The 72,089-nt window shown below is 37.7% G+C and overlaps 1 protein-coding gene across 3 annotated transcripts; it reads left to right on the top strand.

Annotated features, from left to right (window-relative positions):
• Nucleotides 1-30,407: 30,407 nt before the first annotated feature.
• Nucleotides 30,408-60,615, top strand: LOC141551649 (inter-alpha-trypsin inhibitor heavy chain H4-like). 3 transcript variants are annotated; one of them, XM_074283523.1, is made up of 21 exons: nucleotides 30,408-30,666; nucleotides 31,651-31,811; nucleotides 40,111-40,215; nucleotides 40,405-40,567; nucleotides 40,831-40,941; nucleotides 41,493-41,621; nucleotides 43,000-43,116; nucleotides 43,407-43,575; nucleotides 44,158-44,283; nucleotides 44,641-44,822; nucleotides 45,083-45,268; nucleotides 49,471-49,610; nucleotides 49,931-50,085; nucleotides 50,305-50,355; nucleotides 51,506-51,682; nucleotides 56,738-56,782; nucleotides 57,826-58,008; nucleotides 58,563-58,740; nucleotides 59,003-59,154; nucleotides 59,800-59,890; nucleotides 60,419-60,615. In XM_074283523.1, the coding sequence occupies exons 1-21, from the start codon at nucleotides 30,586-30,588 to the stop codon at nucleotides 60,501-60,503; spliced, it is 2,787 nt and encodes a 928-aa protein (XP_074139624.1). In that variant the 5' UTR covers nucleotides 30,408-30,585; the 3' UTR covers nucleotides 60,504-60,615. The 3 variants fall into 3 exon arrangements, with proteins under 3 accessions (XP_074139624.1, XP_074139622.1, XP_074139625.1); XM_074283521.1 differs by having other exon boundaries at nucleotides 51,506-51,733; XM_074283524.1 differs by lacking the exon at nucleotides 30,408-30,666 and having other exon boundaries at nucleotides 31,651-31,852; nucleotides 39,998-40,215.
• Nucleotides 60,616-72,089: the final 11,474 nt, after the last annotated feature.

Raw genomic sequence — 72,089 nt, 5'->3', positions numbered from 1 at the left:
ATTATGCATGTAATCTCCTGTCTACACTTTACAGTATAGCCTAACCAGCCTTCTCTCTTCTTCACATTTACTCCTTCATTTCTTATTCTTTATCTCTGCTCCAATTTCCCTCATGCTTTCCTTCTTGTACTGGCTCAGAGAACTCCTTTCTTTCAAGACTCAGTTCAATATAGTGGTCAATCAGTTATTATTTCCACATTCCATTGACTGTTTACATACACTTAGGTAATGAGACATCTCCTTTTTTGCATTCAGGGAATTGTACCTATTTACTCTCTCCTTCCCAACATGGAAAGTCTCTAATTTTTCCTTCAATTAAATAGCAGATTCCCCGGGGGGGAGAGAGGGGAAGACTCAATTCAAGCAGAAGCTTTTCCTGATCCCCAAATTTCTGGTGCTTTTCCCTCTCTAACTACCTTGCATATATTTTTTATATGTATATGTAAAATACTGTGCCTTTTGTCAATCAAACTGATATGGTTGTGTTCTCTCCCCAGTAGAATAGAAGTTGTGTCCATATTCTCAGCACCTAGGACAGCTCCTAGAACACAGTATAGAATTAGTAAATGGTGGTTAATTCCCTAATTGTTTTATCCCTCCTGAGCATCTCTCCCATCTCCTTTTTCAAAATCACCTTATGGGAATTGAGTAAACCACGCTGACTCCATTTTGTGATTCAATTTGGGATCTAGCTCTGTTCCCTTTCTATTCAATTATGGGTCTAGTCCAATTTCTGTCTTCCGACAAAACTTTAATTATTGGAATTTTGAGAAAACTAGCACCATGTGCCTGGGAAATTGAACCACCTCTATTTGTTGTTTAGAGATCCTTAATTAAGGATTATGTTATATTGGCCAGAAATTAATCACATCTGAAGATTGATATAAGGAATTTTCTCACAATTATATATTTCAAGAACCCACATGTCTATTTCCTTATTCCTTTGATTGACTACATATACTTGGGGAGGACAGGAGAAGAACACTTCTTTTTCTGATTCTGTTTATTCTCCCTTTCCTAACTCAGCTCTCAATCTTTCCTTCAATTAAAAATCAGATTATTTAATCTTGTGTCATGGTTCATATCCTGTTAACTTTTTTTTTAATGCATAAAAATCTATATATACTATATATTTGTGTACACACACACACACATACACGCACACACACACACACACACACACACACACACACTTGGGTTCTAGCACCAAGATGAAGAGACCTAGTACTGGTTTATTAAGGTTGGGGCAGCAATATGGCACAGTGAATAGAGGACTGGGCCTGAAATCAAGAAGACTCATCTTCTTGAATTCAAATCTGGTTTCCAGCTGAGTCACTCTGGGCAAGTCACTTAACCATGTTTGTTGCAGTTCCTCATCTATAAAATGGACAGGAGAATGAAGTAACAAATACCCCAGTATCTTCTTCACAAATGAGACCATTAAAAAATTGGACATGATTGAAAGAACTAAACGACAGAACGAGGATAAAATTTACTTCCACATTGCAGTAGATAGTTTACTTCCATACTCCTTGATTAAGATATACTCTTTATAAAGAAGGCTAAGAGACATTCCCTTTAAGAGAAAATGGGCTAAGAAATACTCTATTTAAAGGAACAATAGGTTCTTAAGCAGCAAAATAATGAATAATTCCTTCTTGGTTAAAATTTCTTTTGACTTGAGACCAGGGGAAGAGTGTTTTGTTAAAATGACACCAACTTAAAAAAATTTCTAATTGGCCTAAAATTTCTATTTAGGAGTAAAGGGGCTGATTCTTAAATTATGCTAAAATATATAAAAATCCAAATGGATCCCAAATTTGACATCAAATTAAAGATTTGGGGATTAGACTTTCAGTTGAGATAAGGCTAGCAAGAATATGCTTGTCTTCCTGTTTTGTCTGTGTTTTTATTTTAAAAAGCAGAAAATTTTTTGTTTTGTTTCATGTTTTGTGTTGTTTGTAGATTCTGCTACTTTAAAAGATTTCCAAAGGGAAAATACAACTAGATAGAAAGACTGCTGAAAAACTGTAGCCAGTAGTTAGTACACTGGGAAAGATTAACAAAGTTTCATATTTGAAGCAGCTTTCTATCTTTGTGTAATCTAATGCTAAATTCTCTGACCTAGTAAACAGGATTTACTCTCACTTTGGCGTTTCATTGGGTAATTTTGTTTAAAAAAAAAATCTTCAAGATACTTTCTGTCTGTGCAGCTAGGTGGCACAGTGGATAGAGTGACAGCCCTGAAATCAGGAGCACCTGGGTTCAAATTTGACCTCTGACACTTAACACTTCCTAGCTGTGTGACCCTGGGCAAGTCACTTAGCCCCAATTGCCTCAGGGGAAAAAAAAAGATACTATTTGTCTTTTCAGCCTTGGTTGTGTTAGTGTTACAGAGATATAGTCATAATCAAAAAAAGTAAAACTTTCTCCTAACTTTTAGGAATTTGTAGCATTACAAATGAATCAAGAGATTTCAAGTTATAGTAAGTGCTAAAAACATCTTAGTAGATTTTGGAGGTTTAAAAATTAAAGATTTTGGAGATTAATCATTAAAGGAGTTTGAAGATTAATTATTTTAACATTGCAAGGTGGGGAGGAGAATCCTGGAATTTTGGGTAATTCCAGGAATTCATCTCCCCCCCTCCCTTTTTTTTGTCCCATTTGATAAAGCATTTACAGAAATTTAATATATCTTAGTGAATTTAGGTTACTACTCTGTAGAATTGTTTTAAGGAAAAATAAGAATTAAGTTTTGTAAAAGTTTCAGGGATAAAAAGCACTTAGATATCAGTTTCTCTCTGAAGATTGATAGAGCTGATGTTTTTTTTTTTTTTAAATAATTTTTTTTATTATATATATATATATATATATATATATATATTTTATAATATTATCCCTTGTATTCATTTTTCCAAATTACCCCCCCTCCCTCTATTCCCTCCCCCCGACGACAGGCAATACCATACATTTTACATGTGTTACAATATAGTCTAGGTACAATACATGTGTGTGAATATCATTTTCTTGTTGCACAATAAACATTAGAATCCGAAGGTACATGCAACCTGGGCAGACAGATATTAGTGCTAACAATTTACATTCCCCTCCCAGTGTTTCTTCTCTGGGTGTAGCTACCTCTGTCCATCATTGATCAACTGGAAGTGAGTTGGTTTTTCTTTATGTTGAAGATTTCCACTTCCATCAGAATACATCCTCATACAGTATTGTTGTTGAAGTGTACAGTGATCTTCTGGTTCTGCTCATTTCACTCAGCAACAGTTGATTTAAGTCTCTCCAGGCCTCTCTATATTCCTCCTGCTGGTCATTTCTTACCGAGCAATAATATTCCATAACCTTCATATACCACAATTTACCCAACCATTCTCCAATTGATGGACATCCATTCATCTTCCAGTTTCTAGCTACAACAAAAAGAGCTGCCACAAACATTTTGGCACATATATGTCTCTTTCCGCTCTTTAGTATTTCTTTGGGATATAATCCCAGTAGTAGCGCTGCTGGGTCAAAGGGTATGCACAGTTTGATAACTTTTTGGGCATAATTCCAGATTGCTCTCCAGAATGGCTGGATTCTTTCACAACTCCACCAGCAATGTATTAGTGTCCCAATTTCCCCACATCCCCTCCAACATTTGTCATTATTTGTTCCTGTCATCTTAGCCAATCTGACAGGTGTGTAGTGGTATCTCAGAGTGGTCTTAATTTGCATTTCTCTGATCAGTAGTGATTTGGAACACTCTTTCATGTGAGTGGATATAGTTTCAATTTCTTCCTCTGAGAATTGTCTGTTCATATCCTTTGACCATTTATCAATTGGAGAATGGTTCAGTTTAGAGCTGATGTTTTAATGTAATGAAGGAAGACAGCTAGTTTGAAAGTAATACTGATGAGGGTTGGGGGGTCCTTTAAGATTCCTAATTGCCCAACCCATGACTGACCTTGATTCACAAATCCTGGTCAAAGGCACCCTTTGAATATCCGGGCCCAGCCCCCACTCTCAGCTCAGCTTCCCCCAGCCCTCACCTGACCTGGGCTTACTGAAAAGCCCGACAGAATTGGGTACCACCCATCATCTTCAACGTATAAAAGAAACAAGCTGGAACGCCCTCATGGCGGGAGCCCTCCCAGCCAACACATGGTATCCTTCCGGCCATGTAAGGGTCCCTGCCCGCCCAGCGGCCACCTCTGGCCCTGGCGTCTTTCTAACTGAGCTTTACTTCCAAATTCCTACAATAAACCTTTTATTTATCAATCTAGGTTTTCAGGCCTGTAAACTCATTTTACAGGGGACACTGTGCGTCATGGGATTATCTATGTGCCAACAAATGGGGTTTCCCCTTTCCTTTCCCTCATTAGTTGGTGGCCCGTACGGGGACCCCCAACCCTCATCAATACTATAGTGAAGAACAAAATAGTTTGCAGTTTGAATTTAAATTCATCTGAAACTTAAATAGCTGCCTTTTTTTTTAATCCTTTCTTAATCATGAAAAGAGAAAAACTTATGTTAGGGAACAGCTTAAAAATGAATAAAATTTAATTAAAGAATAAAATAGGTGATTTACAAGGAATTCATAAGGAGGGACTCTATACCTTATTACCATTGGTTTCAGGTCCCAGACACTGGTGTAGATAATGGGAATGGATATTCACAGTAACAGGAAGGGGAGGGGAGGGTGACCAGGCTCCAGGAATGTCTTTTGGGAAAGCTGAAGTAAAGCTTTTGAAGCTTTATATTGTTGTGTCCTGCTTTCTAGAGCCCCCAAGTTGGACAAAAGGTACCATGGTTTCTAGAGCCCCCATGCCAGGGTAATTAAAATATATTGTTTTAGTGGAGAAGTGATGAGACGAGACTCCTGAGGATGGTGGGAAAATGAAGTCCTTTTATTCCTAGTTCTTTCCCCTTTTTATACTCTAATTCCCTTATGTAACTAAAACAGTGGGCTTGCAGCAAGTATATACTGCTTGGGGGACCACATAAACAACTTGCTACTATATGTAGATTGCCAACTGGTATCCCTCTGTTTCAATCACAACCCAGGTGGTCACCGCTCCCTGACTTCTCAGAAAGGCTGAGAGCCCTTAGGGGACAATGGGGAGCCGAACCAGACATTGTCAGCAGGTTCCTTCTGGGCTGAAGGGTCTTATACCTCACCCAGAGTTCCCCTACTATCCGTGGCCCTCTACATTATATAACAGAATTAATTGTTTAAATAAACAAGGAGAAAACCACCAAACAAAATGAAAAAAGAAACCATACATTTATTTGTAAACTATCAGTAACTCAAAAAGATAAGAGTATTGCAATTAACCAGGGTTATGTAAACTTTTGGGCTAACTTGCAAAGGAGAGATTCTATGGAATAAAAATTAGGATTGTTTTTTTAAAGATAGTTTGGCATATAATTAGGAAATACAACACTCTGCCGCTGAAAGATCATTCTGGGGACATATTCCTCAGTCTTTAGAATTTTGTAAACTCTAAAACAAGATGATGAGAATATGAGGCTACTACTTGGAATCTCTCCCTATCTTTTGCCTGGGGTTAAAACTGAAAAGTCTCTGGGAAAGAGAGTGGGATTAGGTTATGAACATGTAACGAATTGAGTTGGCACTAGGAGTGATTTTTGAAAGAAAGCAAATAAAAAGTTTATGGAAATGTGGAAGTGCCACCTAAAATCTTTGAAAATGAGCCAATTGTTAACTCTGAATTCTAACTTTCAAAGTACAGATATTTAAAAGCCCTGGAAAAATGACAATTTTATTTTGTAATTGTAAATCCAGATTTGATTTGATTGAGATTTGTCCTGTACTAAATTATAATATAGTGAAATGTGTTCTATTAATTGTGGCATCAAATGTAAAACAAAAGAATAATCAATAATAACAACCAAAAAACATGGATCAGAGAAATATGAGTTATATTCCAGTCTTAGAAATGTATTAGCTATGTGATCTTAAATAAGTTGTGTTATCTTTGTTCACCTCAGTTTCTTGATCTATAAAGACAAAAATAATAATGAAACTCTTCCCTCAAGGTTTTTGTAAGGATCAAAATGCTAAAATTATTGTGAAGTGCTTGACATAGTGCCTGGTGTAGGGTAAGCATACAAATGTTAAGTGTTGTTATCGCTTCCTTGGTTGTATTATTCTATGATTCTGTGCTGGATGAAGTGATTCAATATAGAGCAATTACATTTCTTTTCATTAAATGTGGTTGCCCCATTCTGAATTATTTTGTGTTAGATTTTATATAAAATAATTTGAAATGCATTTGGCTGAATTGATATCATCTAAATGGCAAAAAGTTTTATTTAATATTTTAAAAACATAATTTTGTATATGTTGTTATTGTGTTTCCAAAAATTTTAGAAATTTGAGAGACAATTTTATCAGAAAAACTATTAGACAAATAATTTCTCTTTTAATCTGGATGCTGTTAGATTATTAATTAAGCTATTAAATTAATGTGATAAAAATAGACATTTGAAAACATTTTATGTTCAGTATTTGATGTTTTTGTTTTAAAATAGATATAATAGTAATAGTAATAATGATGATGATGATGATGATGGTGATGATGAATTTACTGTTTGGGGAAAACAGTTGCACAGACCCTTTAGTATATCTTTATCTGTAAGGTCCCTTGAGACTTTATATTCAGGCTGGATTTCAAGGTCTTTTTTTTTTTTCCCACTGACCACATGTTGCAAAATTCTAAAATTTTTAAGTTTGAGAACTTGGAACAAAGAAAATGAGATCTCTTCTCACAACTTGTCAACTTGTCAAAGGGAGAAGAATTTGTAAGTTTGCTATAATGAAGAATGAAGTTTCTTTGTTTGACTATCACTTATAAAAATTATGAAAACATATATGCTGGCTTAAAGATGTAACTTTAGTATATTGATATGAGTCCACTATCAGGACTGTATGTCCAAAACCCCAGAATGTGTTTAGCTTTAATTTATAAGTAAATAATAAATAAAATATAACTGTTAGAGAAATATAAGAAAATTAATAATATTCAAGTCCTAAGCTGTGATGAGTAAGATTTTGCTTTTTGAGGTAAAAACTTTTGAGAGTATAATTTAATATTGTTTCGAGTTTCAATTAGAGTTGGTTGTCTGAATTGACACGAAGTCAATAGTAGAAAATGGCATGTATTAGAATCTGAGAACTTGTATAGGTGGATTCTGTTATTGTAAGAAGTGATAACCTTGGCATTGCCTACTGGAGAAGCCTCTTGACTCAGTTTCCCTATTGTGCTATTTCCTTTCTGAACAGGAAATTTCCCTACATAGTTTATCCTGATCCTGGCTTTTGAAACACTGTGAATAATATGGAACTTTATTATGTAATTGGTTATCAGATATGATTCTTGCCTAGAATCAAACAAAGCTAAGGGAATTTCCCCTCAATTATAGCATGTTAGATCGATTTGTGCTCCTTGTGGGGATAAGTCTTGACATTGTTATAACTATGTCCAAAATTTTTCTTTCAGATCAAATTTCTATAATTAGATCAGGTAAGAGGTATAAATATATGAATACAATACTAACAGATTGATACTGGAACAGCTCTGAATTATAAGATGCAAATATGAAAAAATCTTACAATTTTAGTCTATAATTGTGATTAAATTATAATATAGGGATGATATCCTCTTAAGGAGGGAACTAAACAAAATAATAGACAAAAATTTAATGTAAGTTTTCTAATTAAGTGGAATAATAAATTTTGAAGAAGCAACCATCTTGTGACTCAGTTTCAGATCTAGCTCAGTTCCCTTTTTATTTAACTATAAGTCTATTCTAATTTCTGTCTTCTGAGAAAACTTTTTTTCAATTATAGGAAATGTGATGAAACTTTGGTGTATTACTTGAAACTATTCCTATGTGTCTGAAAAATTAGAGGCATTTAATTAAGGATTTAGGTTATGTTGACCAGAAATACATTCAGATCTGAAAACTAATGCAAAGAGTTTTCTCACAATTATACATCTCAAGCAATCCAAACCGACATTATATAGATTGATCAATCACTATTTCCTTGTTCCTTTAACTGAATACTTTTGGGAGTAGGAGGATATTTCTTTTTTATTTTGGGGAATTGCACCTGTTCACTCTTCCCCTCCCAATTAAGAAAGCCCCTAATCTTTTCTCCAATAGAAATCAGATTACTTAATATTGTTATTAATTGTTTTCTTTTAAGGCAGGAAAATCTGTTTCCCTTTGTATTCAGGGTCCAGCTGAGGATACCTGGTCTTTATTTGTTATACAATTGGTATGCCTTGCTTTATGTGCTCAGACTTTGTTTCCTTGGGGATTTTTTTTTTCATATTTCATAGTAAGAGATAGAGGTGCCCACAAGCAGTAATAGAGCTGTATCTAGAAAAAGATTCTTGAGATTTATTCCAACACCCTTATTTCCTAGATGGGGAAACCAAGAACTAGATAGGGAAAAGAACTATTCCCTTATCTCATAGGTACTAAGTAGCAGAGCAGATAGTAGAACCTGGAGTCCTCTGAATGCAAATCTAGTGTTTTTTTAATCTCACTGTAATCTTGAGATTAAGGCAATTCATGACATCAAGATTCATGAAATGAGTCACAGATTACAGGTATATGCTAGGTCTCCCCCAAAGCAAGCTTGTGCCAGTGGATATATAGATGTTTATAATGGATCTAGAGGGCTAAAGGCTTGCTTGATTGCATTGCAGAGGTAAACCCAGAAGCAGATTATTTTATTTTTTCTCTGAAAGAAGAGCACAGGGTAGGATGTTTAATCTAGCTTCTCTCCTCTTGGGGAATGGTGGATAAGGAACCAAACATCCATGTCCATAGAAAGGATCTGGGATGATATTCAGACATTGTTTCTCTAAAGCTTCAGCTTTTCAGAGCCCTCAGAAATCTTGGATAAACTGCATATGGACAGGACAAAGGGGAAGAGCAAGGCCAGGTTGCTGAATTTCCCTACCACTATTAGAACAGAAGGCAGTGAGTTAACATATAGTATTTAGAAAGGGGGAAATGGAGAGATGAACTAAGGAATGAGAATAATCTGAACATGGTCTCTTTTTCCTAATAAACAGGTCCAAGGCATATTATATATTTTCAGACCTAAGTGGGGGTGAAGGAGTAGAGAAGTTAGTTTCTGGTGCCATTAAAAATATTATCTTTCACTGCTCCTCCTCCACCCTGTATCAGGGCAGGACTTGGATGGTGCGGAATGGCAGTCATCTTGGAGTAAATAGAGGATTTGGTTTGAATCCTGGCTCTCATATTTACCATATGGTCCTGAAAAAAAAAATCAATTAACATCAGATTCCTTATTGTTAAAATGATGGCAATATTGGTTACTTTGATTTTTTGGAGGTGGAGAAGTTCCAAGATTTGCAAATGTATATTGTCAGGAGAATGATTGTATTTTTTAATGGGTCTTTGAGGCAGTTAGCTTGGGATCATTAAAGGCCCTGCAAATCTGCTTACTTGCTTTTTCTAGTTCGGGGCCCAACTCCTTGTCCATATGTCATCACTGACCTAAATATATGTACTGATAGACTAATCACTCAAATGCATGTCAAAGACCAGGACATAGACTTCCTTCAGTTATTTAATGTTTTCTGTATGGATTGTTAAACTGATTTTTTTATATCAGTGATTGGAAATGTCATTCGTGACCATCATCTCATTGAGGAGATCCTTTGGTAATCTGGAACTTTATGCAATGATCACACTATTGAATTTTATAGGAGCAATGTCCAAAAACTATATCACTTATAGGGAAATATTCTTTATTTTGGACTTTATACAAGACACTTTCCCAGAGAGAGATGAATGTTATCTTAAGGAACACAATTACAAATGGCTGTTAAATCAATGGGGGAACTACATGGTGTCAGAAGACTATAACATATTTCCAGTGATAACCAATGTGCAAGGACATCCCTGAGAGAAAGTGTATGGTTAGAAAGGGAGATGGGCCAGATAAGAAATGACAGGGAAATAAGGAAATAACAGATGAATAGTCCAAATCTTGAAACAATGTCCATAAAATGTAAAAGGATGCATATTGGATGAATCTTCTGTGGAAAAGCTGAGGAAAAGCATAGACAAGAATTGCAAAGGCTGAGAAAGTATGGAATGGTTGTGATCTATATCAGTGGACGCATTAAAATATTAAGTAATGATTCTTGTGTAGGTATAGAAGTAATTTTGTTGCTGGCAGAAATAAAAGACAACAAAATTACAAGCTCTTCCTTGCCCCTCCAGCCTTGCCAATTAAACCCTTTTTAATAAAGGTTTTTTTTTCATGATTTGCATAGGCCACAATGAGTATCCCAAGAGAGGAAAGAAATTTTCTCACAGTCAAATAAGGGACTGAGCTCACAGAGTGGATACTAAAATGGAATAAAAAAAAATACATACTTAAAATGTCTGAAATGCTTTTCTAGCTGGCTAGGTATACTTGTCTGGGACCTGCACTACAAAATAGCTAAAGATAACCCTTGGGTTATAATTTAAAGAATCAGCCAACATCTGCTTCCCATTCCAGCAGATGGCAGTAAAGGAAGAACAGTTTGGTAGAGATGCTCAGAGACAGCAGTAGCTCTGTAGCATGAGAAATATATGTTTAAAGCACACATGTTCTCTGGATATATGTTCCCTATATGTCTCCACTTTTGATAGCTAATGATAATAGCTAACATTTATGTGGTGCTTTATAGTTTGCAAAAGCCTATACAAATATCATCTCATTTTATCCCATAACAACCCTGTGAGACAGGTGCTGTTCAGCATCAGTTTGTGAAAATCTTTCCAGGTTTTTCTGAAATTATGAAATCTGATCATTTCTTACAGAACAACAATATCCCATCACATTCATATACCATAGCTTATTCAGCCTTCTCCAGTTGATGGGCATCCTTTCAATTTTCAGTTCCTTGCCACCACAAAAAGGGCTGCCTCAAACATTTTTGCACATGTGGATCCTTTCCCCTCTTTTATGAGCTCTTTGGTATATATACTCAATAGAAACACTGCAAGATCAAAGGATATGCACAATTTTATAAACCTTTGGGCATAGTACCAAATTACTCTATAGAATGGTTGGATCATTTCACAGTTCCACCAACAATGTATTAGTGTCCCAGTTTTCCCATATCCCTCCCAACATTTATGATGCACTCTTGTTCTTGTTCCCTGTATATATTTGTGTCTTCCCTGAACTGAACCGGGCATAGATTTTTTTTTCACTAGACTCTGAGCTTACTGAGAGCAGGGCCTATATTTGTGATCCCAAGTAGTACTTTTTCATCAAATTGCCTTGCCAAAAAATAGGCTTTAGGGAGCATAGAACAAAGGATAAAATAAAATAGGTGACATTATGGGGTTGAGAGCATACAATTAGCTAAATAGCTAGAGGAATGGGAACAATATGATTGGCTGGATGTTGAGAATATGAATGAACAGCATTCTTTCCTTCCTTCCTTCCTTCCTTTCTTTCTTCTTTCCTTCCATCCATACTGTGATTAAGAAATATTCTTTATATGAGTACACCTGCAAGGTTATAAAATAGTGGGCCAGATTTCTTTGTATTACAAATACAGATATCTTTGGAAGCATAGCTGGATGGTATAAAGATATAAGCTCCAACTCCCTAGTGTCCACCTGTATTCCCCCAAAGATAGCAGAATTCCTTGAGGCAATAATAGAAGAGTGATTAGCAAGAGAACTAGACTTCTACACTTAACCCATTACAGGGCAGCTGAATTCTTAAGTAAGTTCAGAGACAGAGAACCAAGACCTAATAGTTGTGGGATAAAACCCAATAAACTATTAAAAAGATCAATAAAAAATGAGATAGAATTAATTTGATTTTCTCAATATCCTTTGACCATTTGTCATTTGGGGAATGATTCTTATTCTTAAAAGCTGAATCCCTTCTCTATCTCAGAAATGAGACTTTTACCAGAAAAAATTTTTGCAAAGATCTTTTTTTCCCTATTTACTACTTCTCTTCTAATTTTAATAGGATTAGTTTCAGTTGCCCATTAACTTCAATTTTATATGATTAAAATTGTTCATTTTGCCTCCTTTGAATCTTTCTTTCTCTTGTTCTCTTCTTCTATACAACTATGATCCATGACTCTCTAGTATTACTCTGTGCCTAAAATAGGTACCCAAATGAGGAAGTTTTATATTTAGTTTCTGCTACAGTGCATTCCAGTTTTCCAAACAATTTTTCTTGAATATAGAGTTCTTGCTCAAATATTCAGGATCTTTAAGTTTATCAAACATTAGAACACCATGTTCCTTTGCTTTTGCATATTATGAATCTAATTTGTTCTACTGATCAATCTCTTTTTTCTTATCTTGTACTGAATTGTTTTGAAGATTATTGCTTTTTATTATAGTTTGAAATCTGGTATTTCTAGGCCTCCTATAACACTTGTTTTTCATTAATTCCATTTATATTCTTAACCTTTTATTTCTCTAGGTAAATTTTTTAAACTGAAATTCTGTCAAGTGATCTTTGATGGTATTTTGATTGATATGACTTTGAATAAGCAAATTAATTTAGATCATATTGATGCAAATTGTGTCCCTCTTGACTTTTTGGGGGAAGCAATGGAGATAAACTGTGAGAAACTCTTCTTTGGGAGAGGCTCCTCAGGAAATCAAGATAAGTGGTCTCATTCAGTTGGAGATCTCAACCTGATATTCCTATTGAGTGGCTTCAAACTCCAAGATAAGTACTCTCTTTTCAACTGGAAATATAGGCCTGGGGGAATTGACAATTGAGGGAATCTCATTCAGTTTTGAATGGAAGCCTTCCTCCTCAGACTGCTAATAGAAGACAGTTCTGAACTCCAAATCTCTGCAGAAATTTGAAGCAGGATTATGCTTTGCCAAGGAAACTCTCTTCTTGGCACAGCTGCCTGCCAGGACTCTTGTCCACTATGAAGATATCCTCTTCTCATTGTTAACCTTTGTTATTTCCCTAATGGGATCTTCTTACCCATTAAGAAGTATGTCTTCCAAGCAAAGCTGGCTTCTTAGTGAACAATAAAATTCCCTTTTGCCTCAGATTTTCGGATTTGTGAATTCTTTCACATTGGATTTGTGTCTCCTACCAGAGGGGATTCCTCACCTCAATTCTCTACCACTAGTACTGCATCAATATTGCTATTTTATTATATTGGACTGACTTAATCTGTGAGCAATTAATATTTCTCCAATTAATAAGATGTCTTCATTTGTGTAAAGCATGTTTTATAATTGTGTTCATATAATTCCTATATGTTCCTTGGCTCCCAAGAGACACTTAATATTTTATACCATTCGTGGTTATTTTAAATAAAATTTATCTTTCTATCTCTTCTTACCGAATTTTGTTGGTCCAACATACAGTAATGATGATAGTTCATGTGGGTTTATTTTATGTCCTGAAACTTTGCTGAAGTTATTGTTTCACTTAATATTTTTAGTTCAGTCAGGCTATCTAAATAAACCATCATATCTGCAAAAAGTGGCAATTTTGTTTTCTCTTTGTACCCACTTTCTTTTTCTTTTCTTATTGCTATGGTTAGAATATTTCTAGCACTATGTTGAATAATAAGGATGATAAAAAGACATCTTTACCTCTGATCTTGTTAGAAAAATCTGTAATTTATTTCCTTTATAAATAATGCTGGCTCTTGGTTTTAGTCAGATAAAGACGTCCCAAAAAGATTAGGATCCCCCTTGGTCAGTGTCATGGGTTTGGTGAAAGAATTTGTCTCCAACTTTTAAGAGGTAAAGATTTATTATGCTGCTTCACAGTGAGCTAATTTCCCATTTTAGCAAAAAGGCAGAAGCAAGAAGTAATTATGCTGTTTGACAGCAGGCTAAAGTTCCAAAGGAGTTTAGCAAAGAGTCAGAATCAGGGAGATAATTATGACACCAGTTGAAGTGGGACAAAGCTCCAAAGGAGTTTTTGGGAAAGAGACAGAATTAATTAAATTATTAAATTTTTAGGAAAGAGAAACAAAAATTAATTAGGTGGTATTCATGTTGGGAAGTTCATGGCCTGGGGTCTGTAAGATAAGAAGCTCACTAGTAGTAGGGGAGAGAACAATTATCTTGGAGAAAATGGAGAATAACACCAACAACAGAAAGAAAGGGGGATGAGGCAGACTTAATTGTTTGACCAGGGAAAATAGGTTTCCAAAGGGACTGAGACCATTCTTTCCCCAGTGAATAGCTTGGTGTAGGTCAAAAAGAAATTTCCACCGGTTGGCTTCTAGGATTAGAAGTTGGCCTGAAGTTATTTTAAACTCCCCAGAAGGAGAAAAGGTGTACCTCCTTTCTTTAGCAAAGGCCTGTTTCTGGGAGCTATATGAGGAAGTGTAGGAGTTGGGGAGCTGGGGAATTAAAGGTGCCTGTGGTTAGGGACAAACAGGAAGCAACATGGACAGCTGAATCTGCAGGCCTGTTTCCCTTGGCCTGAAATTAATTCCCTTTTGATGTCCTTTGCAAAACATAACAGAAACCTCTCTTATTGTAGAATTTCCTCTGTATACTTAATGGGGGAATGTTTGGTTGTCAAAAATCTCCTTTCTATATAGCCCCATGAGCATACAAGATATGAAAGGCATATTTGGATTTGGTATAGATGTTCACACTCATTCCTTTCCCCAATTCTAAAACTCTGGTGAGGGCAAAAATGTTCTGAACTTGATGGGGAGTTAGAATTTCCAATGGTTGTCCTGGGGTGAACTTAGAAGCTTCCTCAAATAGGACTATGACAGCCAACTTTCTTTGAGAAACCTATAAAATCCAGCCTTGCCCAGAAAAGTACACAGCTGTTTCTTTGAGGAAGATTCAGGGAATGATAAGATTGTCTGCTTCCTGTCTTTGAGCTAATGGGAGATGGGAGTTAATTCATGGCCAGCCCAAATACTCAACAGACTGGTGGGCAATGTGGATCCTTAGACAAAATAACTTCATATCTTTGGGGGGACCAGGAAGTAAAGGGGTTTTATGGCTGCAGCCAGAGAAGCCCCTAGGATCAGGTTGCAAATCAAAATATCATCTACATACTGGATAGCCAGGGCCTGTCCAAATATGTGGGGGGTTGTCGCAGAAGCCCTGAGGTACCTCCATGTTATGGACATGACTATCCATGTTAATTGGTGAGGGTTATGTACCCCTGGATTTGACCATTCAAAGGCAAAAAGAAATTATGAATCTTTTTACAATGGTCTGATAAAGACAACATCTTTAAGACCTAAAGTAGAAAACCATTGTTTTCCCTGGGATACTTGTATTGTGCTCATGGCTTCTATTGACCACTTGCTCTGATTGTAAAAATTTGCTGTAAGAGAAAAAAAAAGGGGCACGTGGTTATAATAGTGTTGACAACTGTGTGGGACAATAGCATCCAGAAAAACAATCAGAGATTATCAGAGAAAGAAAAAATCTTCCCTCTTCCCTCCTTCCCTGACTGCAACAGGGATACATGGACAAAGGGATGAGAGGGAGAGAAAGAAAATATACTCATTCAAGTCAGTGAAATTTGTTATTTAAGATATAATAGTAAAATAAGTTTTAAAGTGTAAAGGGCTAGAACTGAGCAATGCACTTGGATGATGAAGCACGTGAGACTAATTGCCAATTGGACGGTTCCCTATTAACTTGTTTAAGGTTGACCCTCCCCAGCTGTTCTGTGCTGACTTGATTGGTGAGACAAAGAGAGGGAAGTGACTTGTGTGGGAGGAGCAAGAGAAACTTGGGTGGTGGAACTCACGCTCACTTGCACTCGTGACCGGGCGTTGGGGGCGAAGGTAAAGATCTAGAATAAAGACGTTTAGTGATCCTGACTCTTGCTGATTTCTGGAAAGATAGAGTTCCAGCATTTGGCGCCCAACGTGGGGCTGGCACCCTACTTCCACCGAAGTCCTCCTGTGACCAGGAGATTAGGTGAGTATTCTAATAGAAATAAGGAACTTACCTTGTTAAGGACTAAATCAGCAATCTCTAGTAACTGAGATGGGGCAGATGTTAGGTAAATTCTGGGCCTCAATCCTGATGCACTGTGTCCGCCCATTTAAAGGGCCCTTACAATTAACCTACCTACTGATATTTGTTAACTAGAATTGTGATGTTTTACCTTGTTGACTTCCCACCTCAGTGTTGACATCCTACCTCATTGGCATCCAATCTCTTTGGCCTATTATCTCGAGTATGACTTTGATGAATGGGTTGAACATTTGGGCCACTGTTGAGCCTGGTTCTCATTGTCATACTTCTGTTTACTGATCTGCTGCTTTGTACCTTCTTGGGCATAACACTGTCATCTCATGGATCAAGTGAACTATAGCTGGTGCTAAAAGTTTAGCTTGGTGAGATGTGCGGTTCCCGCAAAACAAGAGAAAGGGAATTGTAAGGGCCCTTTAAATGGGCGGACACAGTGCATCAGGATTGAGGCCCAGAAGTAATTTCTGTGGATATTAGGACTGCCCTTGGGCGGGATCCTGGCCATATTGAAATAGTTTTGTAATGGGTGACTCTCTCGCTGATTGGCTGTGTGTGTGACCTCACAGGCCCTATATAAGCCCACTGCAGGCAGCAACCGCCCTCTTTAACCTCGTGCTGTTCACCCTGGCTCCTAGCCTGGGTGGCCAAGCCAAGATGGGTAGCCGAAAGAGGTAAGGGTTTTGGTAGTGAACACATGGGTCTTCTGACCAGGTGTTCACTAGGGAACCAACAAGTCAGGGCATCAGTTAGGGCATTATGTGAGTAGGTATAATAAAGGCTTTTAAGATTACATGTGGTTGTTCTTGAGTGCGCTACCGGTTACTAAGCTATAGATTCAAGAGATTGTGGCCAGAGACCTTAGAAGGCCTCAGAGGAGGCGAGCCGGGTAGAGCTCACACTGCAAAGGACAGTGGTCAAAGGTACTCTGGTGGGTCTAGGACAGACTAGTAATTGTAACTGCCAGGAGAGCACGTTACATTAAAGGAACTCTAATCAAAGCTCATTAAAGGGATATGTAAATTGTATTGTGTTAACAGGAGATTTAAGAGTTTGGGAACTTTAGGAAAACAGAAAAGCCCTGTTACCTTGAAAATTCTGGCCACAAACAGCCTGCTTTTGAATTACATGGAGTCAGACTTCGGAGGGCCCTGTCAGTAAAAACTGACATCTTAACCCTTTCCTGGCTCACAAAGGGAATTTGTGAGAATTGGAAAATAACCAAATGGCAGTTCAGTTTGTTTGAAACATTTAACTAAAATTTAGGGAATCTTATGAACTAAAGGTAAGTCAATTTTAAAATCTGTTTTATTTCAATTTTAAGAATTGTTTTGTTTTCTCCCTAAAACAAAAGTGAAAACTTATTTAAGGGAATAGAAATTCTTCCTGAGAATGTCCAAAGCTGCAACAGTTTGGGGACAGAATAAACTGAACAACTAAAAGGAGATAGAAAGTTTTTTCTCTCTTTTAAGGTGGGAGTCAAGGATGTTAAGAAATTTTCCCCAATGTTCTAACTACAGTGTAGAAGTTTTTTTATTGCTGGCTGCATTTTAAATTTTTCCAGGTAACAAAATTGAACTAACAGAGTAAACATAACATAGACATTTTGCACAAAGATGCAGAAACAGACAAAAATGACATGGAAGAGGACCATTCCATCCCCACACAAAAAGCAATATCTCATCAAGTACATTATCTGATGGTATTGCAGATTTTTGCTCCAAAGATTTGGGTTTGGATTGTTCCTTCCTCATTCTTGCTGAAGGCTTCCCTTCTGGAGAGAGCAGCTCCAATTTAATGATTTGTGATCTTGCAAAATACAAAGCTGACTTCTCCACTCAGATCAATAAGCATGGTAGAGTCACTCCCTCACCAAGTAGTCACCTAGAGTGCCCCTCTGCTGTTCTGTTTATCAGAACTTCCTTCTAGCTTGCTTCCTTTTTGCTTGATCACTAAGATGATCCCCAGGTCTCAGTTCAGTTCAAGGGCACAGTCAAAAAGGAACTTTGCCGAGAAACGGCAAGAAGTTCCAAGTCAGACATCCCTGGCAAGGAAAATTTGCAGAGTGCAGAGCTCAGATGACCCAGACAAGCTTTTCTAGGAGCTTGGGGTAAATCCTCGGTTATGGGATTGGATGAAAAGAGCTTACCATAATGAGGTAAAATTTTGGGCTCAAGTTGGGTACCAAAATGTTGAGGAGAAAGACATCCCAACAAGATTAGAGTCCCCCTGATCAGTGTCCTGGATTTGGTGGAAGAATTTGAAAATTCAATCTTCAAGTTAAGGGGCTAAAGTTCAAAAAGAGTTTAGCCAAAAGTGAGAATCAGGGAAATAATTGTGACACCAATTGAAGAGGGCCAAAGGTCCAAAGAAGTTTTTAGCAAAGAGTCAGAATCAAAAATATAACTTTATAGGGAAGAGAAACAAAGATTAGGTTAATATTATGATTTAGAGTACAATTGAGGAATAACAGAGGTGGAGTAGTTATCAATATGTTCTACAACTTATTGACCAAAAAACAAATTTAAATTACTGCTATTGGCCAGCATTATTTGTGATACTCCTAAGGCCAGCTAGCCTTGGGTTTCTCAGGAATTGCTACTTTCTCATACCTCATCAATATTAAAGAAAGCTTTGTTTATTCCTGTGCTTTCTCATTTAAAAAAAATAGGAATTGATATTGTTTCTTGTCAAAATCCTTTTTTCTGTCTTTATTGAGATAATAATATGATTTTTATTGTTCTTGTTATTTATGTAGTCGATTATGTTCATCATTTCCCTAATATTGAACCAGCGTTACATTCCTACTATTATAAACTTTGTGATATGTTATTCCAGTCTTATTGCTAATATTTTGTTAAAATATTTTTGCATCAAAATTCAGTAGGGATATTGCTTTTTAATCTTCTTTCTCTGTTTTTAGACTCTCCAAGGTTTGGGTATGAGAACAATATTTATGTTACATGAGGAATTTGGTATGATCCTTTCTTTTTCTTTTTTTTCAAATTGTTTATTTAGAATTAATTGTCCTTTTAATATTAGAATTTAATTGAAAATCCATCTGTTCTGGGAATTTTCTTTAGGAATGAATAGGCTTTTTCAATTTCTTTTTCTAAAAAAAGTTTATTTAAATCTTTTATTCCTTGTTCTGCTAATCTGGGTTTTTATATATTTTTGTAAATATTCATCTATTGAGTTTATATTTTTTTTACTGGCAAATAATTGGATGAAATTATTCTTAATAATTTCTTTTTTCTTCTTATTGGTTGTGAATTTACTTTTTAATTTTTGATATAGGTAATTTTCTTTTCTTTTTTTTTTAATCAAGTTAGCTAATATTTCTATTTTATTATTTTTCTTTAAAAAAAAAAAAAGTTTTTAAGGGCAGCTGAGTGGTGTAGTGGATAGAGCAACAACCCTGAAGTAGGAGGGCTTGACTTCAAATGTTGTCTCAGACATTTAAAACTTCCTAGCTGTTCTTAGTTTTATTTATTAATTCAATTCGTTCTTTTCTTTCAATTTTGTTACTTTTTGGTGTTATCTTCTTTCATGTTTGGGATTTCTATTTTGGTATTTAATTAGAAGTTTATTAATTTTCCATTTCTTTTAGTTGTATACCCAATTCAATTGATCTGTTCTTGTTGGAAGTGAGCCATTTGGGGGGTCATTTGGGGGGGGTCTTCTGTCCAACTCATCAAGTGCTTTTGAATTAACAAGAAATAAGTATTGTTTTCTCTATATCTTTCAGTCAGACTATGAAGCTGTGATCTACTATAGATGATCATTTGTGAAGGCCTGCCCATTCCTTTTTCTTATATCAATTATATCAATTCTGTTTCCTTCTCATTCCTCCATAGGATGGATTTAATGAATGTGTAGGTTACTCTGCCCCCCAAAATAGGAAAGTAGTCATTGATATTTTCTGAGTCACATTTATTTGTTTTTTGTTTTCGTTTATGTATTTTGGGTTTTTTAATGTCACCATAGTTACCCTTGCTATACCCTTGTTATCCATCTGCCTTCTTCTAGAGAGGTCTCCCATATAATAAATAATATTTTAAAAGACAAAAGACATTAAAAAGAAGAGGAAACATCAACATATGTTATCAGCACATTGAGTGAGTCTGAAAATATGTGTAATCACAGGATATAAAATGGGTAATTTTGATTACATGACATTAAAAAGATTTTCCATAAATAAAAACAAATACAGTGAAGATTAGAAGGAAAGCAGAAAATTTGGCAGAGAGGAGGAAATATTATAACACATTTCTCTGATAAAAGTTTTATTTCTAAAAGCTATTCCCCAATTGACAAATGATCAAAGGCTATAACAGGCAGTTTTCAGGAGAAATCAAAGTTAGCAATAGTCAGAAAAAGGTGCTCTAAATCACTACTGATTGGAGAAATGCAAATTAAAACAACTTTGAGATACTATTTCACACTTCATGCCTATCACATTGAGTAACATTACAAAAAAAAAGAAAGTGACAAATACTGGGGGAAATATGAAAAAAGTGGGATACTAATACACTGTTGGGGGAATTGTGAACTAGTTCAACTATTCTGGGGAAAAAAATTGGGACTAAAACCAAAAGACCATAAAACTATGCCTATCCTTTGGCATAGTTTTATGGTCTTTTGGTTTTAGTCCCAATTTAGTCTCTATCCTTTGACCTAGCTATACCAATACTAGATCTATAGCTCTAAGAGATAAAAAATGCTCATAAATGCTTGATGTTATTATTGCTATTACTGCTATTATTATTTGGATTATTTGCCTTCTATGGATATATTACCACATATCATTATTAAAATTGTATTCTTTATCAATCTACTTATGTTACCTCCATCTTTTATGTGTGATGCTGAGCTCTAGATTTAGAAGCACAGAATGACAGTGTGATAATCCTTGGATCAGGGGAATAGCTCAGATGAATATAATATTAAGTAAAGGGAAAAAGCCACTCTCTGTGTAAGAAGGGACCTCAGAGACCATCCAGTGCAATTCCATATTGTACAGAGGAGGAAACACAAGTGAAGTACCTTTTCTAAAGTTATCCAGGAAAGCAGTATCAGAACTGGGAATAGAACTCTGGTCTCTTCATTCCCATCCCAGGGCTCCTTCTATGATACTATCCCAATCCTATCAAGTGACTTCTCTTAGAGGACTTGTGCAGGGGGTAGGGAGAAGGCTGGATTTGTATAACTGAAGCCCTTCAGTAATTTCTCTCTGCCCTCCAATTCCTCCCCCATGGATACCTGAAATTCCATCCTTAGTGACTAACTCCTTTGGGCTTAGCCATTGACCTTTCCAGGTCTCTCAGGAGCCAAACAGGACAGGTCCAGTTCCGCTTCCACAGTATTTGAAGGCAGTCAGCATTTCCCCAGAGTCCTCTCATATAACAGAGCTGAGAACATTTGTACAAATTGTTCCTTTTTCCCCTTCAACTTCTGTCCTTGGACTATAGCCAGTAGAATTCTTGTTAGTGGGATCACTGGGTCAAAGGGCAGAGACCAATTTTATGGTCTTGAATCCTCTTGCTAGTGGCTTTCCAAAACATTTCTCCAGTTTACATGGCCACAAGCAATTTTTCTTCATAGTCCTCTTCCCCTCTTAATTATTTCATTTCATTACACACACACACACACACACACACACACACACACACACACATATATATATATATATACATACATACTTGCACACACATATATGTATACATACATATACAATACACATTTATACTATATATATATATATATATGCATATATATATATATATATTTATTTATTTCCTGTACATAGACTTTTTTGGTATATATTTGCTTGTAGTTTCTCTCACTAGACTATGAACTCCCTGAGGGCAGGAATTTTTTTAAACCTCTTTTTTGTACCCCTAGCATTTAGCACAATTCCTTGTACATTGTAACCACTTAAGAAATGTTTTATTGGCTGACTATCAAATTTTTTAAAAAGCCAAATTGATAGAGTAGAATGGCTGAAATCTTCTCAAAACAATCTGTGACATTTAAAATTGTTCTAGTATGTGGGCTAGAAAAATCAGTTAGAATGGATGGCATATTGGATTGGTCTTTTGGAATCTCCTTAATTTTACTTCAAGAAAAGATACAACTGCTACCTAAAGGAAAGGCTGTCTGGAACTTTTAGAGGCCTCCAAACTTAGTATTTTCCAGCACTGTGCTATGGCAGCCAATTAAATTAATCCGATTCCAGACTACTTTAAGAGAACAAAATGTCTAGGACTAGGGAGGTGAGTTATTATACTGCACTCTGTCCTGGCCAGATTACATCTGAAGTATTGTAATGAATCCTGGGCCCCACCTTTTAGGAAAGACAATGATAATCTGAAAAGCATCTACTGTCTTTCAGTAGAAGCAGGTAACCAAGACTATCAAGAGCATCTAGTTCATGCCATATGAGAATCAATTGAATGAATTTGGGGTGTTTAGCTTGAAGACAAGAAGAATTGGGAATGAGGGGGAAGAGAAATAGGATTGAGAGCATGAAAGTTATCTTTAATTATTAAAAAGGCTATCATATGGAATACAAGATCTAGATTATTCATTCTTCCTCCTTTTTCACGGATTCAGAATCTGTATTTCCTTCCATGTCTCTCTCCGGCTGCCTCTTTGACTGGAAGGCATTCCCTTCTCATTTCTACCTTTCAGGATCTAAAACTTCCTTCAAAGATTGGTTTGAATGTGCTAGTGTATGTTTAACACCTGAGCTCTCTGGAGGAAAAATGTATGCACACAAACACATCTAAATATGGTTTTGTTCTATCTATGTTTATTCTCCAAATCTTTAGCATTAAATAAGATAATAATGGTTATAATAACACCTCTGATTTGCACCTGATCTTACTGGAAAGGTCTCTAGCATTTTCCCATTACATATAATGTTTCTCTTAATTTTTGTTGCTGTTCAGTCATTTTTTCAGTTGTGTCCCACTATATATGATCCCATTTAGGATTTTCTTGGCAAAGATATGAAGTGATTTACCATTTCTTTCTCCAGCTCATTTTATAGATGTAAAGATCTTGTATTCCATATGACAAAAGATTTTATAGATCTAAAAACAGAAACCTTCCATTCCAATCTCTCCGGATAGCAACAACCAAGTAGATGCCTCCCCCTCCCCTTCTCAATGCTCTCTTACTTGTGATGTAATTTCTTGTATAAAAACTGTGTATCTTTACTACTTCTTTAGCCCTCCTACCATGAACTTTCTCTTTCCCTTATCTAGTGATAGAACCGATCATCCTCCAGAGGTTTAATAAAGGACCTTTCTGCTTTCTATTTTAAGTGATCTCTGAATAGTCATTTTGGGTAAGGGTCTTCTAAATCCCATACATTATTTATTTGTTTATTTTTAGTCTTTCTTGTGTTTTTTCCCTTTTGTTCTGATTTTTTTTTACAACATGACTAATATGGAAATATGTTTAATAATACAAAATCCTGTCTTTTGCACAGGATTTTTGGGCTCCACCATGGGCATCATTCTAGCCTTGTCTCCTTTTGTGGCTCTGGGTTGCTCATCCTGCGTGATCCTGCGTGCCTGAATAGAAAGACATGCCATTCCATCGCATTCTTTTCTTCACTCTCTTGCTCTAGTCTGTCTTCAGGGAAGAGGAAAAAATGCCATCCCATCCAAGCCTTTCCTTTGAACTACGTGTTCACTTCTATTCACTTTTTGAATGGTCATGGAGGTCTTGGACCTTCTGCTCTTCCCCCTCTATACTATTCTACTTGGTGATACCATCAGCTTCCACTAGATGCAGAAGATTCTCAGATTTATTTATCCAGCCTTAACTTCTTGTTGACCTCCAGCCTCACATCTCTAATTGTTTTTTGGACATCTCAGACTGCATGTCAAACAGACACCACTCAACGTGTACAAACTGAACTCATCATCTCTCCCCTGTAACCCCCAAGCTGTCCCCTTTTTCCTTCTTCCCTTTTACTGTCAAGAGTATTGCCATCCTCCTAGTCATTTGGGCTCAAAACATAGGCATTAACCTCAACTCATTCTGTTTCATCATCAATTATTAGAGATGTTACAAAAGTTAAATCAATGAGACTTGCCAAGTCTCATTGATTTTATCTTTGCAACCTTGTTAATATTTGTCTCCTCTTTTTCCTGACACTATCACTTCTCTGGTGTGGGGGGCCCTTATCACCTTAACACATGCAATAGTTTTTTTGATTGAAAATGAGATATAGGACATTGTGAAATGCAAAATGGATAATATTGATTACATTAAATTAAAAAGGTTTTACATAAGACCAATGCAGTCAAGATTAGAAGGGAAACCGAAAGCTGGGAAACAAAGTTTATAACCTGTGTTTCTTTCTTTCTTTCTTTTTAATTTTTAAAGCTTTTTATTTTCAAAACATATGCATGGATACTTTGACGACATTGACCCTTGCATAGCCTTGTGTTTCAGATTTTCTCCTTCTTCTCCTCAAGCCCTCCCCTAGATGGCAAGAAATCCAATATATGTTAAACATGTTAAAATATGTATTAAATCCAATATGTATTAACATATTTATATAATTCTCTTGCTACACAAGAAAAATCAGATAAAAAAGAAAGTAAATGACCAAGAAAACAAAATGCAAGTTAATAACAACAAAAAGAAGGAATGTGATGTTGTGATCCACATTCAGTTCCCACAGTTCTCTCTCTGGGTACAGATGGCTCTCTTCATCATAAGACAATTGGAACTGGCCTCAATCATCTCATTGTTGGAAAGAATCATGTTCATCAGAATTGATCATGGTAGAGTCTTGTTGTTGCCGTGTATAATGATCTCCTGGTTCTGCTCACTTCACTCAGCATCAGTTCATGTAAGTCTCTCCAACCTCTCTGTATTAATCCTGCTGATCATTTCTTACAACAATAATATTCCATAATATTCATACACCATAACTTAGTCAGCCATTCTCCAACTGATGGGCATCCACTCAGTTTCCAGTTTCTAGCCACTACAAAAAGGGCTGCCACAAACATTTTTGCATATGTTGGTCCTTTTTATTCCTTTAAGATCTCTTTGGGATATAGGCCCAATAGAACCACTGTACAGCCAGTGTTTCTTTCTGGTAAAGGGCTCATTTCTAAAATATGTAGAGAACTGAGTCAAATTATAAGAATATAAGTCATTGCCCAGTTGATAAATGGTCAAAGGATATAAAAAGGCAGTTTTCAGATGAAGAAAACAAAGCCATTTTGTCATATGAAAAAAATGCTCTATATCACTATTATTAGAAAAATGCAGGGGGCAGCTAGGTGGCGCAGTGGATAGAGCACCAGCCTTGAATTCAGGAGGACCCAAGTTCAAATTTGATCTCAGACACTTAACACTTCCCAGCTGTGTGACCCTGGGCAAGTCACTTAACCCCACCCTCAGGGGGAAAAAAAAATTAGAGAAATGCAAATTAAAGTAACTTTGAGGTACCACTCTACACCTACCAGATTGACTAATATAACAGAAAAGGAAAATGGTAAATGTTGGAGAGGATGTGAGGAAATTCGAATGCTAATTGGAATTGTGAACTGATCCAATCTTTCTGGAGATCAATTTGGAACTATTCCCTAAGAGCTATAAAACTGTGCATATCCTTTGATTCAGCAATACCATTAACAGATCTATATCCCAAAGAAGTCATATAAAGGGAAAAGGACCCACATGTACAAAAATGTTTGTAGTAGCTTTCTTCCTGGTGGCAAAGAATTTTAAATTGAGGGATGCACATGAGTTGGAAAATAGTTAAACAAATTGTGGTATATGAATATAATGGAATACTATTGGTCAATAAGAAATGATGAGCAATTGGATTTCAGAAAAACCGGGAAAGACTTATATGAACTGATGCTGAAGGGGTGAGCAGAACAGGAGAATGACATTGTGTGCATGGGACATTGTGTGATGATTAGCTTTGTTAAACTTTGCTTATCTCAGCAATACAATGATCTCAAACAATTTCAAAAGCCTCATGATGAAAATGCCATCCACATTCATAGAAAGAACTATGGAGTCTGAAGACAGATCAAAGTATGAAGTTTTTCTTTTTCATTTAATTTTTTTAAGTTTTTCTTTCTTGTGTTTTCCCCCTCTTATTCTGATTCTTCTTTTACAACATGACTAATATGGAAATATGCTTAATATGATTATATATGTATAACCTATATCAGATTGCTTACCATCTTGGGGAAAGAGTGAGAAAGAAGGAAAGGGGAAAATAGAAAATAAAATCTTAAAAAAGTAAATGTTGAAAAAATAGTATTATGTTTAACTTATATTGGATTGTTTTCCATCTAAGTGGGAAGGAGGAGAAAATCTGAAACACAAGGCAATGCAAGAGTCAATGTTGTCAAATTATCCATGCATATGTTTTGAAAATCTAAAGCTTTATTAAAAAATAAAAATTAAAAGAGGGAATAATTAATATAAAAAAGAAAGAAAAAAATAGTCTTTTGGTTGGTCATCCAGTCTCAAATCTTTCCTCATTGTAATCCATCCCCCTCAATTATCAAACTAATCTTCGTAAAAGCACAGTTCTGACCATGTCACTCTCCTATTCAACAAACTCCAGTAGCTCCTATCATGTTCAAGATCAAAGAGAAAATTTGTTTAGTGTTCAAAGCCCTTTATAACCTGGTCCCTGTCTATATTTCCAGTCTTACCCCCTTCTGTTCCTTTCTCCAAGTGCTGTGCCATCCAGTAACACTGACCACCTCACGATCTTCACACATCTCTATGATATTTTCCTGGCTATCTTGCAGACCTTGAATTCTCTCCTTCATTATCACTTCCTGACTTCCTTCAAATCCTAAGTAAAATCCATCATCTACAAGAAGCCTTTTCCATTCCTCCTTAATTCTATTGCTTTTTATTTTTTGCTTATTCCCAATTTCTCCTGGACATAATTTCTTTGTATGTAGTTTGTGTATTGTCTTCTTCATTAGACTGTAAGTTTCTTGAGATCTGGGCCTGTATTTTGTCCTTTTTTGTATCCTTAGACCTTAGTTTTCTCATCTATAAAAGTGCTGGACTAGATAACGTATAAGTTCTCTTTTAGACATGGATTTATGATTCTGTAATCTTGGTGGGGGGGAAGTTATATATTGGGAAAGTATTTTTGCCTAAAATAGTCCGATTAAGTTCGTACAGCCAATATTTTTAGGGAAGTGATAGATTTACAAGATTAAGAATCACTCCCCAAGAGATAAGTGGCCAAAGAATATGAATACATAATTTTCAAGAGAAGAAATGGAAATCATCAACAGCCATCTGAAAAAAATGTTCCAAATCCTGAATAATAAGAGAAATATGAATTAAAACAACACTGAATTATTACTACCTCATACCTATCAAATCTGTAAAGTAAATGATAAAAGTAGGTAATGTTGGAGGGACACAATTATGGCATTAATGACACATTTTTAGCTTATCAATCTGTTTTTTTCAAGTTTACTTGTCACAATTCTGGAGTTGGGGGATTCATTGACTTTTCAAAGCAATGTTCCCTTGATCCAGAAGATAATTTAGAATATGTATATAGTTACAGGCATAAAGAAGCTGTGCCAGCGATTAGAATTGGGAAGATTTCAGGGAGGTCAGATATTTCAATTCATATTTAGTGCTCACTCTCACCCTTGGGATCCACAATCCTGGGAACTAGCTCTGAATAGGAGATAAGTTTGGGGATATATTATATAAGTCCTCCTTCCCAGAGAAAGAGTTGGGGGTTTTTTGGTTTTTTTTGTTTGTTTGTTTTTAATACAGGACTATGTTAAATGCTACTAATACATTGCTGGTGGAGCTATGCTTTGATTCAACCATCCTCAAAATAGGAGTTATTTGAGAAGAATGACTAAATTGTTCGTGCTAACTGATGCTGAGTGAAGTGGGAAGAATCTAGGAGAACATCATACACAGTAACAACAAGATTCTGTGATGATCAACTGATAGACTTAATTCTTCTCAGAAATATGGTAATTCAAGACAATTCCAATAGACTTGGTATAGAAAATGCCATCCACATCCAGAGAGAAAACTATGGAAACTAAATATGGATCAAAGCAGAGTATTTTCACTTTTCTGTTTGCTTTTTCTTTCTCATGATTCTTTTTCCCATTTAATCTTATTTTTCTTGTTCAACATGACAAATATGGAAATAAGTTTACAGGTATTGTCATGTATAATCTACATCAGATTGCTTGCTGTCTTGGGGAGAAGGGAGATAAAAGGGAAGAAGAAAGAAAAATTTAGAAAACAAAGATTTACAAAAATCAATGTTGAAAAACTACCTTTACATGTACTTGGAAAAATAAAATATTATAGAGAAAGAAAATAAATTGTTTATGCTTCTTGATTGGGCAATGTTATTTCTGCATTCATAAACCAAGGAATTCAAAGATCTCTGTGCTAAAATGCTACTGGTAGAATTATTTGTAGCATAAAAAGCTAAAAAAAATGTACCCATTGATTATCACATGAATGAACAAATTGAAGTATGTATGTGTATACACACACATATATGAATGCAATGGAATATTATTTCATTATTAGGATTGATACATTTGGAGAATTTGGAGGAAAACACAAGGTTTGTGTAAACTAATACAGTGAAATAACCAAGTGAGAGATAGAAAAACAGAAAGATACAGAAACAGATACAGACAGAGAGAGGCAGAGAGGGATAGACAGATGGACAGACTGACAGATAGAAAGGGTCAGAGAGAGACAGGGAAAGGCAGACAGACAGAGACACACAGAGGGACAGAGAAAAAGAGAGAGACACAGATTGAGACAGAGAGACAGAAAGAGCTATAAGGTCTACAGATTTGATCTTCACCACAAACCTGAAGTGTAATAAGCACTATTCTTATTCTCACTTTACAGATGAGGAAATTGAGCTCAGAGATGCCAAATAAGCTACTCACTCATATGAGAGAAGACCAACACCTCACTTCACCCACTGGAATTCCAGAAGTGAAGGACATTGCTGATTGATTTTCAGTATCTCATTCTCACCTCTTATCAGAATCAAAAGACTTTGTTATTGTAAGTGAAGGATGCCAGAACCCTAGGAAAGTTCTTCCAATATAAACCCTTTATCTATCTCCTACAACTTAAGATTGCACATTTTTCTCCAACAAGTATACTATTTTTTTTCTTTATAATCATCTTTATTTTATGAATAGCCATTTCTCTTTTCTTTATTTCACACAGTTAGTTTGAATAATGATTAGCTTTTGAATGCTGCCTTAATAGCATGAATATAAGGAGATTCTTATATCTGCTCAGAATAGATTGCCATTGTACCCGAATTAGCCAGAATAAACAGCTTCTTGTTTGTCCCTTAATTGACTCTATACTGATATTTTGCATCCTTGATCTCAAGTACTCAGATTGGTGAGTGATGAGCCACTTGGATCCCTAAAAGATTTCACTAGTCACAATGTGTAGAAGAACCTCAGGTCTTCCTCAATCTGTGTCCAATTTTCTATCTACTATGTTTCATTGCAGCTAAATGGGATGTCCATGATGACTACACAAAAGTATATTTAAAATTTTATTTTTCTTTAATGAAATGTAAAAATAATTTTAACATTCTTTTGATTATAAAAATATAAATGAAGACAAAGCTAAAGGATAACAGAGCATAGGTCAAATATAATGGGCAAGTTAGGCAAATGAGGTAAAAAATTCCTCTTCCTCTGTTATGAAATGATAAATTTCTAAGAGCTCAAAGTTACATGTGTTATCAGTCACAATTGCTAAATTAGATGGTTTTGCTTAACTGGTTTTGTTTTTTTAAGACAAGCTGCTGCCGGTGTGGGTGTTTCAACCTGGTGATTGGGAAATGATAGTTGTGTTGAAACAAAATATGACAGAATTGATCTGCCTCCCACCTTGGATTTCACACTTTGCTCAGAGGGGGGGCTTCATGAGCATACTTGGGGTTTGTGTATTCAAGTCATTTATGTTGGCTTCTTTTTTTTTTTTTTTTTTGTACTAACCTTGTCTTTATTATTATTATTTTTTTAATCTCTCTCAGGACTTCACAGTTCTGGGCATCAGTTGGATACCAAATAAAGTTTCATTGAATTGCGTTGGCTTGAACTCAATTCTCTTGATTCTACTCAAGCTTGTGATTTCTCCATCCTTGACTCCAATTCCCTTCCATCTTCAGCACCTGGAGTTTCCTAATCCTGAGGTATGGGAAAGGAAGCAATGTCCTAGGTCCAATAGCAAGAAGGGAGGGTTGGTCTGTGGGTGGTGTAGCCTATGGTCCAAAGGGACAGAGGAAGAAACTGGGTGAGGCTTCCTGTCTGAGAGGGTGTTTTTCATAAGTTCAAAAGCTTGCTGGGAGATTGCTTTCCTGGAGTCCTGCATTTAGCCTGTTAAAACCCCTCCCCCTCCCAACTTCCCGTAATCACTCCTGGGGGTGGTTATTGATTCACTGGAGCCTCTAAATCCTGGCCCTTCCTGTGCCCTTGCCTGTGTCTAACAAGAATGGGGGTCCCAGCTCACATCCTGCCCTTCTCTGTCCTCATCTTTCTGTTGGCTTCCTTTGGTCCTTTGGCTGCTCAGCAGGTACTTGGGTGTCTGTGATTAAGTGTGAATGTGTGGAGAGAATGGATTTTGAGGGCATTCGGAGGCATCTGGAAGTACAATGGATTTGAGTTTTGGGGATATGAGTTTGATTCCCAGGTTTAACACAGTATAAATTTGGACAAGTCCTCTTAGTTTCTTCATCTGAAAAATGAGGTACCTGGATTAGGTGACCTCTTAAGTTTCCGGAGGTTCCTGTATGACCCTATGTCTACAAAATGAGCATAATTGAATGTGGCATATGAATATTGGATATTTGGGCATCTATAAAATGGGGCTAATGATAGCACCCATTTCTGGGTTGGCTGTGAGGATTAAATAAAATATTTGTAAAGCGTTTTGCCAAGTTAACTATTACATTGCCATTATAATTGTTTGGTATCTGTTCCATTATGAATATAGAAATTTTTGATTGAGTTTGTTCTTACTGACAGTGAGGCAGGGGATTTACAGGCATCATACTGGCAAGGACCCCAAAAAGAGAGAGGATGATTTAGACGTCCTGGCCAGAGCTCTGGGGACTTAGACTTGCCCTGGTTTCTTTATGGAGAAAATCGGTCAGAAGAAAGTTCCTAGAATCTCAGGACCAAATCTTCTTTCTCTCCGTTTTTAAGAATAAAAGAGTTAGAGATCACTTGCTTAGTCACCCAGAAACTTGAGCAGAGGAAGAGTCAAGATCTAAGTCTCTGATGATTGTCTACTCATTTCATTCATCCTCTATGGGAATATATTTCTGTCCAACCCCCCCCCCAGGAATTAAATAATATTATTCCTCTTTCTCATAATGGGATTGCACTGAGAAATTTTAGCTCTGTCACTTCTTCCGTGCAATGAACTTCGGAGTTCAGGGAAGTGGGATAAAATTGTCAAGGAGGCAGAGTCATAGGCTACTCCGGGCTGTCCAAGGGAGACAGGGTCGCATCTTCTCCCCTTGGTGATCTCTTCATCCTCTCAATTCCACCCTAGAATGATATTGACATCTACAGTCTCACCTTGGACTCCAAAGTCACTTCTCGCTTTGCCCACACCGTCATCACCAGTCGTGTGGTTAATAAGGCATCAGAGGCCCGGGAAGCTGTCTTCCATATGGAACTGCCCAAATCAGCCTTCATCACCAACTTCTCCATGTAAGTACTGATCTTGGATGACCTACTCCCTTCCCCCTCCTGTTAGGATTACAAGGTGAGAACTCAGGTTGTCTGGACAGTGACAAGGTGAGAACTCAGGTTGACTTGACAGTTCTCTGGCTCAGACTTTTGGTTTGAGCCTTTAAAGGGAGTTTACACCTTAGGAATTCTAAGAGGAGCAAGTTCATTGGTGGAAGTATTTCCCCACGCCCCATTGAGTTCTCACATGCCTATTCTCTGGGAGGATAAAAGAAGGGCAGCATTGGGTCTGGGAGAATCGACTCTGGGATAGAGTTATGACGCCAGGCAGGCTGAAAGGAGACCAGTCTGATTTGAGGAAGGACAAGAGCTGGAGGAGATTCAGAGCTCCCAAGAAACTTGCGCACAGAGGAAAAGATTTTACAGATCTCCTCCCAGAGAAGGATTATAATTGAGCAGACGGACCTTCACAATTCAAGAACATTACACCCTCCAATTTTTCTCCCCTCCGTGATCCCTTTTCCTTCAAATCTCAACTTTCTTTGCTTCCTATCTCCTTTGTGAAAAATCTAAGGAACAGGACTTGTGGCTGATGTATATATGAAGAATAGTAAGCAGAATGGAACTGGTATTTCAATACAAGAAAGTAAATATATGATTCATAAATTTGATAGGATGAGAATCATGAGTGTAGCCAATTAAACAGAAGGCTGAAACACTACCCCCCTGAAACTGCCCAAACTAGACTTTATCACCAACTTTCCCATAGAGATGGTGAGGCTGGACTTTCCCCCCCACCACATACCTCTTCCTCCCTCCCTATGACATAATTCATCCATCCGCCAACTTCCTGTATTTCCCATCTCTCCTAAGAGTTATTATTTGTGACCTCAATATCTGTATGTCAGTGAGTATAGCATAGATAATAAAGTTAACTTGAGATTTTAACATAAAGAGGAAAATATAATTTCATTGAAATCACATCCTCAATGGATGGAAATTCATAAACATATGACACACAACCTATATGATGAACATTTCAGCAAGGCAAAATGAGAAAAATATTAGTTTTAAAGTATACTATTATATGGTTTGATTAGATAAGGTCTATGGATGATATTTTCCTAATTTTAATGGAATGAAGCATTCATCACTTTTATAATTTCAAATTATAAGAATTAATTAGATTTGATAATTTATTGCATATAATGATGGGGTGGAAGGAAGATTTTTTAAAAATTAGTTAAAAAATTTAAAAAGTTGGGGCAGCTAGGTGGTGCAGTGGATAGAGCACCAGCCCTGAATTCAGGAGGACCCGAGTTGAAATCTGCTGTCAGACACTTAACACTTCCTAGCTGTGTGACCCTGGGCAAGTCACTTAACCCCAGCCTGAGGAGGGGAAAAAAAGAAAAAAGAAAAAAAAAATTAAGTTAGAACAAATGTAGGGGGAAAGATAATGAGTTCAGTATAACCTCAAATAACCAAAAGAAAAATTAAGTCAGGTTTCTGGGCCAAAAACAGTTTAAAGGGGTTTGTCTTCCTTCTCCCAAATAATAGACTGTGGACCTTTCCAAGGTTGTACTTTTATAAGGTTAAATATCTAGATATTCAAGAATGGCTCTTGAATGATTCCATTGGTTGCCATATGAGGCATAGTGTAAAATAAGAAAACTAATATATCAGTAGGGTTACAAGGTTATGATCTGGGCAAAATAGGAAATGTTTCCATTGACCAGGGGATCACAAGATGGATGTTATCCCTTAGGTTGGGCAGATGAAAATGGCACGTATCTAAAGAACATTTTGGGGAAAACTTAAGAGACTTTCCATCAAGCCCCAATTTATGCTTAATTGAATCACTGAATTGGAATAAAATAAGATAGAGATATTTCATGTCAACATTCTTGCACTCTTGTGATTGTACAAGTAAGCTCCATAGCTGGTAAATAATTAATATCCATTATATTAAAAAGAGATCTATTATAAGATCTTATCAAAAATCTATATTCCTATGTAAATTATATAGGGTATGAATTAATAGATTGCTTATTCTTATACTTACTATTGACTAGATATGTATTACCAAATGACGAATTGCTAATATCATTACCCCTTATAAAATCATAATGAACCAATACTGATTTGAGTAGGGGTTCTCAAGGAATCAGCTCTTTCAAATGAATACAGTATGGATAATAGATAAAGTCAATTTAAGGGTTTAACACAGTGAAGAAAATATAACCTCATTGGAATTAAATACTTTTTTATTAAAGCTTTTTATTTTCAAAACATATGCAAGAATAATTTTTCACCATTGACTCTTGCAAAATCTTGTGTTTCAATTTTCCCTCCTTCTTCTTACCCCCTCTCCTAGATGGCAAATAATCTAGTATGTGTTAAACATGGTAAAATATATATAAATCCAATATAAGCATATGTACTTATACAATTATCTTGCTGCACAAGAAAAATCAAATCAAATCAGGAAAAAAAAATGAGAAAGAAAAGAAAATTCAAGCAAACAAAAGAAGTGAAAATGCTATATTGTGATCCATACTCAGTTCCCACAGTCCTCTCTCTGGGTGTAGATGGTCCTCATCATCACAAGATTATTGGAACTGGCCTGAATCGTCTCATTGTTGAGAAGAGCCACATCCATCAGAATTGATCATCATATAATCTTGCCATTGCTGTGTACAATGAAAATCCTAGCTCTGCTCATTTCACTTAGCATCAGTTCACTAACACTCTCCAGATCTCTCCAAAATCATCCTGCTGATCGTTTCTTATAGAACAATAATATTCCATAACATTTATATACCATAATTTATTCAGCCATTGTTCAACTGATGGACATACACTCAGTTCATTGGAATCATATTCTTTACAAAACAGAAATTCATGAACATTTGAATAGCAATCTAGATGATGAGCATTTGGGCTAGGAAAAAGAGAGAAACAGAGGAATATTAGTTTTAAAGTATACTACTATACACTCTTTGTTCAGATAGAGCCTGTGATTTATGTTTCTAATTTTAACAGACTGAGGAATTTGCTACTTTTGTAATTTCTAAGGTAGAATTAATAAGATCTGATGATTGACTGAGGCAGAAAGAAGATTTCAAAAATGACCAAATGGAACCCTGAGTGGTATACAGAGAGAAAAACTGATGTTACAAAGAACAAATGTAGGGGGAAAGATAATAAGTACATTATTGTATGTATTGAGCTCAAGACATAGACAACTCATCAAGGTGGAGATATTCAGGAGTTAGTTGGAGCTCAGAAGAGAAGTGTGAGCTAGAGACATATTACCTGAGTGAAATCTGCACATGCATGTTCATTGCAGATGGGAAAGTGAATGAAAAAGTTGAGAGAGAAAGAAGAGAAGAGAAAAAAGAGACAGATCTTTAGGGAGCAAGCTCATTGAGGGGGTCAGAAGGAGTTAGGGAGCCATTGAAAGAGACAGAATGCTAAGTGAAACGAGCAGAACCAGAAGATCATTATACACTTCAACAATGATACTGTAGGAGGATGTATGCTGATGGAAGTGGATATCTTCAACATAGAGAAGAGGTAATCCAATTCCAATTGATTAATGATGGACAGAATCAGCTACATCCAGAAAAGGAACACTGGGAAATTAGTGTAAACTGTTATTTTTACCTTCTGAATCCAATTCTTCCTGTGCAACAAAAAATTCGGTTCTACACACATATATTGTATCTAGAATATACTGTAATATATTTAACATGTATAAGACTGCCTGCCATCTGGGGGAGGGGGTTGGGGGAGGAAGGGAAAAAATCTGAATAGAAGTAAGTGCAAGGGATAATGTTGTAAAAAATTACCCATGCATATGTACTGTCAAAAAAAAGTTATAATTATAAAATAAAATAAAAATTAAATTGAAAAAGAAAAGAAAAGAAAGAGACAGAGAAGAGGAAGTAGGAGGAGAACCATTCAAGCATGGTGTCTCTGAAGTCAAGGGAGTTGGTATATGGGTTGGAGGGAGGCTGCAGTTCTCGGGTGATCTGGAACATGAAGCTTGCTGTGACCTTGAGATTCTGATTTCCACTGTATCCTGTCCTCTCCAGTACTCTCTTATTACATTCTTTATGGCTCCTGCTTATCATCCCTTCCTCCTAGAGGTGCCGAGGGGAGGAGAATGGAAGGTGGACAGTGAGAAAAGTAGATCATGTCTTCTCTGATTTAGAACACAAGCTCTTGCCTTTCTTCCCCTCCATTTTTTCATCCTCCATTCCCTCCTCTCCACCTTCTCCTCTCCTTGGGCTGATTTCCAGAGAGATTTTGTAATGTTTGTAGTGGGGCAGTGAACTCCTTCTCTGGCCTTCCCAGGGTCATAGTAGGAAATGGGGGAAGGGACCTGGATAGGAGAAAGGGAAGCAAAGATTAAGTCGTTTTGTTAGGGGAAGTCTATTAAAATAGCTCAGTCTCCAGAAAGAACTGGGTCTAGACAGGATGGAGTGAATGAGGAAAGTCTAGAGACAGGAGGTTAGATCCTGTGATTTCTGGATATTTCCCCCAGGATGAGGGATTCTGATTTTATGCCTAAGCTAGAAGGGGAGGGGTGCAGAATTATGCCAGACCTGTGTTCTATTGTCCCCAGAACACCTCAGCCTCTCTAGGATGGGGAACAGTTTCATCTGTTTATTATTAGGAAATGAGATCAAACCTTTGTCCTAGTCTTGACCCAACAGAGACACTTATCCCAGGGCAGGGCCACACTGGCCACAGCAGCTTGATAGGAGCTGACTGGAGTTTTTCCCTCCTCATTGGAGCTCAGGAGGGATGATCATATGGCTAACTTGCTGGGTGAGGTAGGGACTTGTAGCCTCTCTAGCCTTGGGACCTTATGATCCGTGAGACAGGAGAGCAGGGGAATATTTGTCTTAATTTCAACATCCTACAGCAGAGGTATACCTGGAAGGAGTCTGGATTTTCTGGAGCCTGAAGTAGCTATCCAGGCTCTAGAATCAGAATGTCACATTGGTAGCAAACTTTAATGACGCTTGCCCAATGCTTTGCTTTTCAGTTGGAAAAATTAAAGTGAAGAAAAAGCTAAAAACTTATAGAAAAATCACACAGTGAGTTAATGACAAACTTAGGAGAAGGCTCCTACAAGATAGTGCAGTAGAGTGGCAGTTACAGCACTGCCTCCTCATTTTTTGTCTCTTAAACTTCTTTTATTTCATTATTTATTTATTTAACACACCGTGCTTTGTGAATCATGTTGGGGGAGAAAAATCAGAACAAAAGAGAAAAACCATGGGAGAGAAAAAAAAAAAAAACAGAAAAAAGAAGTTAATATAGCGTGTATTGATTTACAGTCAATCTCCATAGTTCTTTTTCTGGATGTAGATGGTACTTTCTATCTTGAATCTACTGGGATTGCCTTGGAGTCTCTTAGACTTCCTATACTTCCTACAGGAAGTTTTTCCTGATGTCCAGTGTTTAGTTCTCTCTTCCCCTAGCTTAAACCAACTCTATTTTGTCTTCCTAGCACCATATCTCATCATTCAGGTCCCATAAGCTCAATTTTCTCTCTATAAGTGACACTAATATCTATATCTCCAGCCCATTACAAACCTCTTGCTAGACATCTCCAACTGGATGTCCTGTAAGCATCCAAAATTCAATATTTACAAAACAAAAAATTATTTATAATAACAACTAACATGTATATAATACTTTAAAGTTTCAAAGTGCATTACTTATATTAGCTTTTTTGATCTTAGGAACAACCCTGTGAGTTAGATGCTATTACTATTGTCCCCATTTTACAGGTGAGGAAATTGAGACTGAGAGAGATTAAGTGACTTGCCTCACTTAGCTAATAAATTATCTGAGATTGGATTTTAACTCAGGTCTTCCTGACTCCAAGTCTAGCACTCTATATGTTGCATTATATTCCTCCCTTTCTCCACAGCCTGTCTCCTGACTTATGTCTCTTTAGGATACCACTATCTTTCTAATAACTCATATTCCCAATTTGCAATTATTTTCTACTCTTCATTTTCTCCCCTACCTCCATATGCACTAATCATGTTGCAACCATTCCCATCCATGCTCCTATCATCTCTTACCTGGATTACTATAGTAGTACTTCCCTTTGATGTCCTTGCTTTTGATCTCTCTAGTTTCAATCTTTCCTTCACAGAGATATATAATTGATATCCTTGTACAGGTTTGACAATGTCACTTTCTTACTCAAGGAACTTCAGAAGTAATCTTTCACCAATAGGATAAAACATAAACTCCCTGTTTTAACTTTTAACTTTTTTATTAATAGTTTTTCTTTTGATATTATCTATATTTCAGAGAAAGTCAGAGTCAATATACATTGTTTACTGTGCTTGAGGCACTGTACTAAGTATTGGGGGTATAAAGAAAAGCATAAGACATTTTCTACCCTCAAAGAGCTCGTGATCTAATAGCAAAAGATAATACATAATAATAAGCTTACAATGTGGGGAGATAGTACCCAGAATGGTGCTGTGATTAGTACATTTCCTAATATGTCTCTCCACCTTTCTCTCCCAGAAAAAAAACATCTTTTATAATAAAGAATTTTAAAAAGAGAAGGAAAAAAACATTTAAGCAAAACTAAACAACATCTAAATCAAGTCCAACATTATATATGGAGCTCTATACTCTTACCCCCCCCCACCTCTGCAAAAAAGGAATGGAACATGCATTCTCTTCTTTGGGACCAAGCTTGGTTATTATAATGTTACTACATCAAATTTCATTTGTTTTGTTCTTTCCATTTACATTATTGTGCTCTTTGTGGATGTTATGTTGTAGGTTCTGCTTACTTTGCTTTTCATCAGTTCATATGAATTTTCCCATTCTTTTCTGTTTTTTCTTATCCATCTTTTTTAATGGCACTGTGATAGTTCATTATTTTCATAATGCCCTGCTTGATGGTTATCAATTTTATTTCTACTTCTTTGCTATGAAAAGGGTTCCTACAGATATTTTGGTGTATATAAGACCTTTCTTTTTGTGTTTGATTTCTCTAGTATATATGTCTAGCAGTGGAACTTCTAAATCAAAAATATGGACATTTTAGTTATTTTTTAATCATAATTTGAATTGTTTTCCAGAAGCATGGGATGAATCCACAGTTCCATTTAACATATTAGTGCATTTATCTATTTAACAAGAATTGCTGGGGAAACTGGGAAGATGGGCAGAAATTAGGCTTAGACCACTGTCTCATACCAGATGCCACAAGAAACTCAGAATGTATAATAGATTTGAATATTAAAGGTCAGATCATTTTAAAAGTTAGAATTAGAAAACAATATTAGATACCTTCACAACTTAGGCTAGCAGGAAAATTCTTAACTAACCAAGAGATAGAAACAGTCACAAAATATAAAACAAATAATTTTGACTTCATGAAATTAAAAAGCATTTTCAGGGAAAAAATACATATAGGATAAGGGAAATTATTGGGGGGGGGAAATCTTTGCATCTTCTATCTCTAATGAGAGTCTAATATCCAGTATATACAGGAACCCAAACACAATGATAAAAACCAAAAGTCATCCCCAATAGATAATTGTAAACTATTAACAACCATCTGAAAGATTGTAGTAAGAAAAATATAAATCAGGACAACTCTCTTACTGCATATCCAATAAATTGGGCAAAAATGAAAATAAGATGAAAATAGTCAATTTTGGAGGGATTATAAAAAGATGGGCACAATATGAGGCTTTTAAAGCCCTTCCTAATCTTGAGTTAGCCTGTATTTCGAGACTTACTTCATATTACTTTTTTTTTGCACTCTCTAATTTCCAGCCAAAGGAGTAAATTTTATCATCTCTGTATGGACCATTCTATCTGCTGCTTTTGTGCCCTTTCTGATACTGTCCCCTGTGGATTCTCTCCCACTTGTCATTCATACTTCTCAGGATCCCTACCTCCCTTCCAAATTTCCTATGGGAAGCTTTTCTTGTTTCTCCCAGTCATTAGAACTATCCCCACCCTCCCATCACATACATAAAAATTGATTTGTATGTATTTAATAATATGTGTGTACCTATGGTTACCCTCTAGTGGAGTAAATTCCTTAAGGAATGATAGAGGATTTGTATAGGAACCATTCAGAACAAGGAAGAACAATCTAGAACAGTTGGGTTGCATCATGTACATTAAGTCATATGACAGATCAGAATCCAATCTTCTCCCTCCTCTTCTTCCAGCCTTCTTCCCTCTGCATCCCAGTACCCCTGGCCCTTGCTCCTTCTCTGAGGCTTCTCTGTTTCCCTCTTCTCTGCCTCCTCAGGATCATTGATGGGGTGACATACCCAGGGGAGATCAAGGAGAAGGCAGCTGCCCAGGAGAGGTACAGCACGGCTGTGGCCAGGGGACAGAGTGCTGGGATCATCAGGTAAGTATCTGGGGCAGGGGGTGGGCATCAAAGTCCCACAAGCCAACCCCCTGCCTGAGAGCACTTCCCCCCCCCCCCATTTAGACTGTGGCTTTGGCCATTCTGACAACCTCTACCTGACCAAGCCCAAGCCCCTCCTGCCCACCCTGGCCACTCTCAGTGACACTCAGGAGCCCACCTTCCACCCAGGGCCACGGGGAGGAATCTGGAGCAGTTCCAGGTGTCTGTCAATGTGGCCCCAAGTGCCAAGATCACATTTGAGCTGGTCTACGAGGAGCTGTTGAAGAGGCAGCTGGGAAAATATGAGCTGATTCTGAAGGTCCGGCCCCAACAGCTGGTCAAACACTTTCAGGTAATAGGGCTCAAAAGGGACTCCTCCTCTGGGAAGCCTGCCCTGATGCACTCATTCTACTCCCCATCCCCAACAGACAGAAGTCTATTTCTCCTTACCCACCTCATAGCAGGGGCTCCCTGGGGCCAGAAGCTCTTCCTGCTCAGATCAGGAGTTCCCTGAGCAAAGCTCCTTCCCTCCCTCTTCCCTCCTCTTCCATCTTCCTTCTTCCTTCCTTTTCCTCCCTCCCTCCTTCTCATGCCTTCTACCCCTCTCCCTCACAGATCGATATCCACATCTTTGAGCCTCAGGGAATCACCTCTCTGGAGACTGAGAGCACATTTATGACCAAGAACCTGGCAGACGCCCTCACCACATCACAGAACGAGACCAAGGTCAGATGCTGAGACCTGGGGGAACACAATGGAACAGAGTCTGGGCCCTATCCCGTGCAGCCCAGCCCTCCCCACATCTGGTTTCCAGAGGCTTGGGGTGTCCCAGAGTTATAGAATGTCAGAAGAGAAGTAAACTTAAAGTCCAGTTAGTCCAGCCCTTTATGATACAGAGAGGGAAACTGTCAGGAGGATAGATGACTTTCCCTGGAGTCTAGTTTCCCAGTTCCCTAATTCCAGTGCCTATGGTGGGGATAGGGGAAGAATCTCAAATGTAATGGCCACAAATCATAACAGGGACAGGAGAAACTAGGGAAAGGCACTAGGCAAGACACTGGGACTCTCAGGTTGTCAAGCCCCAGGGAAGGATATCTTAGAGAGCAGAAGCAGTTCTCCTTTTCCAGTGCTCTTGGCTAAGGCCAATCCCGGAAAAGGAAGAAGGAATCCAAGTGGAAAAGTTTACCCACCATCTCTCCCTTAGCTTCTCCAGCTGTTGAGGTACTGGGAAGGACTGTAAATCCTTCTGGTTTCTCAGCTAACTTCTCCTCCTTCAGGCTCACATAGTGTTCAAGCCATCTCTGGCCCAGCAACAGAAGGAGCTGGGGAAGTCAGACACGATTCTGGATGGTAACTTCATTGTGCGTTATGATGTGGACCGAACCAGTGCTGCAGGGGACATCCAGGTGAATGATGGGGGGACTTGGCAATGACTGATGGGGTTCTGAGAATTTTGTGAGGAGGGGGCAGTGCTTCTCCATCCCACAGGGTACCCATCCAGGAAAGAAAGTAGGTAGATAGAGCAGATAGAATTCTGGGCCTCAAATTAAGAAAAATTGTGTTCAAATGTAGTCTGAGATGTATACTAGATCCTGAGCAAATCATTTAACCCTTTATCTGCCTCAGTTTCCTTAATTATAAAATAAGGGATATTAATAACACAACTCCCAGTGTAGTTGTGAAGTCTAAATTAGATAGTATTTGTAAAGTACATAGAACAGTATAATAGGCACTTGATGTATGCTGGTTTCTGGCCCCTGTAACCTTTGATTTTTAGCACCACTGGAGACTTTGGGGGAATCAATCAGCAAATGTTGCTTATCCCTTTTGTGTGTCTAGTTCTGTGCTCAGTACCATTGTGAGGAAGACATATGGACTTGCCCTCTAAGAGGAATAAGATATACATGTATGGATAGATACATACATAAATACATTTATTTATTTAAAAAATATCTGCTGATGTAGTTTGTTTTCACTTCACTATCAGTTTATATATATATATATATATATATATATATATATATATATATATATATATATATATATATATATATATATATATATACATTCTGTTTCTTCTCCCACATAGTCACCCCTTAAATAAAAAGAAAAAAAGCTCATTATATATTTCTACCATATTTACCATATATTGGGCTATTATCATATATTATATAATATATAATATAATATATTAACATGGGGGAAGGGTTGGGAGAAGGGGGGAAAATTGAAACACAAGGTTCTGCAAGGGTTAAGGTTGAAGAATTATCTATGCATATATTTTGAAAAATAAAAAGATTTAATAAAGAAAAAAAAGAAAATAGAAAAAAATAAAAACAAAAAAAGAAAAAAGTTCATTAAAACCAACTAATATATCAACCAAGTCCAACATCATATACAGTATTTTTTTATCCATAGTCCCCCACCTCTGCAAAGAAGAGAGGGAGAAGCATTTTCCTATGTTTTTTTCAGGGTCAAGCTTGATTAATTGAGCAACATTCAAGGTAAATATTGAGAGACAGAGAGAGAGAAGAGAGAAAAGCAGAGAAACAGAGAGATAGAGACACAAAAAAGACAGAGGGGAGGGAGAGAGAGAGACAAAGAGACAGAGGGAGTAAGAGGGAGAGAGATATAGAGACAGGCAGACATAGACAGAGACAGAGAGAGATACAAATACACACAGAGAAAGGGGAGGGTGATTCTCATATTGTTATTAGCAAAGATAAGAGGTATATAAGCATATGGGAGGTGTAGCTCTGACCCATGGCTGTCCCCATAATGCAGATTGAAAATGGCTACTTCGTGCATCACTTTGCTCCAGCAGAGCTGTCTACACTGCCTAAGAATGTAGTCTTTGTTATCGACAAGAGTGGGTCCATGTCTGGCCAGAAGATGAAGCAGGTAAGCTGGCTACTCCACAGAAGGAGGGACTTGGGTGCACCACAAGCCACTTTGCTGTCTCTGATGCACCTTCTCTTTCAGCTCAGGGCCTTCCTCAGGTTCAGGATTGGTTCCACCTTGCTAACTTCAGTCAGAAAATGTCCCATATGGCAACAGACTAACATTTTCCGGGATCGATTCTGAATTTCCTGAGGCTTTTGCCTACATCTAACCTGGCTACCCCTGATCATCCACCATGCCCTTTCTTTGCTCCCTGAGCTTCTCCTCCCTTTCCTTTCTTGCTCTCTTAGACTCGTAAAGCCCTGGTGAAGATTCTGGGTGATCTCAAGCCAGAGGACCAGTTCAACTTGGTTATCTTTGATGGATTGGTGACCCAGTGGAGACCAACACTGCTTCAGGCTTTACCTGAGAACGTGGAAGAAGCCAAGAAATTTGCCTCCCATATCTTAGCCATGGATGGTGAGTGAGGGGCCAGGCTTTAGGGAGTGGGCATATGTGGCTGATGCCAGCCTAGCTACCTACCTGAGGGTTTCTGGGAAATCTAATATGGATGATCTGAAAAGAAAGCTAAACAAAACAAAGAGGACCTGTTGGAAAGTTATTAAAAAGAGTGCTGGCATCTCCCTGATCCCATTCTTAACTTCTCTTTAACCCCATAACCCAATTTTATTAAAAGGACATTTAATCAATCAATAATCTATCCTCCACTCCCCACTTGGTAACCAGCTCCTTAAACTGTCATAGACTGGTCTATCTGCTTAGAATCCAAGTGTGAATTTCACATTCCCTGTCCATTAATTTAGGCCCTTGCTTGATAACACTGAAAATGTTCAAGGTACACTTTGCCAACTTGACCTGGCCTCTTGACCCAGCTTCCTTTCTGACCTCACTTCTAGTCTCCTTCCCTTTCTGTTTTGCTCCCCAACCCAACTTGATCTCTTACTCTACCCCTGGACAAGTCTCCATCCACATCTTCCTCCCAGACCTCCCACCTGCCTCAGTTGGTACCAAAGGCCGGTGTGAGCAGATTTTTCTCCCCAGCAACTAACATCAATGATGCCGTCCTTATGGCTGTGAACATGCTGGATGAGAGCAACAGGAAGGAACGGCTGCCAGCAGGGAGTGTGTCTATGGTCATCCTGCTCACGGATGGGGATCCCACTGAAGGTGAGGTAGGGCTGGGGAGGACTCTTCAGCATAGTCCACTCCCAGCTCCCCTTCTAATTCTCTAGGTGACCTTGAATGCATCAGGGCATCAGTTTTGCCATCTTTACTCTGAGGAAGTTTATCTCCCTCAGAGTGTTTTTTTGGGGGGATAATGTGAAGGAGATGCCTCCGATACTTGCTAGTTGTGTGGCTGGCCTATGACAAGTAATTTGACCTCCATGGGCTTCAGTTTCCTCATCTGAAGTCTCTTCTAACTCTATCTAGTTTTTTATTCTGTGATCTCAGAGGTCCTTCCCAGCTCTGACATTTTATGATTCTGACTTAATACTTTCTATCCATTGGAATCTGTTGTTACAGGGGAGACAGATCCACAAAAGATTCAAGAAAATGTGAAGGCAGCTATTGGGGACCGCTACTACCTTTATTGCCTGGGCTTTGGCTTTGATGTCAACTATGCTTTCCTGGAGAAGCTGGCCCTGGAAAATGGTGGGGTGGCCCGGCGCATCTATGAGGACTCAGATGCTGACCTGCAGCTCCAGGTACCAGTACCTGGTCTTTGGGATCCCACAGAGAGACATCCCAGAGGAGATCATGAATACCCTTATGTGTAGTATGCTATGTCAGATACTGGGGAATGGAAGAGTTAGAGAGGAAAAAGAAGAGCCCCACTCTGGAGACTTAACTTTCCCTTTATGTTCAATGAGGGAGTTAATTGGACTAGATCAGTCCTACAGACCCCGGGAAGCTGCCCTTCCCACTGTACCTCAGTCTGCTCTAACTTCTTTTCTCCTTCCCAAAGGACTTTTACCATGAGGTGGCCAACCCATTGCTGACCACACTGAAGTTCCAATACCCACAAAATTCTGTGGAGTTTCTCACCCAGGACAACTTCAGGGTTTTCTTCAAAGGTTCTGAGATAGTGGTGGCTGGGAAGCTCCAGTCCGAGGCCCAAGATTCACTCTCAGCCCAAGTCGAAGCCCAGTCGGTGAGTAAAGCCCAGAAATCCTTGGTTATGAGAGTCTTGGCCTGAGACCTAGGAGACCTGGGCCTAGTCATGGCTGTGCCTCTGCCTGAAATTAATCTATTCACCATCCTGGCTTCCTAAGCCACAAGAATTCCTTTCCCCACTTTGTGTCCAGATCTGTGCTCTTCACCACTCCCTTGGTATGGAGAGAAGCAGGTGCAGATCCTGCCTTTTGAAAGCTAATGGTGTGATGGAGATTATTCACCCAGCAGACCATTTAAGAATGATAGAATAGAATAAGCAGAGAATGTGGTATGATATGAAGTCAACAGACAAACTAGTATGGGCTGGACAGTGAGTAGTCTTTCTAGGAGAGGTGAGATTTGAGTTGATTTTTTGAAGAAGAGTAACTTTTGTTCATATAAAAGGGAAGCTAGGGAAGGATTTAGAGCTTAGAGGGATGGAAGGAAAATAAGAGGACTTTTTGAACTATATAGTTAAACTATAATTTTACATTGCTACCTGAAAAATTCCGGAACCCGTTACTAAAAAAGAGTTTGTGAATGGTTCGGAAGGGAAGAAATAATAGAAAAGAACATAGGGGTTGAGTAAGAACAGAGCAGGGCAAAGTAATCCTTTTATATGGAGTTACTGGATTGATAAATCACAGGATTTCCATAGGCAGAATGTAACTTGAATACCAGCAAGGCCATAATGAATAGTGAACCAGCCACAGACACAGGGATATCTGGATGCAGGTCCTGCCTTGAAGGCATAAGTCCAGTCAAATCATTAGTTCCTGACCTTCATTGAAAAGTTAAGGATAGGGGGCAGCTAGGTGGTGCAGTGGATAGAGCACCAGCCTTGAATTCAGGAGGACCCGAGTTCAAATTTGGTCTCAGACTGTTAACACTTCCTAGCTGTGTGACTCTGGGCAAGTTGCTTAACCCCAATTGCCTCAGGGGAAAAAAAAAAGAAAGAAAAGAAAAGTCAAGAATAAAATTTCTGCATTAGTCAATCAACAAACATTTATTAAGCCACAACTATGTGTCAGATGAGGCAGTGGACAGAGTGCCAGGCCTGGACTTAGATCAAATCCAGCTTAGACACTTACTAGCTATGTGGTCCTGGGCAAGTCAGTTCTGTTTGCCTTAATTTTCTTATCTGCAAAATGAGCTAGAGAATGAAATGGCAAATCACTCCAGCATCTCCATGAAGAGTCAGACACAACTGAAAAATAAATGAACAACAACATATCCCAGATAATTCATTAGTCACTGAAAATATGAAGATAGAGATGAAGGAACCTAATCCTAAGGAACTGATCCTTGTAAGAAAGATGGATAGATGTAGGATTCATGATATAGCAGAAGGATCTGATGAAGGAATTTATGACAACTCAGCCAAAGGCAGTTTCTAGTCAAATGAAGCAATAATTTGTCCTAGGAAATAATTTTGTTTAATCAAACAAGCACTTATTGGGTGCCAACTATGGTCTGGGCACTGTCCAAGGTACTGAGGATATAAGGCAAAATGAATCACTTCCTTCCCTGAAAGAGCTTTCATTCTCTTGAGGGGCCATAAAAATAGACACATCTAAGAAAAACAAAGTAATTTGAATAGGAAGAAAATAATGACAACTGTTACATGGGGGAATTCTTTTTAGGTTTTCCCATTTATTTTCTTCCTGAAAGATTATCATTTTCATTACAAAGTCAATATGAATGATAAATGCATTTTATGCATAAGTGCATATCATAATGCATAAATGAAAATCATAAATGCAAAGTTGCTGACCATGTTACTATTGATGAATGATCTTAATTTGCCTTTTTTACATTTTTATTTAATGCCAATTAATTGCTTATTACTCTATATTCATGCTTAATTTGTTTTATATTATTGGTTTGTAAAATATCATTTTGTCACATTTATTGAAAAAATGGTGTCTGATGAATTTAATGAGTATTGTTGACTTAATAAGTATAAATACATACAGCAGAATGTTAGCAGTGAATCCTGAATATAAGAATAACATTATAGATTATTTTAAAAACCTGAAAAAGAATTGAAGAAATGTAAAGTTGTAATTTGCAAAATAAGAACAGGACAAAGTCTTTAGTCAATATTTTGTGAAGTATAAGATTGGCTGGTATTTTGAAACTGATCACTAATATGAGAAGTAGTTATTTTAAAAAGAAAGATTTCATGTACAGAGATTTGCCAATAGAAAACCTCAGAGGTGTGCTTAAATCAATGCTGGGTACAGATTTTTTATGTCACAAAAATATTATAGGGTCAGGTTAGGACTTTTTAAGACAAGATCTCTTTCCTTCTGGGTAAGAGTCGGTAGAGGTTTAGACTAGCCATGCAATAGAATCACTAAAATTAAGGAAGATATGTAATTTAATGGAAAATACCAATGACTCATTTTTAAATTTGTGGGTTCTGGTGAACCAGCACCTGCCCATGGTGCACAGTCATGCTTGGTCTTGTAACACATCAGAGTCAGCGATTTGGGGCTCTAATTGGTGAAGATTTTGGTTGAGGTGAGTGGGGAGAGGAGGGATAAATCAAGTGAAATATAGAAAGATTGAATGGTCCTTGTTAAAAGAAAAAGGAAAAAAAAGGGAGAATGATGCTCTGGAACAGCAGAAAATTCTGAACCCATCAGGGGGAAAAATCATCATCCATTATTGCTGGCAAGGAGGCAGTACTTCAGAGTGGAAAGGGTAACATCCCTAGTTACTGTTGAAACCATATGACACACATTGAGAGAGGTCATTGACCCAATTTAATGGTTACTGCTAGCCTACCTGATAAATTGATCATGGTCAGAAAAGCAAACAAAAATAAATCAAAGAACACATAGAAATTCATGTGACAAATCAGCTGTAAGTCTCTCTTTCTGCCTAATCTCCTAAGGCTGCCTTACATCAGTTTTGTATCGGTTGTGTCTCTACCTCTAGAATTGCACAGTTTCCCCTGCTAGAATGTAAGCTCCTTGAGGGCAGGAGGTGTTTTGCTTTTGTCTTCGTATTCCCAGAATTTGACACACAGGAAGAGCTTATAAAATGCTGGTTGATTGATTGGTTGTGCCCAAGCATTAAGAAAAGAGGACTTAAATGATACCAAATGAGGAATGGTTGAAAGAATTGGATATGTTTAGTCTGGAGTAGGGAATACTTATTTCTCTTCAGTTGAATGAAAGGCTGTCATAGAGACTGAATTAGATTGGTTCTTGGCCCTAAAACACACTTGAGTTCTGAGAAAATGTTAGTTTGTTCAACAGTAAGGATAAAATCCCAGCTCTATTCCTTATCACCCATTTCACCTTAGGCTTTTCTTATAATCAGGTAGGTTTCAATTTTCTCATTTGTAATATGAGGGCATTTTAATGCTGGAGAAATTGAGGCAAGTAAGAGATTAGAGAGTTTTTAGTATTTTATTTCAGAGGGAGAAATTATCTGGGGCCAAAACAGGATTCATGTTGATCCCAGCAGACTGAATTGGACTTGAGTCTCAAAGCACTCAGCAAAGAGTGAAGAATTCCAGGGATTCTTTATAGGGCTCTAGTGATCAGGAGAGACAAAGATGGAGGGGTGGTGGTGGAGTAGAGCACTGATGAGTGGGGACCATAAATTCGATTCTGACAGATTGGGGGTAAGGACCTTAAATTTTGATAACTTAGGAGGACCTAGGAGCCAGGATGTCTGACATAGGTTATTTAGAGATAGGTAAGCATATCTCCTATCTGCAATTTATGGCTTTATGGAATGCTAATGGTTAGGGCTAGTTATCTCTGTCCTAATTTATATCAGTTCTAATGGTCAGGAAGAGGGGGGTTGCCATTGAGGCAGAACAATTCAGGGAAACTGAAGTAGAACAATTTAGAAAAACTGAGGCAGAACTGTTCAGGGAAACTGGGACAATACAATTAAAGGAAACTGTGATATTACAGTATTAAAAGAGATGATTCTCTAAGATCTATTTCCATATGTGGATGGTAGATATGTATCATATTTTACATCTTATAACTTTTTAAAAAGACACAAGATAGCAAAATTGAGTCTACAAACGAGTCAGGAAAGACCTGAGAAGTAGCCTGGAGTTATAGTTTGATGCTGTTCTGTCCAGCTTGAGGGAAGGGAGAAGGGTCTTAGGGATCTGAGCAGAGTCCCAGACAAATGCCTGGCTCCACCTCCCATTTCCCCACTATGCAGCACACCCAGAACTTCACCTTCCAAACAGAAGTAAATGTTGCAGACAAGGAGAAAGTCTTCCAAAGCCCAAAGTACATTTTCCATAACTTCATGGAGCGCCTGTGGGCATACCTGACCATCCAGCAGCTACTGGAAAAAGCGTGAGTGACCCTTGTCCATGGACCCCAAGGTCCATGTGACTTTAGGGAAAGCATTGAGACTCTCTGCACCTCATCTGGGTCACTGACACCCATAAGTGAGAGGTGCTCCCCTCTGGGCTATCCTTCAATCTGGCTGGGGGGGGGGGTAGAGGGTGGATGAGGGATCTGGGTGGGTGTTATATCCTGTAACAGGGAAAGAAGTCCATTGCCTCATTTCCAAAGCAGTGATATTAGAGTGGTAAGCCCCTTGGGGCCAGAAGGAACAGAAAGAATAATTGGCAAGAGGGAAAGAGGCCAGCATTGATGGCCTTGCCTTTCAGTGTTTCAGCCTCAGGTGATGAGCAGAAGAACCTGGAAGCCCAAGCTTTGAACCTGTCCCTCAAATTCAACTTTGTTACTCCACTCACGTCTATGGTGGTCACCAAACCAGAGGATCAGGATAAAGCCCAGGTGGTTTCAAAGCCAGTGGAAGCAGGTGAGCAGTGGGTGGGAGTTTCCTGGAGATCAGGGACCTTCCCTGAATCGGGCTTTTCCAGGTTCTTTCACCTTCCTTGCCCAGGTATCCCTCCTGCCCCCATTTGTGTCCTGCCCTGAGGGTTCTAGTGCTCTGTTTCTCTGAGTACTTGATCACATTGAGAGCTTTGGGGCAGAATAAGGGAGAATCTGGGGGCCAACTTTTTTTACTTTTTTTCAGATAATGATCATTCATCTTCATTTTCTCTATTGGCAAGAATTCCTACAGGAGGTAAGGGCTGGATTTCCTAGAGCACAGCCTAGCAGACACAAGTGGCTGTATGACTGAAATTAGTTAGTGGTTTAATGTTAAATCTGTCCACAGACAACTTTTATGCCAAAACCAGAATGAGCTTTGACCCTGGCCCCAAATTCAGTTCTTACCCTGATTTTGGCCACAAATGGACTCCAACCAAACAGCTTACAAAATATATAGAACCATAATGTGGGAGAGATCTTAGGAGTGATCTAGTTCAACTTCTGCCCCTCCTATTACCCACTCCCCAACATACATGCACAAAATATCAAGGGCAGATTATTATACAGCCTTAATTTGAACATTTTTAGTGATAGGGAATACAGTACATGCCATTGCTAAGTAAATAAGCACTTATTAAATCCCTACTATTTGCCAGATGCTAAGTACTGGGGATACAAGAATGCAAAACCCCAAACAAATAAAAAAAACCTTAATTTCTGCTCTCAAGGAGCTCACAATCTAATTGGGAAGGTAACATGTTTTACTCTCAAGGAGTTCACAGTCTAATTGGGAAGGTAACATGTTTACAAACAAAATTTATACAGGATAAATTGGAGATAATCTCAGAGGGGAGGAAGGAAGGAATCCTACTGGGAAAATGTGAATGATGCTACAGGAGTAAAGGAGGTGGGGGGACAAAGGTTATTTCTTATATTTTACATATGAGAAATTTGAAGCAAAGGAGGGTGAGGGACTTGGCCAATGTGATACTAGAAGTTAGTGACCAGGATGAATGAGGCAGTAACCCTCAGGTTTAGGGAGATGCTTACCCTTTCCCCCCATCTCTTGCAAAGAGCAAGATACTTTTACCTGAATCAAATTTCTTGGGAGAGAATGGTAAGGTCAATATCTTCGAGGGAGATGTCTTTAAAATTTTACAATTTACATCTGCGGGTGGGGGACATTCTCTCTGGAGCTAGCCAAGTTATCAATCCCTTGGAGTCCAAACCCTGGGAAAGAATTCCTATCCAAAAGTTCAGGCATCATAGGACTCTGAAATGCCCTCTCTGAGGAATGCCCCTGTGAAGGAAGCCTCTCTCTATTGGATCCTCTTCCTAGGAAGTAAGAGCAGACTTTGTTGCCCACCCTTGTGGTAGCCTTCCTTCTCTCCCCTCCTTTTCAGGTTTTCACCAGTCTTCACCAATGCTGTACAGCCAAGGATTCCTCGTACCAATAGCAGCACCAAGTGTTCTAAGTCTCCCCGGTGCTCCAGGTCCTCCAGGTTCTCCAGGTTTTGCAGGTCCTCCAAATTTTCCAGGTCTTTCAGCTCCAGAGTTGGCACCTCTTCCACCTCTTCCAGGTATTTCTTTTCAAGGAAAATCCTTTTATAAGTCTGTACCCAGATTTGACAGTAAGTCAATTAACTTTGTCTTGGGACCTTTACTACATCATTACTGACATCATCTTGGGACCATCACTTTCATTATTAAGGGGATAGGAGTGGGAAATCCTGGTTCCTAAACAACCTCAGAAAGCTCTGAGGGAAGATGACGCTCCATGTCCACTCTATCCCACAGAGGGTGGGAGAGGTACACTCAATATTCCTTAAAGTCTTCCCTTATCCTTGGACCTTACTGACCCTAGACACCTCTTCTGTATCCTGACCCTTCTCCCTAGCTCCCCAAAGATGTGGGTCAGGATAGAAAGTCACATCTTCCACATTCTTTTCTCTCTCAGTTGGGTAGAGTATGCTCAGTCCTTTTCCTTCCCCTGGGGCTCCATGATATACCATTGATTCCTAGCTTTAGTTTGCTTTGTTCTTTGGTTCTGAAGTCTAGATTTTCAGCCATCAATATTTGTTTGGGATGCTTAATAGCTGTGGGACCTCAGTCTCAGTTTCTCATCTATATAATAGAGATGTCCAAAATACCATCTACCTTCCAGGGTCATTGAGAAGATTAAATGACATACATATAGTGTTTTGCATGTCTTGCACACTTTAACATGCTAGATGGGGATATGCTGGAACAATTTTCAATATGAACATTTGGAGTTTTGGAAATTTGCAAATGTACAAATCCTGAATGATTTGTTTTTGTTGATTTTTTAGACTTCAGAAATTGATGGAGAAAATGTTAATGCAAATTAAAGATGAAAGTGTCAAAAGGTTTTGTTTTTTTTTTTCCTTTTTGGAGAGCTGGTTTTTAAGCATTTGCCAGCATACCCCAGCATTTTAATGCTACTTACAGAAAAAGAAACTGAGAAACTTTCCAGAGAAATAAGGAGCATTTATATAGCACCTACTATGTGTTGAGGAATGCTTTACAAATATTATCTTATTTGATCCTCACAACCACCCTGGGAAAAGATAGTTACTTTCCTCATATTATTTTTGAGGAAACTGAGGCAGAGGTAAAGTGAATTGCCTGGGGTCATACAAATAAGTAATCTGAGCTTAGATCTTCCTCACTCTAGATTCCTTGTTCTATCCATTTTGCTACTGAGCTGCCCCAGGGGAAGTTACCTGTCCATAAACAGTGGTTTCTAGGGATTAGGATTTTGGTATCTAGAATATGAGCTCTGATGTTGGCTAAGTACTTAGCTCTGTGAGGCCCGGCAAAAGGTAAAAATTAAAATTTCTCATTAATTTTTTTCCCCTCAATAGTATTTTATTTTTTCAATTACATGTAAAGATAATTTTCAACATTCATTTTTGTAAGATTTTGAGTTCCAAATTTTTTTCTCCCTTTCTTCCTCCACTCCCTCCCCTCAAGACAGCAAGCAATATGATATAGGTTATACTGTACAAACACTTTAAACATATTTCCATATTAGTCATGCTGTAAAAGAAAAATCAGAGCAAAAGGGAAAAAAACCACAAGAAAGAAAAGCAAACAGCAACAAAAAGGTAAAAATGCTATGCTTTGATCTGCATTCCTCTATAGTTCTCCATAGTTCTGTCTCTGGATGCAAAAGGCATTTTCCATCAAAGTCTATTAGAATTGTCTTGGATCACTGTATTGCTAAGAGTTAAGTCTATTGTAGATGATCATCACACAATCTTGCTGTTACTATATACAATGTTCTCTTGCTTTTGTTCATTTCACTCAGCATCAGCTCATGTAAATCTCTCCAGACTTTTCTGAAATCAGCCTGCTCATCATTTCTTTTTATTTTTTTTATTTTAGCTTTTTATTTACAAAACATATGCATGGGTAATTTTTCAACATTGACCCTTGCAAAAACTTCTGTTCCAACATTTCCCCTCTTTCCCTTCACCCCCTCCTCCAGATGTCAGGTAGTCCCATACATGTTAAATATGTTAAAGTATATGTTAAATACAATATATGTATACATATCCATACAGTTATCTTGTTGCACAAGGAAGATCAGATTTAGAAAGAATGTAAAAATAACCTGAGAAGAAAAAACAAAAATGCAAGCAAACAGTAACAAAAAGAGTATAAATGTTATGTTGTGGTCCCCACTCATTTCCCAGTGTTCTTTCTCTGGGTGTAGCTGGTTCTGTTCATTACAGATCAATTAGAACTGATTTGGTTCATCTAATTGTTGAAGAGAGCCACTTCCATCAGAATTGATCATCATATAGTATTGTTGTTGAAGTGTATAATGATCTCCTGGTTCTGCTCATTTCACTCAACATCAGTTCATGTAGGTCTTTCCATGCCTCTCTGTATTCATCCTGCTGGTCATTTCTTACAGAACAATAATATTCCATAACATTCATATACTACAATTTATTCAGCCATTCTCCAACTGATGGGCATCCACTCAGTTTCCACTTTCTGGCCACTACAAAGAGGGCTGCTGTTAGTTAGGATTACCAGGTGAGAACTCAGGTTGTCTGGACAGTGACAAGGTGAGAATTCAGGTTGACTTGACAGTTCTCTGGCTCAGACCTTTGGTTTGGGCCTTTAAAGGGAGTTTACACCTTAGGAATTCTAGGAGGAGCAAGCTCATTGGTTGAAGTAATGTTTCCCAGAAGCCCTTGCGTTATCCCACGCCCATACTCTGGGAGGATAAAAGAAGGGCTAGTCAACCTGAATTCTCACCTTGTCACTGTCCAGACAACCTGAGTTCTCACCTGGTAATTCTAACAGGCTGCTACAAACATTTTTGCACATACAGGTTCCTTTCCCTTCTTTAAGATCTCTTTGGGATATAAGCCCAGTAGAAACACCACTGGATCAAAGGATATGCACAGTTCGTTAACTTTTTAAGTCTAGTTCCAAATTGCTCTCCAGAATGGTTGGATCTGTTCACAACTCCACCAACAATGTATCAGTGTCCCACTTTTCCCACATCCCCTCCAACATTCAACATTATCTTTTCCTGTCATCTTAGTCAATATGACAGGTGTGTAGTGGTATCTCAGAGTTGTCTTAATTTGAATTTCTCTGGTCATTAATGATTTGGAATACCTTTTCATATAAGTAGAAATAGTTTAAATTTCATCATCTGAAAATTGTCTGTTCATATCCTTTGACCATTTATCAATTGGAGAATGGCTTGATTTCTTATAAATTAGAGTCAATTATGTATTTTGGAGATATTTCTTATGATTTCTTATAGAACAATAATATCTATTACTTTCATCCATCATAATTTATTCAGCCATTCTCCAATTGATGGACATCCTCTCAATTTCCAATCCCTTGTTACCACAAAAAGAGCTGCTATAAACATTTTTGCACATGTAGATCCTTTCTTCTCTTTTATAATCTCTTTGGGGTTTAGACTCAGTAATGATCCAGCAGTGTCATTATGATGCATGAAAGTAATAGATATTATTGTTTAAAAAAAGTTTTTTTCCCTTTTCCTTTTTCCCAGTACATTCCTCTCTCACCCTTTAATTTCATTATTTAAAGATATTATTCCTTCATTCAATTCACACCTGGACCCTCTGCCTATATTTATACTCCTTCTAACAGCTGTAATAATGAGAAAGTTCTTATGAGTGATAAGTATCATCCCTCATATAGGAATATAAACATATAAGCTTTATTAAGTCCCTTATGATACCACTTTCCTGACTATCTCCTTATATTTCTCCTGAGTCCCGTATTTGAAAATCATATTTTCTATTCAACTCTAGTCTTTTCATTATGAATTCTTGAAAACCTTCCATGTGGCTCCACTATACTTGAATTGTTTCTTTCTGGATGCTTGTAATATTTTCTCCTTAACCTGGGAGTTCTAGAATTTGGCTGTAATATTCCTGGGAGTTTCATTTTTAGGTGGTCATTGGATTCTTTCCATTTCAATTTTCTCTTCTGGTTCTAGAATATCAGGACAGTTTTCCTGGATAATTTCTTTTGTTTGTTTGTTTGTTTTGAAGCACTTGGGTTTAATGACTTGAGGGCAGTCAAGTTCCTATCTTTATTCCACTATCTTGGATTTGCTTCCCTTTGGACATAGTTCCAAATTGTTCTCCAAAATGGCTAGATCAGTTCATCACTCTACCAACAATGAATGTGTCCCAGTTTCCTCATATCCCCATCCAACATTTGTCATAATCTTTTCTTGTCACCTTCACTAATCTGATAGGTGTGAGGTGGTACCTCAGAGTTGTTTTATTTTGCATTTATTTGCATAGTAATTTAAAGTATTTTTTAATATGACTCTTAGATGACTTTAACTTCTTCATCTAAAAATTCTCTGTTCATAAAATTGGGGAGTGACTTATATTCTTATAAATTTGACTCAGTTTTCTGTCTTTTTAGAAATGAGGCCTTTATCAGAAACACTGACTAGGAAAAATTGTTTCCCAGCTTTCTGCTTCCCTTCCAATCTTGGAATGGCTTTGTTTGTATAAACTCTTTTTAATTTTATGTTACAAAAATTATTCATTTTGCATTCCATAAAGTTCTCTATTTCTTGTTTGGTCATAAAGATCTAATAGATAAACTACTCCTTGCTTTCCTAATTTGCTTATAATATCACCTTTTATGTCTAAATTATGAGCTTATTTAGACCTTATCTTGATATTGGGTATGAGATGTTGGTCTATGCCTTGTTTCTGACATGCTATTTTCCAGTTTTCCCAACAGCTTTTGTCAAATAATAGTTCTTATCCCAGAAAATGGAGTTTTGGGGTTTATCAAACAGTAAATTAGTATAATCATTGACTACTGTATCTTGTGGATCTAATATTTTTCATTGATCCACCATCTACTTTACTTAGCCAATACCAAAAGGTTTTGTTTCATTAAATCTTTTAAAAGTCTGCAATGGCCTGCTTAGGTGTGGGTTCTTACATGGAAAGTGTTTGTTCTTTAGATGGCTCAGGAGAAGTATTTGCTAGCTTCCTTAATCCTAGCCTCCTCTGTCCTCTGCTTTTGTGCCCTCAGAAATTTACCTGGTCCCTGACCTCTTCTCTCTCTTTCATTCCTAGAACAACCTGACTATGATTTGGCTTACCCGGAACCCAAAGCAATCGGTAAAAATGATTTATGAAAGAACAGAGGGGATGTAAAGGGTTGGATGGAGAAGATTGGGTGGGGCAATGGCTGGAAGGTCCATAGCCTTTCTGTTCCTGTTCTGCCAATACAAGACAAAAACATGACCACACTGTTCATAGCCATATCCAAAAGTACTAGTTTGTAGTGTGTCCAAAACAGAAGATCAGAGCTGGGGGAGCAGATGACCCCTGCTCACACATGCAACTTCTCCCTTCTATCCTTCCTCAACCTCTAAAATGGGTAGATCTAAGCCTAGTTCATTCCTTTCTCACATACTGTAGACCCCTGCATCATACTTTGTTCATCAGGACAAAGGTTCCTAGAACACAGAAAGACCTAAATCCATATCCTCTGCATTGTCCTTCCTTTTTCTTCTTTAAAAAAAAAAAAAAAAAAAAAAAAAAAAAAGATTTGCTATTTTTAATTTCATATCAACTTCCTTCATATCTTATTCCCTTCCCCTATTTAGAAAATGATCCTTTACAACAAATAATATAAAGGCAGAGGGTGGGGGGGAAGCCATTCAACTAAGCTAATCAACCCATCATTCAAGCCTAATGATCTATGGTATCCTCTGTTATCTCAATCCTCTTCCTACTCCCTTTCAAAAAGAGGAGGCTTTCTATAATATTTTTCCCTAAGTGATTTATTTGTCAGGGGGAAGGAATGAAAGAGGAGGGGAAAGTGGAAAGAAGACTCAGAACAACTGAAAGATCAGAGAGAAATCATATATTTTGTGTAATCTACTGCTGTTCAAGCAAGAGACCTATCCAGGGATTCTCATGGTAGGAACCCTGGTCTTAGAACCTGGACACCTGGGCTCAAATCCCAGATCCAATGCATATTACCTATACTTGGGCAGGTCACTTAATCTGTTTGAACCTCATTTAATTCATCTTTAAAATGGGCATGATAATTCTGGCTCAAAGAGCTATTGTGGAAAAAGAGATTTGTAAAATAAAATGTAATTGTTGTTTTTCTATTTCTTCCTTGGATCACCATACATCTTTATTGCTTCCAGATATTTCTGATTTTCAACCTAGCACGGAATTAGACAATGTCCCAGTTCCTTCCCCCACTCTTTCAATGGAAAGGTCCCCTCATTTTATCTTGCTGAGAAACAACCACACTGAGCAGACAATGTGCGTGAACATCAAAGGATTCTCCCAGACCCCACAAAGTCTCTTTTCTGATCCTGTCCAAGGTAAGTGAATACATATAGCTGTGTGAATGTGCACACACATACATGTGAACATGCATACACACTCAGAAATTTCTATTTCCCCATAATCTTTCACCCTTCACTATACAAATTCTCCCATTTCATTATATTTTGTTCTATGTTGGGGAGTTCTTCCTTCTGATTGGGAACTCTCCATAAGCAGAGATAAGTAAGTTCTTCTTCTCCCTTATATCTTCCACATCTTGCCTAAGAAAAATATCAGTGCTTTATGGGCTTGTGCTTTCCTAAGGAAGACAATACCCACATAGAAAAGAAAAAAAGGCCCTTTACAAAGCTATATACAAATGGACCCCAATGATTGTAGATCAAGCCTAAGGGGTAGAGAAAATGCAGGGGAGAAGATCAATTAGGGCTGGCAGGACCTATCTCTAACAGACTTGCCAAAGAGGACTCTGTCTTCCACAGGAAAGGTTTTACACAACAAGAGTGGTTAATCAGGTTGGGTTTCCTAGAGGAGGTGATTTGTTGCTGTCCTGAGTGCTGCTCTCAATCCTTCTGATCTTGTGGGTTTCCAGGCATTGAGGTGACTGGCAAATATGAGGGGAGCACAGATAAGTTTGTCTGGCTCCAGGTGAGCTACAAGACTCCTGAGGTGAAGGTGCATGTGACCCAGGACAGCATCGTGGTGACTCGTGGCAGTAATGGGAAAAGCTCCTCTTATCAATGGCGATCACTTTACTTGATGATGCCGGGGTAAGTCTGGGACATTAAGGGATTCAGAATTTAACTGAGGAAAGGTCGGCTCTTAACCAGAAAAAATGGGCAGGATCCCCAAGTTCTTGAGGTGTGGGGAGCCTGTGGACAAAAGTCAAGCCCTTTGTTTAGAGGAAAGAAGAGTGTCTACTTCTTTTATACTTAGAGAGGCAGAAATCCCTTTTGTGATTACTGTGTCCCAAACTTTGAGCTGTCCTCTGGGTATTCCTTCTACTGTGCATAAAGCTTGGTTTCTCTACAGGCTGAAGATGATCTTGGAAAATGGCCTTCTATTGCTCAGTGATCCAGACAAAGTCACCATTGGCTTGGTGTCCCTGGACCACTCTACTCCTGGGCTGCGGCTCTTCCTAAATGATCCAGGTCACTTCGCCAACAAACCCAGTGGAATCCTTGGTATGACTTGGATACTGTCCACTGAAATCTGTGACTTCCTGGTCAAAAACTTTCTTCTCTAACCCTCCCACCTTTTTAAACTATCTTTCATTTGGACTACTTCCTTTTTTCTGATCACCTTGAATGCTCCCCTCTGGATTCATCTGTCAGCATCACCCACCCACCCCCATGACTCTCCACCTCTCAGAGTATTCCCTGTGCCTTTACCATCCCCTACTCCTCTGACCATCCCCAATGTGCTGTTCATCCCATCATCTCCCTTCCTCCTGTTTCCCCCTTTGTCACCCCTGCCTTCCTATCATTCTCCAACTCAGTTCATATCCCATTCCCTGAGCATCCTCTTCTCATTTGTGACATTTGATAATCCACCCACAGCTCTGAACATCTATCAATACTCCCCTTTAGGAGCTCTTTCCCTAGTATGCATTCAAAAGTGATCTCTTTCTGGGAGTTTTTGCTTCTCTCCTCTTTCTTGTATTTTCTCTGCTTTTATTTCTGCCTCTCTTTCCCCTTCTCTAGCTCTCTTTTTCTTACTCTCTGACTGTCTTGATGTTCTCTTTCTTGGTCCCTCTCCTTTCTGTGTGTGTACATCTCATTCTCTGTTCCTTTTCCTCTAACATGTCCTCCTGATCTGTTGCTTCTCAGGTCAGTTTTACCAGAACTTGCAGTGGAATCCAAGTACAGTTGAAGACACACAGGAGCTGAATGTGAGGGGAAACAAGTATACAGTCACAAGGTAATTATCGACCAGCCTATGAGCCCAGGCCAGAGTGGGAGTGAAGGTGTCTGGGTTCTGTTCCATTGATTCCTTCTTTTTGCATCCTCAGAGAATCTTAGGTTTGGGGTCTAATGCCCAAGTACAGATCTGGCCACAAAAGGCAGTGGTGATAACTTTGACCAGGTGGTTTCTGATAGTCTTAGACAACCATGGGACACTCTGCTTTCCCCAGATAATTCAGAACCACAAATCTTTCAAATATCCACAAAGATAAAAAACAAAAGATCTCTGAAATCCAGTTAATTAGAACTATAGTTAATACTATAAAAAAGTGAACAGTAGAGCTAGTTGGAATAAAAAGCAAGAGAGCTAGGAGAAAAAAAGGCAGATCATTTACAAAGATGTATAATCTGAAAATCACAGAGAACTGAAACCCCCCCCCAAAAAAAAATTAGTTAATGTAACACCAGAGACATTAGACAATTAACAAAATCCTCAATAATTAGTTAAAGATTTTTTGATGAGTTGTGTTTGTATGCTTTGCAGAAAGTCCCTGTTGGATTTCCAAGGAGGCAGAGATACCATCCCACTGCCAAAGTTATCGTGCTGGTATCTAGAGAAGCCTTTATGAGATGGAAGAGAATCAGGGCCAGCTGTACCCTTCTGGTCCCCATGCTTGGTCCAAATAGGGGCAGGAGCTGTCCCGAGTGGGGAGATGCTATAAAGCAAAGTCTTTTTCTGCACTTCTGTGTGTGATGCCTTATTTTCTGGGGAGCAGTGGTGGTATTTGGTGCTTGAATTCTGTGATGAAGTATGGAGTCAGTCATGGAGAAAAATGCATATTGGTTTCAGGCACTTATTCTGGATCAATTTGAGATGCAAATCCAAAATTCACAGATGCTCCAAATACCTGAATAAATTGGACCCAAAGAGATCTTTCGATGAATTGATCAACAAACATCTATTAATCACCTACTTTGTGCCATTCAACTAGGTTAGGTTCTGAGGATTCCAATACAAGGAATTAAATAATTTTTCTCTTCAGACCTTTGGGGGAAAAAAATCGATGGTTAATTCCCAGAGTTCATCAGAGAATAAATAAGGCCTTTCTCATGTGCTGCCCCTATCAGTCCCACTCAAACTTTTGGTTCAGTTCCTTTAGATGAGTAACAATGAACTCAGGCTGAAAAGGTCCTGGAGAAGTGGTCCTTACCTCTAAAACTTGCACTGATTCCTGTACTTGAATTATTAGTCAGTAGGGGAGGAAAATGCTTCAAAGTGAAGACCTAGTAGAAGGACCTAACAAGAACAGTAGCTAAAAAATATTTTCCTCAAATGTGCTCAAGGCACACTAACAGATACACACATTATCAGCGGGAATATTGGGTACAAATTTAAAATAAAGTTATGAAATAGCCATGTATGCAACATCTGAATGAAGCAACTCTCCACTTTAGAATTTAAAGGCTCTGAAATTCTATCACTTCCCATGTTGTTTTCATTTTGCCCCTCTCTCACATGGCCTCCTTTCCCTATTCCTCCTTCCCCACCAATCATGTCCATGTACCACACATCCCACCTGGTTGCAGCTCTACTGGCCAGGTCACTTAGCTGAGCTTCCTGGCTTGCTCTTTTTTGTTCAACTACTAATTAGTAGGACAGATTTTCTTCTTCCATGCCTTCCTACCACAACTGTCTGTATCTGTATATTCCTAAAGAAAGCCTTCTTAACTTATCTGTAAACTGGTTTTTTAAAAATTAGTTTGATAACGGTTTTCTAATATAATTGATTTCCTTTGATCCTATGTATTTTATGCATTAAAAAATGCTACTTTGAGAAGGAATTTATTGACTTTACCAGAATTCCAAAGGAGTCGAGGACATACACACATACATACACACACACACACACACACACACACACACACACACACACAATTAATGACTCCTGCCCTAAAGAGTGTCCCTCATTTTTATAAGATCACCAGATTATGTCATATCTTTTATTAGTCAATAGGTAGCTGTTTTCTGATTCTATCAAAGAGAATTTGATGCTTCCTGAAGATATTATAATAAGACTTAGCCACTCTTATCAACAATACCTTCTATGATTTCATTGACTGGGCAGGAGGAGGGATGTTAATTGATCAGGGACAAATTGTCCACCCCGCCTCCAATAAGTAAAACTCTCACATTTTTCAATAAAGATTTTTTGATGAGCTCTCTGTGTATACACACATAAAACCATAAAGTACTTCAACCTAAGAAGCAAACAACTAGGTAGACTAAAGATGAATTCTAAACCAACCTACTCTTCCCCCCACCCCCTGCTAAGGCTGGGGTTAAGTGACTTGCCCAGGGTCACACAGCTAGGAAGTATTAAGCATCTGAGACCAAATTTGAACTCCAGTCCTCCTGAATTCAAGGCTGGTGCTCTATCCATTGCGCCACCTAGCTGCCCCATGCAACCTACTCTTAATCAAGAACCCCGTCTATAATAACCCTGAGAAGTAGTTATCCAGCATTTGTAAAAAAATTAATAAATAAAAATTTAAAAAGACTTAAAATGACAGGGAACTTTCTATATCCTGAACAACATTCCATTTTTGGACAGTAATAATTTAAGAAGCTTTGTTATTAAAATATTTTTTAATATGAAGATTATTATTGGGGCAGCTAGATGGCGCAGTGGATAGAGCACCAGGCCTGAATTCAGGAGGACCTGAATTCAAATGTGTTCTCAGACACTTAACACTTCCTGGCTGTGTGACCCTGGGCAAGTCACTTAACCCCAGCCTCAGGGGGGGGGAAATTATTATTAAGGTTTTTTACTATTAAGTTTTTAAAAGTATCTTATTATTACAAGAGGTTTTTTTTTTTTTCCACCGAACTTAAACAACTTCTACAGAGAAGTTCCTTAAGATGATCTGCCCTCTGCTCCTTTGGGACCAATTTCTGACTTCTATGACAGCCTGCAAACATAAGAAGAAAACACTCCTGTTTCTCTTTCCCCTAACTTGTATATCAAGATTAGTTTCTTTTAGTTACTTTCTCCCTAGCTCCTTTAATGATATTCCTCTCACCATCCTAATTATGCTTCCCTGGGCTGCCCCTGTCTTCCTAAAATGTGATGCTTCAAATGGAATATTAATAACTCCTACTAATATACAATACAAAGCCCTTCTTCCAATATGATCCCTTTAAAGAGACAGAATCCTAAATCTTTCCCAAAATTTCCCAAATTTTCAACATTTATCATTTTCCTTTTTTTGTCATATTTGCCAATCTGACAGGTGTGAGGTGGTACCTCAGAGTTGTTTTAATTTGCCTGTCTTTTTAATATAAAGGAAAAGATTCTCCTCCTTATAGCAACTGATATTGTGATAGATGGTTCAGAATGTATTGATGAGGTAGAAAGGATGTATCCCTGATCTCTTGTGAGATGCAAGTGTCTCCCTGATTAGGACTTTAATTAGCTAACCCTTAAATGAGTTTCAGGAGTTCCAGAATTTCCTCTTGTCCTATTTAATTTTTTTTTCCAGTAGGGAAGGGGGAGCAAGCATTTATTAAGTAATATGTACCAGGAAGGGCAGTTAGGTGGCATAGTAGACACTGGCCCTAGAATCAGGAGGACCTGAGTTCAAATTTGACTTAATAACTGTAACCCCAGAAAAGTCACAACCTTATTTGCTTCAGTTTTGTCACCTATAAAATGAGCTGGGGCAGGAAGTAGCAAACCATTACCATTTCTTTATCAAGAAAATTCCAAATGAGGTCATGAATGGTACATGAATGAAATGAAGTCATATGATACATAACTAATCAATAACAACAAAAACACACCAGGGACTGTATTAAGAACTTTACAAATATTACTTCATTTGATCCTCACAACAATCTTGTGAAATAGATGCTATTATTATCCCCAATTTATAGCACCAAGGCAAACAGATAAAGTGACTTGTCCAGGGTCACACAGTTAGTAAGAGTGCTTTATCTATATTTTCTTTACTTTGCCATCTAGCTGCTTCCAAATGGAAGAGATTATAAATTGTAAAGGAAACCCTGAAGGAAAGAATTTCTTTTCTCACCCCTCCTTTACCTCTATGTAACTGATAGGGCTATTGGATCAATAGGAGACACTGATTTCAGGAAGGATTACAGACACATACTCTAAACTGACAAGGATACAGAGATAGAGTCACCTGAGGGAGAAAGCAGTTTCAAGGACTGTAATCTCTTGCATGTCAGAATTGGGTTGTTAGAAGGAAAAGACCCTGAGAACCCAACTTGAGGATTCTAGGAAAAGTCCTGCCCTACTGTCGATTTACTGGTCGTAAATTGACCCTGCTGCATGTGTTATATCTCAAGAATCTTACTAAAATTTTTTTTTTTTTTTTGCTCTAAGTTTGAGCTCAATCTTCCCATGAACTCTGCATGTATCTGTGGGAGATTATGCTTCAGTTCTATGGGGGTGGGGGGATTTTTTGACTATTCTTCTTGCACTGCCATTTGAACAAATGCCTTTTGTGAAAGCTTATTGAATCTACTGCTGCTTGTTCATGGAAAGCACACGGATGGGATCTTGCAAGATGAAAGAGTAGAAATAGCCATCTAAGAATCTCAGACAGTAGCTGTCCTCTAGGAACTCAATCCATTAGGACAAATTTGCATACAAGTTAGGGGAGAAGAGTTATTATAATCATGTGGGCGGTTTGACTATATCATGTCACTTTTTTGTCACTTGGTTGATTTTAAAAGTTTTAATCAGGAGAGATTGCTGCTAACCAGTTGCCCGATCCTATTCAGTAACCAGTATCAAATAATCTCAAACATATCTCCAGATGTAATGTGCCCCCATGTGGCCCTTTTTTTGGTGGGGGAAGATGCTTTATTTCCAGTCTCTGTCTATCAGATATGTGATTTCTTCTACCTTTTGTGGAAAGTATGAATTTTTTTAAGTGATAAAGTATTTATTAAGGATTTTCAAGTGCTGTATTAAGCCTGAGATGCAAAAACAAAACATAAGACAGTTCCTGCTTCCAAGGAGCTTGTAAAATCTATAGGGAAGGTGATAGCTGTGGAAAGACATTTAATTCTGAAAGCTGGTGAGTGGAGCCATCGGGGAGTAAATTGATACTCTCTTTTCAGCTATAATGGCAGTATTGATTTGATTATGGTTCCACTTTTGAAATGGGCAAGACATGAATGTATAATAGCAAAGCAGCTGGTGAGAAGATGACCAGGGAGTAGAGTAAAGCATTGCTGAGGCATAGCTGGAATAGTGAGCGTTTGCAAATACTCATGAATCAGAGCATGGAGCTCCAGGATGGGAATTCTGGAGATGAAAGGATTAAGTCCTCAGGGCATGGTTTCTGGTTCTGGCAGCAAGGCAGCTGACTGCCATAGAAATATTATGCCTCAGATGAAATTAAAACAGCAGAGGTGATAATGTCTCAGGATCTCAGACAAGATAACAGTAACCAACCACAGATGTGGTTAAAAAGGAAAGTACATCATTCTTAAGTCATAGAATAGATAATGGGGGAAAAAATCATCTATACTTACATTCTATGCACAGAATAGTGCAGCATTTAAATATTTGAAGTTAAAATAGAATTACAAGGAAAAATATGCAAAAAACTATAATAAGTCATTCTTTTGCAAGCTAGACAAATCTAAGAAAAGCATAAGAAAGAAATTGAAGACAAGTATGATTTTAGAATAGATGTGACATGATAGATTTTTTTTTATCATTGATGAATAAAAATCAAAAGCAGTCTACCTATTTATCAGCTTTGGAAGAACTATTTCTAGGGCATAAAAATTCAGCAAATACAGAAAAGTACTGTCCAAAATGCAATAAAAATTATAATCAATAAAAGTTTTATGTAAGGAGTCAAATGTAAATGGAAACTAAATAATATAATATAATCCCAAATAGTATGTGGGCCAAAGAACAAATCATAGAATCAATAAAATAACAACAATGAGACAACATATCAAATTTTTGAGGATATAGTTAAAGGAGTTATTTGGGAAATTTTAACTTCTAAATACTAGCAAGGCTTGATTTATTAGTCTAAAGGTTTGCTAAGAGTAAGTTTATCATATTAGACTTTTGGCTCAGTTACCATTTTTATTCTTCTCTCATTCTATCCCTGCTACATTAAATAGTAATTATTCAATCATATGAGTAAAATTATTTATTTATACTATTGGAAATGAATAAAAACAAATTTTATTGTGGTTCAGTTGTTTCAGTCATGAATGACTCTTTGTGACTCCATATGGGACTCTTGACTAAATTACTGGAGTAGTTTGCCATTTCTTTTTCCATTTCATTTTACACATGAAGAATGGCAGTTGAAGTGACTTGCCTAACACCACACAGCTAGTAAGTGTCTTGAGACTAGATTTGAATTCAGGAAGATGAGTCTTCCTGGTTCCAAGCCTGATGTTCTATCTACTGTACCAAAACCAAAAAACAAAAACACTAAGATTTAAAAACAGGGAGAGGTCTCCATTGTGGGGGGATCCTTTCTAGAGCAGGCAGATAAAAATTTTTTTTTTTCTCTACACACATTATAAAACCTAAGAATCAATCAAGGGGGATATAGTAAACACTTACAATGTGCCAGAAACACTGTATTAGATGTTAAGGATAAAGATACTAAAAGTGAAACAGTTCCTATTTTCTTTATTATTATTATAACAACTTTTTATCGACAAAACATATGCATGGGTAATTTTTCAACACTGACCCTTGCAATCACTTCTATTCCAACTTTTCCCTTCCTTCCCTCCACCCCCTCCCCTAAATGGCAGGCAGTTAAATATGTTACGGTATATCTTAGATATAATATATGTCTACATATTTATACAGTTCTCTTGTTGCACAAGAAAAATTGGATTCAGAAGGTATAAAAATAGCCTGGGAAGAAAAACAAAAAGGCAAGCAATCCACATTCATTTCCCAGTGTTGTTTCTTGGGTGTAGCTGGTTCTATTCATCACTGATTAGTTGGAACTGAATTTGATCCTCTCATTGCCAAAGATACCCACTTCCATCAGAATACATCCTCATACAGTATTGTTGTTGAAGTGTACAGTGATCTCCTGGTCCTGCTCATTTCACTCAGCATCAATTCATGTAAGTCTCTCCAAGTCCCTCTGTATTCATCCTGCTGGTCATTTCTTACAGAACAATGATATTCTATAATATTCATATATCACAATTTATTCAGCTTTCTCCAATTGATGGACATCCACTCATCTTCCAGTTTTTAGCCACTACGAAAAGAGCTGCCACAAACATTTTGGCACATACAGGTCCCTTTCCCTTCTTTAAGATCTCTTTGGGATATAAGCCCAGTAGCAACTCTGCTGAGTCAAAGGGTATGCACAGTTTGATAACTTTTTGAGCATAGTTCCAGATTGCTCTTCAGAATGGTTGGATCTGTTCATAACTCCACCAACAATGTATCAGTGTCCCAGTTTTCCTGCATCCCCTCCAACATTCATCATTATTCGTTCCTGTCATCTTAGCCAATCTGACAGGTGTGTAGTGGTATCTCAGAGTTGTCTTAATTTGCATTTTTCTGATCAATAGTGATTTGGAACACTTTCATGTGAGTGGATATAGTTTCAGTTTCATCATCCAAAAATTGTCTGTTCATATCCTTTGACCATTTATCAATTGGAGAATGGCTTTGATTTCTTATAAATTAGAGTCAGTTCTCTCTATTTTTTGGAAATGAGATCTCAGAACCTTTAAACAGTTCCTACTTTCAATGAGCTTATATTCTAATGGGAGAGATAACAATTTCATATTAAAATATATAATTATATATAGAAATATGGCTTTATATAAATATAAAATTAACAAGTACACATATACACAGTAATTAAATCTAGTCTACTAAGAGTGGGGTGGCAGTGAAGTGGTGCAGGATGGAATCAGGAAGAATCCTGAGTTCAAAACCAGCCTCAGATGCTTTTGGGCTGTGTGACTCTGGACTCTGAGCAAGTTGCTTAACCCTATTTGCCTCAGTTTCCTGATCTGTAAAATAAGCTGGAGAAGGAAGTGGCAAGTCCAGTATCTCTGCCAAGAAAATCCCAAATGGGGTCATGGAGAATCAAACATCTCTGAAACACCTTCTAGGCGGGAAGGTACAAAACAATTGGTATCACGGAAAGGTTTTGTGTAGAAAATAGTGCCTGAGATGCATCTTAATGGTCAAAAGGTTTTTTTAAAGATATAGGTAAGGAGGGAGGGCATTTCATACATAGGAGACAGCTAGCACAAAAGAATAGGGATGAAAGATGGGACTCAAAAGAACAAAGTTCTGGTACTTAGATTCATCTCTGTCATCCCCTGAGTAGAGAGAGAAATATATTGGCTGCTGTTGGAATCCCAAGATCAAACTAAGGTAATGACTTGACCCTACTATGCTGCGAATCTTCCTCCCTGGATTTTGACCATTTTGGTCCTGCTCTATTTGCTTCAGTAACCCTTGATCAGTCTGCTTTGAATGCCTCCCACTCCTCATTTGCCCCTGTTTCTATCCCTCATTTGCCACCAGGCCTGGTTCATTCCCAAAGCATAAAATCTCTTTCCCTTACCAACTCTCCTGCTATTCCTAAATCTGTTCTCCTATTGTCAGAGCCCCATCCCTTTGGGACATGGCAAGAAAGAACAGGGATAGATGTGCCTACTATGTGCCTCAATGTTAGACAATGTTATGGGAAGACAGGCATGTTAATTCATTGTTGGTGCAGTTATAGATCAATATAGCCCTTTTGGAAAGCCATTTAGAATTAGGCAAATAAAAATAAGTAAACTGTCCATGTGCTTTGACCTAGAGAATCCACCTCTAGTCCTGTACTCCAAGCAAATCACTGATTTCCATACTGGGGGAAATTTTGGTGACTACAAGAAAACAAAATATATCAATAAAAAATTATTTTTTTAAAAAAGCAGTTCAGCAAAACTAACATATCGACCAATTGTTAAAAAAGAGTAAGTGTACCGTCACCCTGGAGGCCATAGGTTGTGCTATTTGTTAGGTTTTCTTGAGCATCAGAATATGGGGGTATTGTGAGAAGAGATCTGGGATAAACCAAACACTTCATGGAAAGGGAGGAATAGAGAAGGGTAGAGACTGGGGGGAGGGGACAACAGAAATGCGAATGTAGGGGGATGTAGCTAAAGAAACAGGGTTTCATCCAGGCGCAAAGTGATTCTGAATCACTGGGTCTGCAAAAACTAGGTGAGGAGAAGGGAGTAAGCATTTATATGGTGTACTTTACAATATCTCTAAATAGATTCAAGAGGCAAAATTTGCTAGCTTAGTCACAGCACATTGGCGGGACCAAGGACAGAGTCCCCATCTACTCCACAGCCCTAATTAGAAGGTTGACTAAATATCAGCAGCTCCTGACTCAGAGGTGGGGGTGGGGTGGAGGACTATTTGTTTTGACAGGAAACAGCCAAGAATCACTGACAAATATTTTTTTGTTTATTCTGCAGGGGTCCAGTGCTCTGTACTAAAGAAACCAAAGGAGAGCTGTAAGATACAGGCCTTCTCAGAGTTTGCTTTGAGATGGGATGGGGTAGTGGGCAAGCTAAATTGTCTCTTCACTTGGCTAGTACTAAACCTTAGTATGCCCTGTAATGAAATGGGCAGAGGGTGGTGTGTGTGTGTGTGTAGTGGGGGGAGTGTAATGGAGGTAACAGTGGTAGGAAGGCAGACCCAAGGGGGCCAGCCAGATAGGATCCTAGTGGGTGGCAGGTCAAATCTGGGAAGAAAAGCGGAGAGCCTTGAGCAACGGCTGTCTGAAAGAGGCTAGGGTGAACAAGTACGTCCTTTGCCCTTCCCTCCAAGGATTAGCATCTGAAGCAATCTCGGTTTTTCCATGCTAGCTTTGACTGTGTCCCACAATTTTTGGAAGAAATATTGTGTGTGTGTGTATTTGGAGAAAAGTGCATGAAGCCTTATTTGTGTTGTTGCTGTTTTTCAGTTTAAAAAATAAATTTTAGGGGCCAGCTAAATTTTAGGGGCCAGTGCAGAGGATAGAACACCAGCCCTGAAGTCAGGAGGACCTGAGTTAAAACCTGATCTCAGACACTTAACAGTTCCTGTCTGTGTGACCCTGGACAAGTCATCTAACTCCAATTGCCTCAGCAAAAAATAAATAAATAAATTTATTTTATTGATGCCTTCCATTCCAAATTGTGGTCATCAATTATTTGTAATATATATATATGTATATATGTATAAATACATACATATGTATGTATATAAATATACATATGCATATATATGTATACATATACAGACTACATACACATAATTTCTCTCCATATATATGTATATAGGTTAATTATTTAGGGGACATATCCCACTCTTTATGACCCCATTTGGGGTTTTCTTGGCAAAGAAAACCACTGGAGTGGTTTTGCCATTTCCCTTTTTATCTCATTTTACAGATGAGAAAACTGAGGCAAATAGAATTAAGTGACTTGCCCAGGGTTACATAGCTAATAAGTGTCTGAGAAAGGATTTGAACTCTTACCTTCCTGACTCCAGGTCTAATGCTTTATCTACTCTACCTACTTGCTATCTTTATGTGTGTGAATGCATATATATGTGTGTTATATATATGTATGTAGGTATATGAATACGTGTATGTGGTGTATGCCCAATGTATATACCTACAAGTTAGGTTCCTTAAGGAGATTTTTTGAGGAAGAGAGAACCCTACCTTCAAGATGCCCACATTTATATACAGAATAGATTAAAGGTGAAGTGGCTAAATCTCTAATCAAATTAAAGAGTTTAGCTGAATGACATCACTATAAAGTATAAGGAACTTCTATTTGCCTGATGGAATTAGAGGGTATTAAGCTTTGCATGAAAACAACTGAAGAATACAGATAACTTCCAAGAATTAGTTTAGAAAATCTGGCAAGACTCTTGTGTCCTAAATAGAAAGCATTCTGATTCCTGTTTTCTCTGAAGAGTTTGTTTTTCACTTTATCCCTGAGTTTTTTGATATTTTTAACAGAAATGGGAGTTGTACTTTGCCAAAAGTGTTTTTCTGCATATAATTTTTGTTGATTTTGATATTAATATGCTTTTTATGTTTGTATTCATTCTAATATTGAACTAATCCTGCATTCCTGATATAAATCGAACCTGATTAGAGTGTGTGACCTTTTAAATATATTGTTATGGCTTATTTGATAATATTTTAATTTAAAATTTTTTCAATGACACACATTAGGAATATTTGTCTATAATTTAATTGCTCTGTCATGTCTCTTCCTAATTTATGTATAAATTCACATTTATATCATAGGAGGAATTTAGCAGATCTTTTCCAATTTTTTTCAAGCAGTTCATATAATGAAAATTATTATGCCCTGAATGTGTTAACTAGTTTTTTTCTCCCCCAAGTTGGTTCATTCATTTTCTTTTTCTGAGAGTGGGTTATTTAAACAATGTATTCCTTGTTTTGTTAATCTGCTATTTTGTATTTTTGTAAGTACATATAATTTAATAGACTTTTTTGGCATATAATTTAATAAAGTCATTTACAATTTTTAAATTTCTTAATTTTTTGTGAATTCTTTCTTTCACTTTTTTGTCCAATTTTCAACATGGAAATTTGGCTTTTTTCTCTCTTGTTGTTTCTCTTTTGAATTGTTGTGGTATGGTTGTGATGGATGTGTGCTATAAGAAATGATGAGCAGGATGGTTTCAGAAAAACCTGGAAAGACTTTAATTAACGGATACAAAGTGAAGTGAGCAGAACCAGGAGAACACAGTACACAATAACAGCAATAGGACACAATGGTCAACAATGAATAATTCAGCAATACAATGATCCAAGGCAATTTCAAAGGATTTCAGATTAATAATAGTATCCACTTCCAGAGAAAGAACTGGTGGAGTCTAAATGCAGATAAAATCATACTTTTTAAAGACTTTCTTCATTTATTTTGTCTGTTTACTTTTGTAACATGGATAATATGGAAATATGTTTTGCATGATTGTATATGTATAATTTTTTATCAAAGTCTTTACCTTCTTAAGGGGAGAGGAGAGACTTTGGAGCTATTATTATAACCATTTTCTAGAGGAAGAAACTGAGACAAGCAGAGGTGAAATGACTTGCCCTGGATCACAAGGCTAAGAAGTATCTGAGATCTT

Source organism: Sminthopsis crassicaudata, chromosome 1, assembly GCF_048593235.1.
Source record: "Sminthopsis crassicaudata isolate SCR6 chromosome 1, ASM4859323v1, whole genome shotgun sequence".
NCBI lineage: Eukaryota > Metazoa > Chordata > Mammalia > Dasyuromorphia > Dasyuridae > Sminthopsis > Sminthopsis crassicaudata.
This window is presented reverse-complemented; position numbering and strand designations above follow the sequence as displayed.

What these genes read in the sequence shown, in the direction of transcription:
- LOC141551649 (XM_074283521.1), top strand. Translation starts at nt 30,586, where the DNA reads ATGGGGGTCCCAGCTCACATCCTGCCCTTCTCTGTCCTCATCTTTCTG. An exon ending in TTCAAAGCCAGTGGAAGCAG is followed by an intron (nt 50,086 to 50,304) that starts GTGAGCAGTGGG and finishes ACTTTTTTTCAG; the next exon opens with ATAATGATCATTCATCTTCA. An exon ending in CTTTACTTGATGATGCCGGG is followed by an intron (nt 58,741 to 59,002) that starts GTAAGTCTGGGA and finishes GTTTCTCTACAG; the next exon opens with GCTGAAGATGATCTTGGAAA.